The 72089-nt window shown below is 38.5% G+C and overlaps 3 protein-coding genes across 3 annotated transcripts in view; 2 read left to right on the top strand and 1 right to left on the bottom strand.

The window, feature by feature from the left end:
• Positions 1 to 1652, top strand: part of LOC139731177 (uncharacterized) — a 13845-nt gene extending 12193 nt beyond the window's left edge. The window contains exons 10-11 of the mRNA XM_071642057.1: positions 437 to 602; positions 1020 to 1652. Coding sequence (XP_071498158.1) covers positions 437 to 602; positions 1020 to 1258 — 405 coding nt within the window. The 3' untranslated portion in view covers positions 1259 to 1652. The remainder of the gene's footprint in view (positions 1 to 436; positions 603 to 1019) is intronic.
• Positions 1653 to 16996: 15344 nt separating this feature from the next.
• LOC139731160 (fibropellin-3-like) lies at positions 16997 to 35059 on the top strand. Its single transcript, XM_071642041.1, has 13 exons — positions 16997 to 17006; positions 17371 to 17487; positions 18242 to 18583; positions 19791 to 19907; positions 22226 to 22339; positions 24472 to 24585; positions 28622 to 28735; positions 29436 to 29549; positions 31247 to 31360; positions 32310 to 32423; positions 33045 to 33173; positions 33946 to 34144; positions 34996 to 35059. Exons 1-13 carry the CDS (start codon positions 16997 to 16999, stop codon positions 35057 to 35059), a joined length of 1662 nt encoding a protein of 553 aa, XP_071498142.1.
• A 4494-nt stretch (positions 35060 to 39553) lies between these two features.
• On the bottom strand, positions 39554 to 70908 carry LOC139731151 (uncharacterized). The gene is made up of 28 exons (XM_071642032.1): positions 70844 to 70908; positions 58691 to 58804; positions 58172 to 58336; positions 57411 to 57596; positions 56759 to 56872; positions 56217 to 56330; positions 55455 to 55568; positions 54670 to 54783; positions 54165 to 54278; positions 53715 to 53828; positions 52991 to 53104; positions 52505 to 52618; positions 49949 to 50062; positions 48350 to 48463; positions 47927 to 48040; positions 47645 to 47758; positions 47020 to 47133; positions 46644 to 46757; positions 46069 to 46182; positions 45350 to 45463; positions 45017 to 45130; positions 43745 to 43858; positions 42983 to 43096; positions 42289 to 42402; positions 41635 to 41748; positions 41214 to 41342; positions 40453 to 40651; positions 39554 to 39614 (listed from the first exon to the last, which is right to left on the bottom strand). Exons 1-28 carry the CDS (start codon positions 70902 to 70904, stop codon positions 39554 to 39556), a joined length of 3309 nt encoding a protein of 1102 aa, XP_071498133.1. The 5' UTR covers positions 70905 to 70908.
• Positions 70909 to 72089: the final 1181 nt, after the last annotated feature.

Genomic DNA, 72089 nt, shown 5'->3' with positions numbered 1-72089 from the left:
TAAGCCCTTAAAATGCTTAATTCACTGGACAAGACTCGAACCAGATACTTGAGATAACCCACGGCGTTTCCACTATGAATCAAAATTATAAAGTCAAAGAGAAGATTTTGAGCATTGGGGGTGAGACATCAAAAATAGCTTCCAAAAATGACCCCAATCCTCACCCCTCTGCTTAGTCCCATTTCATTGAAAACTGGGTATGCGCGGTGTTAAGTCAACACATTCATCCATCAGTACGGATTAAAAAGAATGAAAAAAAAAACTTACTGTGCTGTGTGCAGTTCTTTTCTGCATATCAAGCTCACAACCCGCTATCCTGAAAAAAAAGTAGCTGTTTTCTTCCGTATGCGCAGTGTAGAGTATTGAATAATGAAGTGTTTTTCTGTGTAACTAGTATATCCATAAGAAGTGCTCCGAACTGCATTTTCCTTCGCAGGTGTACGATGGAAGTACAACCGAAGCGCCTCTGATAGGAGAGAAGAGGTGTGGTCGAGACTTCGGGGGTCCAGTCCGCTCCACCGGCAACTTTCTCCTCATCGTGTTCGTGTCTGACTCGGAGGTCTCCAAGACTGGATTCCAAGGACGCGTCAGCTTCGAAAGACGTGAGAAAACCGCCACCAAGAATGCATTGAGTTGCCAATTTTTTGTTTTGTTTTGTTTTGTAGCTTTTCCCCAGTGGAAAAATGCATGTTACATTGTGTACAAAGATCTCTATATATGGGGCTATTTTGTAGCTGAAATCCACGATTTTTTGTTGTACATATTAATTAATTTTGGGGCATTATGTTTACAAAAGTTAGTTTCTCTTTACTAAAGATTATGTACACAATACTTTGCTGTTCTATGAATGCGCGTTTATTTCGTGGTATTTTTGTGTATAATGGCTCGAAACACCAGTTAAAGTGCTCCAGGAATTTAGTACATGACCGGTATTTTTATTATAAACAACATAATGATAACTTTGTACTTCCAGGTTATTTTTTTCATTGAACCCAGTTCTGCTGTTTCCAATTTTTCAGCCCGGAGACCGTACTCACAGCGGCTTGTGGCTGGAGATGGAGACGTTAACAGCTACGCAGCGGCAGCCGATTCGGACAGCAAAGTTTACCTCTATAGCCTTTGGGGTACAGGTGCCGGAGCGCTATTTGTAATCTCTGTGCTGAGCGTGGTATGCTACAAGCTGAAAAAACGGCTGGACGCGACGACTGCCCTTGTTCGAAATATTAAAAGAAACAACGTCGTGTTAGATTCACACTGAGTGTTACATACTTCTAAATCCCTGTACATGTAAATAGCTTTAACATGTGTATTTGCCCATACGTTGCATTTTCATGCAGTACCAGTTACAGTTTCATGCTATTGTAAAGCACCAGTAGATTCCTTAAACTATACACCTTGCTCAAGTTGATTCCTGTAAGAATAGTTATGTGATTTAAATAGGACAATCCAAATATCGTGTGGACTGTACGACGATCCGAGAGTACTGGAATTTGAATTCAGCCCCTTCAGTACTGATAACAAGTTCAATCAAATTCATTATACTATATCCGACGAGATGATGGCGTAATTGTCCCACAACACTCGTATGCTTTTATCATGCAGATTTTATGAAATCACTCTTCTTGTCAAATTGTTCAGCTACTACCACCGCTCCTAACTCGGTATAGTTATCACCGCTAATTCTTCTGAACATTATGCAAATAGTGACTTTGTTCATCTTTCTTGATGTAATGTTAAAAGAGAAATTTAGTGAAGATTTGTGAGCAACCGAAAAAGAATCTTGCAAGGGCATGATTTGATCGTCTCATGTAATTTTTATTACATGCGACCATCGCCGATAATGTTATGACTATTCTAAGGGAACGTGTGGAAATCAAAGTTTCTTAACTTTCCTATTCTCAGAGTGAATTAAATGACACTCTTCTACTTGGTTATATCTACTCTGTATTATCAAGGTCTACTCGACCACCGAGTATATTTCATTCATATATCGCTCCATTTATCTACATGAAATCCCTGCTTGAGAATTTTTTTGTATATTACTTTTTACAGCTGAGTTCTCATGCACAATTTTTCAGTTATTGAAAAACAAAGCATGTTCTCGTACCAAACGTAATGGTCGCTAATGCTTGTACATAGCTTTGAAATGGAAACTATGCTATAATTCAAGTTTTTGTATCCACAGAATAAGAAGGAACACGTTTCGCTGTGCATTTGTAATGGCATACTGGCATATATAAGACTTCCCATGTGTGCGAGTATACTCTCGGGAGGTTCTGCACGGTACAGGAAGAAGAAGAAGAAGAAGAAGGAGGAGGAGGAGGAGGAGGAGGAGGAGGAGGAGAAGGAAGAGAAGAAGAAGAAGAGGAGTAGTATAAGTATACATGCACAGACTATGTCCATTTCGGGTTTCATATTAAAAAAAAAAACGGGTCCGCGATAAAATTGGTTTATTGCTGAAAGAGTTCAAGTATAGAAAAAGACAAAACAAGACAATGAGAATCGACCAAGCAGCAATGTTATTAATAATCATATATATAACATTTTGTAAAGGTAAGAAGCAAAACAAAGGTGCTATTTTATATTGTCATCTGAATGTAATTTACAGCTTTAGCTGTCCCTTTGGGGGTGAAGACACTGTTCAACTTTGTAGCTTGTGGGTTATTTTGAATAATGCTGTCTATGAGCAATATTTTGATGATCAAACGGCTGACAAAAAAAAAATGCCCTAGAATGATAAGAGGCACGAAATATAGCCATGCTGATAAATCGTTCTGAGATATTTTAATCTGATGCGAACTGATCAATGCCAAATTAAAGGGAGTGTACAGTTCTGGTCGAGGTGAGAATTTAGCTTTTAACGTTTTGCGACATATTCAGAAACCACTCTATGAGATGTCAAAGAGCATGCAATTCTAAGGGGTATCAAAAGTTTATTTGATGAAAATCGGTTTTGAAGTGGCTGAGATATCCAAAAACAAGGTGAAACAAAGAGATCCTAATAAAGTTGTGGCCTGTCGCCTTTTATTATTATCACTTTTTTGGATATCTCAGCCATTTGAAAACCAATTTTCATCAAATAAACGTTGAATCCTTCTTAAGAGTACATGCTCTTTCATATTTCATTCAGGTGTCTCATTATGTCACTTAGGAATGTAAAAAATATGAATCCCCACCTCAACCAGTACTGTACAGCCCCTTTAAGTGCGACAAACTGAATTACTTTTTCCTGGAGAGCTAAAGAGCATTTTCATAGCTGTATATGTAAGCCACATCAGAAAACTTGTTCAGGTAGAATCGTTCAGGACACATCTTCAAAATTTGAAACGTCGTTTAACGATGTATCAAATCCTGACAGGTTTGAAGGGCAATTTTCGATTAAAATGCGTGTTGAAAGTCTTGCAAATATTGCAGAATCATCCAGTATTTAGGGATTAAAGTGGCAACAGATAGTGGAGTACGTTTCTTCCTACATAATTGGGTAGGCTTTTCCACGTACTAGCAACATGTGTTTTCAAACTGAATATCTAAATCTCTATTCAGAGATTGAATTGAAGTGAAATTTAAGTTGAATGATAAAGCTTGTTTTTGATAGATGTTAGAATTCTGTTAAGTTTTCATGACAAGACCTATGGCAAAAACAGTGCCTAAATCATTGTAAATAAATCCGTTGTAAACGTCATTTTGGAAATAATTTCAATAAACTTACAGCGCCTGTCTCTTTATTTTGTTTATGCCCATAGAAAACAAATTAATTCGTTTCATTTTATTTCCAACAAACAAAGATACAATGACAGTAAGACATCTAGATATACATAATCAGTATAATGCCGGAAAATACGCTGAGATGAAGTGCAATAAATGTTGTGACTTTTATGACAATACGAATCAAATTGTTAGAAATGGGGAGGCTGATAAAAAGCAGAGCTTCTATTTTGCAGACTCCTCATAAATAATAACTACTTACTGAACTAACAAACTAGACAAATTGCCTTTGGAAAAAATACCAAACAAACGCATACTTATACACATACACATACACATGCACATACACATACACATACACATACACAACGCACAAACACGCGAAACTAACACGAGCCAGCTCTCTTGTTAGAAAGAAAAAAGGTTAGCTTTGAAGGAGTAGGACAAAGAAAAGGGTTACACGTCGTCTTCTTTTTTTCTCTCAGTGAGAGAGAGAGAGAGAGAGAGAGAAGGATGCTTTTTTTTAGACTGTGAAACCAGTCTATACGTGCGTGACAACGAAGATAAATAGCAAGGTAAAGATATAAAAAGAATGTGACTAACCTGTGATATTTTCAGATTCAGTTTGTTTAATTTTCCTCTTGAATAAATGATCAAAATATGCCAAGTCAACCGCAACATTCTCATCAAACTATATATGATAGTACTTAAAGAGTACTTACACGATTGCATGAAAGCAAAACACACGTATATCGCATTTTAAGGTACAGTACACTCTTAAAGAGGAAATCCCCCCCAAAAACATAAATAAATAAAAGAAAGAAAAAAAACCACAGAACATTCCAAATGTTGCAAAAATCGGATAAGAAATAAAGAAGATATGAAATGTTGAAATTTCACTTTTCCTCGGAAAGCATTTCTTGAACAGTACTTATGAATATTAAAATGAGCCAGTAGATGATGACATGCCCTTACAATTTTTCATGTATGTTATATATGAAATTCAGAATTTTTTTTCAACTAGTACATTTAAAAGCATATTTCATTACCAAACTATGTCAGAGGTAACATTTCTTTTTTTTTATTTTGGGTGGGTTAAGACAAGTTTAATATCTATACAGCTGAAATATGAGACTTTTGTCATTTCTGTATATGAAATTAATAAGAAATTGTGAGAGCATGACATCCTCCACTTACTGATTTGAATAATCATAACGACTGGTCAAGAAGTGTTTTTCGAAAAGTTTGAAATTTTAAAATGTCATATCTTCCTTATTTCTTATCCAATTTTGATCATTTTATGCACTGTTTTCTGCAGGGTATTTTGTCTCTTTCTTTTTGAATTTATAAACATTTTGAGTGGATTTCTTCTTTCAATACAAAAATGAAATTGCAAATCAACATATTAAGGATCGTCACTACTGCAAAAGTTTGCTTAATGTTAAATTCAACACTCAAAATGATAGATTTGCCATTTCCGAAATGGTAGGTTAAAATTTTGAGAGTTGATATCAATATTTTTTTTTTTTTCGATGGTGATTATAATCAGAGGAGACAATCATCGACAAGCAGTTTGCTTGACTGGGATAACGGCTTTGGACAAAAAAGTGTCTTGTAATGCTCTTTTCTTTTTCTTTTCTTTTTTGTACAATAGGAACAAAGCACACACACACATACACGCAAGTATACACACAAAAAAAGAAAAAAGAAAAAAGAAGGCAAAGAAGTAAAACTGTACAGAGACGAATGCGAGGTGACATAGATTGGAATACCTGAATTGAGAACGGGAATTTAGAGGAGATAAGAGACAATAACAATGTTAAGTAATTTGATGCTATATTCTAATCATTGAAAGCGATTTACTTCCATAGTTTGAACCGATGACAATGAAAAGCTTATACTTTTGAAAAAAGTATGATTACGAAGCTCTGTGATGTGGAAGTAAATTAGTGAGCTATAGGCTGTATTTCGAGAGGTAGGTTTATATTGCAAGGAAAACTTTCATCTCTTCTTTAAAGATTATTCTAAACATTGAAGAAAAGAACTGCACCTTTAAGATCTTCATATAGTGAATTCTTTTTATCAGGTATATGGCTATGTAAAGATTGCTTTTCTTCTGAAATTTTATGATTTTCTCAAGGATTATCAGCTACATGTGGGTACTAAAAGGATATGAATGGATGATGGAGTTTGAAATAGAAAAAGAATTATCGTTGAGTTGAGTGACAGAAGGTTTGTATATCATGCAAAAAGCTAGTTCATTTGTCAAGCAGTATGACATTGTTTCATAGATGAATACAAATCTACCAGGGTGTCTCCAAATAGTGACAAAAGACCCTAGTACTTTTGTTTAATAGACCCTATTGTCGTGCTGGGGTAGGAGTTGCTAGATAAAAACAAAGAGTAATGATTTGTAGTTACGGTTGGCTTGATTAGTGTGGGCTTCGCGGTGGTGTTGTATAGTTGAGAGTGTGGGGCAATAGGCAGCAAACGTGATGCGGGTAGAGACGCCATGGTGTGGGGTGGATATACCAATATCACATCTATCTAACCGCTGGTCGTTGCTGTTCTACATAATCTCGTTTGTAAATAGTGCATTCTCAGCTGAAGAAGTAGTAATAAAAAGATATATAGAATATTACATGCATCATGTTATCTTTGCGAGTCTCGCCGTAAACCTTGTTTTGTTTGTCTTCTTCATTTTGCTTTGCAATTAATGAATATTCGTTGAGAGTTCCCTTTCCACGGAAGACAAAATATATCAAACAATGAGGGAAGCATCATAAGTTATATTGTCGGGGACCAGCCATTTCTTATTAGGTAAAAACTGCAATAGAAACTTTCACTAAAGTTATCTGCGCTAAAGTGGAATGAAGTATATATCACACCTCGTGATGCTCGTTATTCCCAGGATTCGTTAATCGTAAATGAAACAAGGTTCGTTATTCTGAAACACACGAATTCCAGATACCAACAGATGTTCGTTAGTCCATAAATGAAGTAGGGTTTGTTGATCCGAATATTTTGTGGCGTGATCAGGAAGGTTTGTAAATCCGAGAATGAAATACATAGTGGCTCGTTCTTCCGAAGGTTCGGTGGTCCGAAAATAGCAAAGTGCGTAATTTTGAAAAAGAAAGAAAGAAAGAAGAAGCTACGACAAACCTTAGGAATTGTGCAACTTATTTTTTTTTTCAGGTTAACGACATTTCTGAATAACGAACTTTTTTTTCTTAATTTTCGGACTTACAATAATGTACGAACTTCGGAACAACTTGCATTCGCATCAACGAATTGTAACCATCTGGTGTAATCATAGATTAGCTTTGAGACAAATACGATTCAATTTAAACCGAAATGCTGACACAACTTACATTTCCCTGAATACTAAAATACAAACAGGCCCACAAACGCGAATCCTCGAGTAGAATTATGAAAGTGAAATTTAGTACCACTAATGCTAGTGCATACACTGCCCAGCGTTCTCAGACGTGTGGCGGTCAGTACCAAGAGAATGAGCGAAGATGTACTTCTAGGTTGACGGTCACGATAGCACAAGGCTAATGACACTTTTGTTGAAAACAAACATTTTTGTTGGCTCTAACATTTCTGGCTTGGAACACCATAAACCGAAGAAAGATTCTTCCGGAGAAGACATTATTAGATACATGCTAGTTATAACATCGCGCCGAGATGCACCATCACTGTATGCATTTATAGAGCACGGCTGCAAGCATCCTCGTAAAACTACATGCTTATGCTCTTTCAGGAGACTTCACTTCTGTTGTGCACCCCCCTGTGCAAGGATCATGGCGATCGAGTTTGTCCGGTGTCGCGATGTCATGTTTTGGGTGTGTGCCTCCAGCACGCTTAGAACCTGAACAATAAATTTAATAACACTTTTGAGCAAACCTACACACACAAGCAAGCACAAATATAGGACACATACAGTTGTAAATCATTATGTACAAGCACACACAATAGCACACCACGCACGTACATAGTCAGTGACTGTCCGTCCATCGGCTTTCGATATAACCGCGATGTGAAGTTTGGACCTATCCCTGAAAATGATCTATTATATTGTATTCTATCTGAACAATACCCTGTGGAAATATCACTTATCCACACTGCTGATATTCTAGTTCATTTCCAGCCAACCTGTGTTCAATGTGATCATTCTGTTACGACATAATGATCTTATTATCTCAGTGCGTCCATGTGAGAAGGTGAGCGAACACTGGATAGCAATTGATCAATGCACATCATGAAAATGCTGCCAAAGAGGTCATTTCTTTGCTAAGCATTCAGGATATGGAATACCTTTAGGCCCCTACTACTCCCTTGGGCATTGATTTATTTCTAAACCCACACTTTTTTTAAGTCCACACGGTTTCTGGCAGCAGAACTTTGAATGGCAATATACTACGAATCAGTCACGCGGAAAGATGTTGTAGATAGGCAAACAACCAGGCTGGTACAAAATAAAGAATCTGCTCCCCTACAAAAATCAATTAGTGGAATATAAGGGTATCCGAAATATTCCATTCAATTCAATCCAATCCAATTCAATTCAATATGGTTTATTGGGCAAATATGAAATAACAATCCAGCAGCTCGAATTAAGGCTGATACCGTTGCTTTACATCAGACTCACAAATGGAATTAAAATAACACTGATAATATAAGCCTACACGAGAATAAAATACGTGATATTCAAACACGTACATCAGACCAGAGCATCAATAATGATCATTAATATCTCTCGAATTGACTATGAAAAGGCATACAAAAGCGATGTGATACATAAAGGAATAGTTATCTGATCTTACAATTTGTAGCTTCATCGTGTTAATTCATGGATACTTATTTTGATCCATGCGATTATTTGACAGGTTCATTAAACCTGCAAAAAGAGAAAGAAGGAAAACAAACAAAACCCCTCTTCAATATGATTGTATAGGTTATAATAAAACGACAACTTGGGTATATTATGTATTTGAACTTGACAAGGCCTGGACTATCAAAGCTGTAGTGAATTCAGACAGCTGCGTATAGAGTACAAACCAAATGACAACATCTATAAAGACAACCAACGTCCGTTTATAAGTCGTTAGAATGCTGATTTAGTACGTTACGGTACCATCCCATAAAATGGTAGCTGGTTCCACTCAATTCGGTGTTTCCATGAGGCAGCCAGGCTATAAAGGAAGGCTTGTTCTAAATTTTTGTGTAACATCTTTCATCCGCATATGATGACATAAAATATCTACCACACCTCTTTTCTTTATTCTTTGGTTTGCCGAGTTCTTTTGTGGCTATTCGGTCCAATGCATTCCTGCGCGCTCTGATGTCTGATATTTTCCACAATAGGTATTCCTCATCATTCTTTTATCCCTGTCTGAATATTGTGTAGGATCAGGTTCAATGACTGCGAAAAGACTCGAGTCCATGAGTTGTGTATCGCACACCACATCGTTGCTAATCTGTACAGAAAGCAGGAGGAGGCTGTTAGAAGTCGAGGCAGATTTATTGATATCAAACAAGCCGTAAAGGAATTCGGTAAAGTCGCTCCTGCAAAGCCGCACCTATTAAGCCCGGCGTCCCGGTGTACTGCGAATGGTACTGCGGAGAAATTTGCCAGATCCAGTGGTTTTTCGGATGCAAATCCTGTAGGAAATCGATGGAAATGTATCTCTTCTTAGTCTTCCTAGGGGTCTTTGCACTTTTTGCATCCCCCAGCGCTGGACAGGGTAAGTCCCAAAGATATAATTTTGTATAGGTTTACTTGAGTACAGTTTGTAGCTTGAGTATACATGTATGCCACATAATTTAGTAACATAATTATGTATACTATCTATCGGAACTAGTGTGTGATCGTAACAATATGCCACTATACTATCCATAAATGAAGCAGAGATAACCTCTACACAAATTTTGAAGAGTATTTTTTTTTTGGTTATCGAGATATAGCACAATCTTACTCAGATTGGAGCTGTTTGGAATGCATCTCGCATTGGTAATATGCATGCACGAACATCTCTTGTTTAGGAAATCCAACAATGCTGGTGAGATGTCTCCTTCATGGCTCTACGTCACCACGTTACGCGGCACTTGGGCAGTTAATCGCACGAGAAATGAAATCGCTTGTGTTCCTTTCCTCTTCCCGTATACTTGAAAGAGTGTTGTCATGAGTATCGTATAAAATGAACGTGTGCTCCTGTAGCTCGGCTCTCCCAAATGTGACATTTTTTTCTTTCTGACTGAGCAAACATTTCCGGTCGACACTGCACTGATTGACTTTGGACGAAATGATTCCAAAGATATTTCTCAGTTTGTCCTTCCTTGTCCTGTTCGTGATCGTACTCTCGAGAGTACTCTTCTTTACAAAGTTTTAAGTCGTCCTATTAAAAAAAAAATATCGCAATGTATCACTAGAATAAAAAATTATGCTCTTATTAGCTCCCAACTCATGAACATTGTACTCTGGCTTTTCTTTTCTTTTCTTCTCTTCTCTTCTCTTCTCTTTCCTTCTGTCTAGTTTTCCTATTCGGGTATCCCCTTATTCTTGTCCTTTATTCTCGTTTTTGGCCTTCTTTATCCACCTTGTGTTATCCTTTTCGGTCAAATGACATTGAAAATAATTGAAACCTTACGTTATGTATTCTCTGTGTATACGTTCTGTTCTGTTAAAGACAGATAAAATAGTTACGAGCAATTTGCTTATCGACAACGGTCTCTTACACCTGTATGCTTAAGGATTTGCCATGAGATATATCTATTATCAACTTGATGATATATTTGTAATGATAATTCTTTTTCACTAATTTTCATGTCTTGTCGATATTTTGACATTGTAATAATGTCTTTTTTTATACAAGTAGATAACTAGAATTGACTTAAACGGAAACTGAAACTGATGGGGTGCACGTCACGAGACCGACACCTACGAGTCATACAGCCTATGAGTTATTCAGCCCACAAATCATACAGCCCATAAGTTCGATACTGTACGCAAACAAGGCCCACGAGACCGACAAATTAAACCCTGTGTTGTATCTGTCAAGCTCGTGGACTGTTTTTACCTAGTGTCGGGCTTATGGGCTTTATTTGCCTAGTGTCGAACTCGTGGGCTGTAGAACTCGTAGGCTGTATGACTCATGGGTGTTGGTCTTGTGGGATGACCCCAACTGATGCTGTATGACAACAGACAACCAGACGAATAAATCAAAGAGACATGACTGAATCCTGACGGAGATACTAAAAAAGTCAGAAAAGCTCAAAATGATACTCAAATCATGACATCTTCATCATAATACGAGATACCATTCAATGTGTGTGTATCATACATTTTGTCTGTATCTTAAATACAATAAGAAAGGGGGATTGCAAGATGATGAAGAAAAGGAAAGGGGAAAAACAGCTTGTGAAAACGGAAATAATTGAGAGAAGGAAGACAAAGAAAAAAGAAAACTATTAGTAGTCGGTTAAGACAATCAATCTCAAACTCTCACAGTTATACTTCTGAACAGAGAGCTGCACAGAGCTTTGCAATCAACAAGGAAATACTAATCAAATCATGTGGAAGTGTCATAGTTATCCAGTTGGTTATGATGATGATGATGATGATGATGATGATGATGATATGAAGGAAGAGAGATCGAGAGAGGAGGAGAAGGAAGAAGAAAATGAGCAACAAGACGAAGGACACAAGCAGGAAATAGAGAGAGAGAGAGAGAGAGAGAGAGAGAGAGGAATAGCAAGAGATAAAATTGATAAAGCAGAATATAATGCACTTGCAGCAACAATGGTAAGAAAAAGAAGATCTGCTCTCGATTGTCTGAAATCTGAGTTCATTTAAACAGTCACAGCGAGAGGGAGAGTCCTTGGAACTGCACTAGGCTAACAAAATCAAAAGGAACCACAATTTTGCTGAAAATGGCTAAAGAAATTGGTATTTTATCAAGACCATCACCTTTAATATGATAATGATGATAATAATAGTAATAATGATAATAATCATCATCATCATCATAATCATAATCATAATCATAATAATAATAATAATAATGATAATAATAATAATAATAATAATAATAATAATAATAATAATAATAATAATAATAATAATAATAAAGTACGTTTATAATGCGCCGTACCTATCATTACTGATACTCTCGGCACATGCGAGCCTGTAAGATTCAACACATGCTGTGTACACACGAACAGCTAATAGTACAACCCTTCAAATCCAATCCATATCCAATATTACATAGAAATTAACCAAGACTACAATTGAACAAATACGATTCGAGGAGAGTTTTAGAGTATGATGAAGTTTTTTGACGGATATTGAGTGGGAGAGTCTACCATAGATGAGGTCCAATGTCATGTATGAGTGGAGGTGGTGGGATATGAAGCAGACAAGAGGTTGAGGAGCGTACTAAAATAAAATTAAAAATCTCCCTAATTCTTAAGATTCTATCAACCACCCCCTTCCCTGTAATCAGCTTTGCCTCTTAAACCTAGGGAACCATACAGATTATGTGCACAAATTGTCAGCTCTGTTCATCAATGTATTTGTCATATTTGACTCTGAAACAGTAACCATACCGGTCACCCTGAACAGAATGATACAGAAAAGTAACCAAGTGAAATAAGATGGTGAAAATCCCCAAAGAATCAGTGTTGACAGATAAGACCCCCAGTAAACATAACTCTACCTGCTGCATTACCTGCAGGGGCATAATGCATCACGCTCTATTCATGATATCCTTCGTAATAAAGTGCTGATATATTGTGCGAAGAAAATATATAGAGCCGGGAAACTTGAAAAGGATGGGGAAAAGCTTGCAGAGAATTGCCAGAGTTTGTTTGTTTGTTCATTTTCCATCTGAGAAGATGGCTGGATAGCCCATATTCAGCTACGTTAAGCTGCATGGTCTTCCATGGGGTCCAGTTGGATTTGAGGTGGGACCACTTCACCGGGTTAAACACCCTGCACTTTACGATGAATGAATGAAGCGGGATCTTTTACGTGCATGAGCTGTTACTCTCTCATACACGGGACCTCCATTTTATGTCCTATCCGAGGGACAGAGTGTTTTGCCTCTTGCTAGAGGGGACGGTATGCTTACACACAACATCGCTCAGTCCAGACTCGGGTTCGAACCCGGGCCGCGTGATTGTGAGGCAGACGCGCTACCGACTGAGCCAACTCAGCGCCCTTGATCTATGAATAATCCAGTGTGACTGACATTTTACCTTTACATGCGTAAATAATAATAACAATGATAATAATTACATTTATAAGGCGCTTTATACTGATGTTTCTAAATGGGAGCAATGATTCGCTTAAAGTCGTAAGGGAGAATCTTGCAGAGAATTGATAGAGTTTAAGGGGCACCAATTGAATTATAAATATCATCGGATCTAGTGTGATTGACATTTTACTTTTATATGCGTAAATGGTTGTAATGACTACCTTGCAGTCACATACAGTTGTATCAAATGTAATGAATTATGTATATATGTACATGTATAATATATATACATATATGTGTGTGTGTGTGTGTGTGTGTGTGTGTGTGTGTCCTCGCAAAAGAGCGGTCATAAACATTATAGTTTATATCTCGTTATGGCTGTATATCGTGTAACTACGCTTCCAGAAAGGATTTTCGATAGGGGAAGTTCATTTGAAAATAAGTCCGGGGCTGGTGCTATGATTACCGGTACATTTTCCATTGTAAGTTCACAATGGACTGGGCGCTTGAATGTAACATCTTTAATGCGATAGCAATTCATCCCAAGAGATTACCTCCCATCATGGGTTCCCCTTTGATGTACCAAAGAACGAAATTTCAGAGAGGGAAAATGGCATTTCCGCATACAAATATCACTGTTTTGTAACTAACTTCAACCGGATGAAAATCAATTCGTCAGTCGACATTTTTGGAAATTTTTCGTTGTGTGTATGTGTGTGTTTTAGATGGATATTCCTGAATGGAAAATTGTTTCTACGATAGTTCTTGAGCTGTGTGTGGGTAATTACCCTGGGAGATCACAGTAAATATTGTTGGGTTACTGTGATTTTGTTTCGATAAAGGTTTCTTCCATTTGCTGATTCATTCTCAAATGATTCATCAAAAATAGTTTTGTGACTTGTGTATGCGTACGTAGGTGTTTATTTGTTTGTGCGTGTTTTAGAGGTGGGAGATACACAGCATTCTGAAACAGAACGTCACTTTCGCTATATGCACCTTCAATTCTACCACACACACAGACGGTAATTTGAAGACAATCAGAAACATTACCATTAACGTGAGATTTTCGTCACTGAAAGAAAAGGTTCAAGTGTTTGCGTATTGTCCCAAATTTATATTTCGACTGTAAATTATATCTAATTGATAGTAACATTCTGAATGCAACTGCGGGTGTCGATCAGATGCAGCGGAAAGTTTTGTAATGCAGGCGCGTGTGTGTGTTTGTATGTATGTGTGTGTGTGTGCGTGTGTGTGTGTGTGTGTGTGTGTGTGTGTGCGTGTGTGTGTCATCTTATGTTTTACAAATCAAAGATGACCACAGTAGCTATGATTATACAAACAAAGAAATAAAAGATCTTTTTATTAAACCGAGTAAGTGTACATTGATAAGAAAATATAGAGAATTTCAATTTATGATGTTACATGGCGTAGTTTACACTAGGGAGCGTTTAATGAAGTTTGGTTTTGTAACAGACAGCCTTTGTTCCTTCTGCCAACATGAGCCTGAAACTTATCTGCATTTATTTTTACACTGTGTTAAAGTGAAACCGTTATGGGAATTCATAATTAATTATTTTGATATAAATGAGTTAAGGAATATGAATTGGAGAGATATATTTGGGGGAATTTCTGGTTATTCAAATAGATCAAAATGTGTAAATACTTTGATTATCTTAACAAAATACATCATTTTTAAATCTAGAACGGGAAATAAGTTACCCACTGGAGAAAAGATGCAAAAGATTATTGTTGAATTAATAAATGAGGAAAAAATCCTTGCGACCAAGGCTGGGAAGCTACATGTACATTTACAAAAATGGGAATATTTTGAGACTTCGTTGAATAAACCAGTCTGAAGCTACGTGCAACGTCTGTGACTTTTATGAAAATAGTAATGTTTCCATAGTATTCCACTCTTTCTTTTCTTCATTTTTTCCCTTTCCTTCATTCCTCCTCCTCCTCTTCTTCTTCTTCTTTTTTTTTTTTCTCTTGTGTTGTTTTGTATTTTCTCCCCCTCCTTTCCCATGCGTTCCTGTCAGCCTGTTGGCGGGCTGATTATATAACTATATTTACTATATTGTGATGTGTAGGCAAGAGCAGTTAACCAAATTAGGTGCATGTGTATGTGTGTGTGTATGGGTGTGTTTGTGTGTGTTTGTGTGTTGCATGTGTACAGATAGGGGTGGGGGAGGAAACAGGAAGGGAGGGAACTGGTGGGGGTGGTCATCGCTAGGGACTCAGTAAGGGATATGAGTTAGTAGGTGGGCGGGTATTGGTTGATAAATAATATGGTTCCATTATTTATTACTGTATAATTTTGCTGCATAATTCATTTGGATGATTATTAAGATTAATGCTAGAAGAATTGAATTATCACTGTTAAATTTAAGCAATTTTTTTGAGAGCATAGGGGAAGTGACTGTATGTAAATTGATAATTGTTCATGAAAATGTAATTTTTGTTATATCATTATGTACAGCAATAGCAAATTTGCTATTATGATCACAAATGTATATTTTCGTCATTTCAATTGTAGCAAATGAAAATTGTTATTTTTTTCTATTACTTTGAATGGAACAGAATAAACATTGTTGAAAAACAAAAAAAAAGTGTTGTGTGTGTGTGTGTGTGTGTGTGTGTGTGTTGAGGGGTGCTCCCTAGGTGTTCCCCTCCTTCCTTCCGAGGGTTGAGGAGGGCGGATGAAATGCTCCTAGTTGGTTGGGTCAAGGGTCAATGCTCAATGCTCACTTATCCTTCAAGCCTTCTGCCCCACCGCATTGATGGGGAGAATCCATGGCCGTAACCCCCCCCCCCCCAAAAAAAAAAAAAAAAAAAAAACAAAAACAAAAACAAAAACAAAGACAAAAAAAAAAACTCGTGGGTTTCTGGTGTTCGGGTTTTCCCCATTTTTTTCTTCTGGTCATTCTTTTTTTAACCAAAAGTTTGCCACCCCCCCCCCCCCCCCCTCTCAGGCCAACGGCTCCACGACCCCCGATGATACTTCATGGAGCTACGATGATACCATCACTCAATAGTCTCTAGGCCTGTATTGTTCTCGAAGTTCTTCCATGCCCTGATTGTTTTATGGTGGGCGGCAAACAGGAATGCAGCATATTTATCACCAATAGATGGGTTAGGCTTCCTCACAAATAAAGAACAAAGAACATTGTATGTTGTAGCATTTTTTGCGCCCTCTTTTCTTTGAGAATGAAAGTTTGTATATTGGTCATCCAAGCGCGATAAATATTGCATTGCCAGAATTTTCGCCTTATTTGAGCTATAGCAAACGACTAGAGGAATGAACGGAATGAATGCATAATCCACGTCCCAAGTTTTAAGTTGGAGAAGTATGAGTTTGAAAATCGCCCGGGGCTTCATGCACTGAACCTACCTGCCAATGCCATACTCGGTAATCGCATGGTGTGCCTTTGTGAAGAGCCCGCAATAATTGGTGAGTGTAAGGCACTCAGGTGAAGGCGTGGCTTTCGTCATACCTGCGTCATCTTGTGGGCGTGGTTTCACGCATGAAGAAATGTGAGATAGATCCCCGCGTCGAGCAGCTAGACAGAATATGAAATCTAAAAGCTTTAACACACCTTTATCTCTCTATTTTTTTTTTTTTTTGGGGGGGGGGGGGTGATGAGATGTAAATGAGATAGAAAATTTTCAGATACAACTGTTCGGTCAAGAGTGGCACGTGTTTTTAATTTTCAGACACGATAAGGCTATTACAACATTCTCCCATTTCTCTAAATCACCACATAGGCACTTTAAAGGCGTTCCGGCGACATAGATAGTTCAGTTCAGTTCAGTTCAGTTCAGTTTTTATTTCTGCATTTCAAAATCAATACAAATCAACAAATCAACAAAATACTTACATAGTCATTTACACAGCTAATATTCGTAACGTTTGGATCTTACATACATTTTCTTTTTTTCAAGAACGAATATCATATATGAAAGGAAGCAATAGGAAATGATAAAAATGAAATGCAGGGGACCATCATCATAAGCTAAGCTTGACGAGGAAGATGGCCCCAGGTAAAGAGTTGATTGACCTAGCTAGTAACATACAGGATACCTTACTTTAAGCCAGAATCTAAAATGATAGTGTCCCAGCCCTAAGCCAAAAAGCAAATAATTGTTATTGACTATGTTCAACTTTACAATTGGTCTAAAGGTGGATGACTCATATCACACCCGTACATGAATAAAATGGTTACATGTGAACACAACCTTTTCTGACGACGATATGAGAAATCATCGGCAACCACTATCCACCAGCCAGTTTATTTCGGTGAACGAAGATGCCCTAATACCTGTTGGGACCCCCTTCAAGTCTGCTCAGCTTTAAACGTTTTGTTTTGTTTTGTTGTTGTTTCTGTTTTGCCTTTACTTATATTAGGGGAATGCGACAGTGACCCTTGTCAGAATGGCGCCACCTGCCGGGAGTACGATGGTAGCCACATATGTCTCTGCCTGGATGAATATCACGGACACAACTGCGAGCTGGATATCAACAGTACGTACGAAAGAGCATGACCTGACCTGCTGAACTGCAGTGAGAATGTACTACCTCTAGTGGTTATTCATGTGGTCGCCTGTCAATCATTGCTCCTTCTTTCTTTTAGTTGCAGTGATATTTTCGATCTGTAATGTTCATTCTGCTATCACGGCTATTAACAATAAACATATCGACATGTAAATCGTTTTATGTACATGTCATGAAAGGGACAATGCTGTGCAAATGCATGTTGACTCGTGTTGACTCACGATACCCTCAAAATTATATGGCGAAACAGATGCCTAAATACGGTTCATAATGTAATTTTCTATTTTTTCTTCATTTTACTCGGATACGCCCACAAAAATCTCCCAAACCAAAGTTCTGCTGTGAGCTTATCTGTCAACTATTGCTAAAGTATACTTACATGATTAACAAGGGACATTGAAATGCACCTTCCCTACAACTGAGCATAACTTTTTATGTAGCTATATGGCTAATAAATGGCATTGCACTGGAAAACGTGGAAATTATGGTCGGTCTATTAGAGGAGATACACTCAAGTAACTTGTGATAATCATTATCATTATTATGTGTGCTTCACATATAGGCTCGTTTTCTTGAATGATTGTATTCATTCTTTTATTTACATTATATGCGGATGGTTGCTCAGATGTATAGTCTTCATCGTTGGTGCAGGTATGTATATGCATTCAAGTTAACTTATTTCTGTCATTTTGTTCTCTTTCAAACAATACTCTTAACTTGGAAGTTGGCTGTGGTTACAACAGTTATACCTCATCTGGCGAGCTCACCTCTCCAAATTACCCTAATAATTACGACAGTGGCTCTGATTGCTATTACCTCGTCAGAGTTCCTACCGCCACCTCCATTAATCTGACCATCCAGGACTTCGTCAGCGAATTGAACAAGGACGTGCTTGAATATGGCGAAGGCTCCACCATAGATCTGACATTAATTGATAATCTGCTTCAGGGAGATATTTCCATGCTGCCCTCAACCCAGATCGTCATCAATGGTAATCAACTCTGGATCAATTGGAATACGGACAGGAACATTGATCTACGGGGATGGAATATCACATATATTGCCGGTGAGTCTATCACAGTCATTGTTTGTTTTTTTATAATACTTAATCTCTATCTTTTAACATGTTTAAATATTCAATCAAGGCAATGCAGTATTCGGGTATCCGTCTCTTTCAAATTGTAGATGTATTTTAAAAAAAGAAAACAATTCAAATGGGCAATAATCTCACCACTGGACGGAAATTATTGTTCAGTTATAATTCATCACCACCTTCTCTGCACCTATGACATGCAAAGGTGTTTGCTTGAAAGGACACATCTGGGACTAAGTGAATAACACCCACTGAATTGTGTCCACCACTGTGTTACAGCATGCCATGGCCAGGTGTAGTCTCTTCTCTTTTGAACGCTGAGCATCCAAAATTTGCCCCGTTCTCAAAACTGTCAATTGCCCAGAAGTTATTTTGGTTTGGACAAAAAAAAAAGAAATACATACTTGTGCGCATTATAATCTAGTGCATTTAAACAGCGATTTCATTACGTGTATATTTTATGCAACCTTTCGATACAAAATGACCGCAGTCTTCCATTGTACAGTATGTCCCCCAAGAAAGATTACAATCGGATTTTCGCATTGATAACACCCAGTATGATTAAAATATCTTAATACTACCTCAGAGTCTTGAATTTTATATATGTTGTTATATAATTTATCTCGGATACTACATGAATCTTTTGCAAATGTTTGAACAATATTATTTCATGACATGTATACTTTGTACTATGTTTTGATTTTCGTTGATTGGAAATAAACTATGATTGAATTGAACTGAATTGAATTGAAATATAACATATTAGTTCTACTTTGCAGAAAACTCCATTCAGTTTGGTTAAGCGGTCACATAGAAATATGGATTGTTGTAAAGCATGTCATGAGTCTGATTCTTTCAAGTTTAGCACTTGGATGCTCTTGGAACTGCTTATTTTATGTGTGAACCCAATAGACAGAACTTGGAGGGAAGAGATTCCAGATATGATCTACAAAATTCCTCATTTCTCTTTGACCACTCAAGCAAATTAAATGGGGTTTTCTGTAAGATGTGGGCAATGAGATATAATTTCATACCCTGAAATTGTGTTTGGATTGATTCACTATTTTTAAAGTTATCGTTGCGGAACGTACCTTTGTATTTTTTTTTTGTGGGGGGGGGGGGGGGGACTTGATTGATAAATGTAAAGGTATTGATGAATTTTTGTTCTCATGTTCTGTAGATATCGACTCGTGCTTTGAGACGAACCCCTGTCAGAATGGAGGCACATGTCTAGACGGCTTTTTCGATTACAGCTGCATGTGTCCAGCGGGATATTCTGGCTCAAACTGCGAAACTGGCAAGTATCCCATGTCGATATGTAACTGTATTAGTGATGTTGTTATAAATGTTTTTTTTTTCTTCCAGTTACTGTTTGCAAAGGTTTGCCACGGTCTGTTAACGATCTGCTGATAGAATAGCCACACTCTGCAATGACATATTGTATATAACAATGTTAATGAATTGCTTGGAATTGATTGATGTATAAGTAAAGCAATGCCATGCAGAGAATGAATCAAGTCATATCAAATCAAATCAAAACAAAATCAAATCAATTGCAATTTTCCACTGAATAAAAAAATCGCATGCCTTTGGTAGATATGTGTTATCACATGCTACATTCTTACTCATTTGTTATCATATTGAAGTCATTTAGTCAGCTTTTATAAGAAGACTGAAAAATCATAAAAGCCGGCTTCCACTCTGTTACCTCCTCTATCTCTCCCCTAGTCCTGCGCAAACGACAAACAAAGGTTTTAGGCATTGTTTTCCGTAGTTGTTTGTTCTTGCCTGTGACTGGAATAGTGAACAAAATGATGTCTTTCAAATCCATGGATTTTGAAGTATCAGGTAATCTTTTTTATTTTTTATTTATTTATTTTTTTTTTTTGGGGGGGGGGCATCGAGGAATCCATGATATCAATTTTGGCCAGTAATAGTGCATGGCATGTTTGCTTTATATCCTTCAAAATCAAATGAAAATGTTACGAATCTGTAACAAAAAAGAACAGTGTGTTCACTAAACGTATCTGTCGCTGTAAGTTCGATCAAAGTCACGACATGAGGCAGATGCCAATAGCACGTTACACTGGTTATTGATGAAAACCTTTGTGGACCAATATTACTCAAAAGGATTTCATTCACAAAATTACTATTTCACATAAAACAGGAATGGGCTGTTGCCATCTAGCTATCAATGCCTATGAGAACGTTCCGAAAGGGGAGAAACCAAGTCATAGTGCGCGTCAAACATTTGTAAGAAGTTTAGTAGAATGGGTACATATAGGGTACCAATTACGTACATCCAGCGCAAACTTCTTACAATGTTAACCGGCCTAGGCTGCTCTCTTTCCCATGTTATCAACGGGTGACCATGTCCCTAGGGGAGCCCGTATTAACCACTCTCGGACGAATATTGTAGCTTTCATAATGATAAAAGTCTTTTAATCCCTTTTTGATGCAGAAATCAACGAATGCATGCCATCTCCATGCGAAAATGGTGGATCTTGCACCGATCTAGTCAACGATTTTAACTGCTCTTGCTTGCCTGGATTTGCGGGAGATAGGTGCCAAACAAGTAAGTGTCAATCCATATTGAGTAATCTTTACCATGATGACCCTTTTTTTTTCGCATTGCTGCTTTTATTTGACGGCAGTCTATACGTCAGCTCAAGTCTTACAACAATGAATTGTACTGATTTTGGTCCACTTCCATTTTATTTCACCTATAACTAAAGGAAACTGCCTATAGATGAGGACTTTGGTCACTACGATTGCTTATCACTGAAGCATGTTTTGCATAGAGACAAACAATGCATGGCACATTCCGCGACGTTTGATCTCCCCTGAGCATACGTTCTGAATCAGAATGTCCTTGGTCATTACCACCTCAGTCATTTGGAATATCATAATGCTCATAACTTCGTCTAAGAAGAGAGAAAGCTTAGACTAAATTCATCACTGACGCTAAAGGAAATTCTGTCTGACAAAGATGACCTGTTAGAGTCACTAATGTTTCTGTTGGATACAATCCTAGCAAATATATCTGAATTTCGCACGGGTCATCCAAATCCAATTCTTAAAAGAGAACTTTTCAGCCCTGCCGAGTAACTTTTGGTCGGCAATCAGATGCCAACTAATCACAGATTGCTATACGACTAGATTAACAGCTACTGCTTATTGTATATTGCACGTTTTAGTGTGTGTGTGTGTGTGTGTGTGTGTGTGTGTGTGTGTGTGTGTCGGGGGACAAGGGGGGGGGGGGGGGCTGCGGGTGGACCTGGGGTCGGGAATGTCGAGGGTCAGTGGTACTTCGGCTGTCTTCGCGTATGATATTAGCTTCGCCACGCAATATTTACAAGTCTAACTTTCAGTATTTTTAAAAGTTGAAAAAGACTTTGCATTAAAATCTGCTTGCTTAATCTTCACAGGTAACAATGATCAACGATAAACTTTTATTGAGCAATGCAATAAAAAACAACAAATAAAAAGAAAGAGAAAGAGAATTTTCACAGTATTTCTCAAGAGACAAAAGATTCTTGGACAGTTGAAACAATATTTCGACAATTAAGCTCTTCCAATACCCCGCTCATTAGAATCCCGTATCATTTTATACAGATATCGACGAGTGTATGTCGGATCCGTGTATGAATGGAGGAACGTGCATTGATGGCATTAACGGGTTTACCTGCATGTGCGCGTTGGACTTCACAGGAAATAGATGTGAAAACGGTAAGTTTACGAGTGCTCATTTTATACAGGATCACTAATAGTGAAAGGTGTACAATACTGGAGACATGTGAATACAAGAGAATTTGTTCATCATTTCCTCAAGTATCAGCTGACGTCTTGTTGAAACTAGTCCAGCTCATCATTCTTCGTTAGTCCGTCATCAGGGACTATGATATGCAAGTCCAGCATAATGATGGCAGACCAATTTAAGTTTTGAGGGTTTTCAGTGTACGGTACTCGTAATGATTACAATTTGATTCGATCAACACTTATCATTTAAAAGACAAGTTGAAGTAGTCCCCCCCCCCCCCATGATAAACCCTCACAGGTTTCAATGAAAAGATCGTTAACGTTGTGGACTTGCTATCTACTTCGAGTTTCCTTATTGTCTTTGTGTGGTTTCCACCATTCAATTATCATCTCATTACTTCTACATGAAATTTTCACAAGTTTCATAATATCGACTAACGCCCGGTGATGTTAACACGTATTTACTTCAAAAATTCCGATTTTTTTTCTAACATCGATAGCATATTCTGTTAAAATAAGCATAATATTCGATGGTATGCAGCCGAGTGTAATAGCTTACATTTGCAAGATAGTTTAACGAAATACAATTCGAACACCTTTTTTTTTTTTTTTTGCTGCGTCGGGACACTCAAAAGGAATCATTATCTGAGAAATTGTGCGGTGTCCTTCGATGTCCTTTTTTTTTAAAGTTTTCATTTTTTAATTCATTTTTTAAAGTAAGCTATGTAGGTTGATAATAGAGCGTAAAAGCCTACACCATGTACCTCTCTAGAGGTCAGGCTTACCAAGGAGGTTTGTTTTGGATGGTTCAGGTTGTAGTGATTTGAGTTCACGGGAAGGTAAGAATGTCAAAAAGGCACATTTTGGCGGTAAACGCATCAAAAGTAATAATGACATAAATGAGATACTAAGAGGGATTATCACATTTTCCTGTCATATAATGTACGTTGACATTCTTGACGTGATTTCTTCACTGTTTTTCTTGTAATCTTCTTTCATAATATTTCTGAAGAAACCAATCAATGCGCGAGCGGTCCTTGCGTGTATGGTATATGCGTGGATGGAATAGACATATACGTCTGCGTTTGCAATCCTGGATACACTGGCGTCAACTGTCATATAAGTAAGTATCTATCCGTCTATCCATATGCATTTGCATGTAATCATGTACACGTTCAACATAAATCCTGGAATCGTTGTAGATTAGGAAGTGACAAGAATAGGCATATAAGTTTTTACTCATGTAAAAATGGAGATGCAACAAACAAAAGAGTATGTTTCATATCGAAGACGGATGTATCTTTACACAAAACTTTGTTAGTCTGTATCTATTAACCCAATAGATATTCAAGTCTCTGTTGCTTTCTAGTTATGACATCACTATATTTCACATCGAATTAGGCGTCAGTGGAAATAGCAGTAGCAAGGCCAAACCATACCGATATGTCCCTTTGTTTAAATGCTTGCTTTTCCAATCACTCTTTTAACTGTGCACCTGAATATTGCTCCCAAATTGAAAATTTCAAACTATTTAAGGATATTTAAAGCAAGATATCATTTAGCAAAGGGGTGAAGGTCGAGGTGTGGATTTTCTTAAATGTTTCCCTCTACAGATGAAATCTGTAAGATCGCAACTGCTGATCTGTAGCTTTAGCAAACATGCCGGGAAAAAGAAACCACGGGACTCGAACCTGTCATCTACTGCTTTCCGAGCGGCGACACTACCACCAGGCTATCCCTGGTTGCCTTGGCCTTTGCTAAAATTATAGATCAACAGTCGCGATCTTACAAATTCCATTTGTAGAGGGAAACAAATTGAATAAAAAAAATCACACCCATATGTGAGGATATTTTTAAGTTTTATGTAACTCTCGAGTGAATAGGCCAGTTCGTAATTAGCTCATGTATACACATTGTTACAAATGACCTTTCTTTTTCCTCAGTTGGTTAGGCACTTCACTCTTTATCAAAGTGGCACAATTCATAAGCTTGCCCACAGTAACAATTTAAAAATTAACAAACAAACATGTCTGTTGGTACAAATGACCCTTTTCTGCTCATGCGCAGAGTGGAATTACGAACTGGTCTATTGTATTCAACAGATATCGACGAGTGCAGCTCGGATCCGTGCATGAATGGAGGCACTTGCATGGATGGTGTAAATTCATACAACTGTTTATGCCCGCCCGGCTACACTGGAACAAACTGTGGTACAGGTACGTTAGTTACTATAAATGTTGGTTTTGCATTGATTTAGTTTTGCTTCGTGTTGCACATATTATTTATGTGAATGTTGCCAGCACAGTAAACCATTCCACCCTCCGAGGATTTGTCCAATGTTATTCGTCTGTACGGTATCCGAAACCGGATGGTGCTGTGCATGTTTAGTCTGCTAGGCACTAGAGGTCTCTATGTATGCATGTATGTATGTATGTATGTATGTATGTATGTATATGTGTATGTGTGTATGTATGTAGGACCCAAGAATGTTGAGTTTAGTTGAGTTTATTAACAACATACATGTGAATATGCTAACATGATAACATGAAATTCCATAGGGTAAGATACAATAACATGATTTTTTTTTTAATGAGAATACAATGATTTTGTACAAGGTTCTTACAGCTATGCAAGCATATATTTTACATACTTATATTTACCTTACATAAAAATACATGTGGTATAATAGATTTAGTTTCGTTGTGATACATTTATAACTGAAAAGGCAAAGAGAATGAATAAGTATGTAATGTAGACATATATGCATAGACAAAGGTTCTGAAAAAAAAAATAATAGAAAAACAGAAGATAATGTTGTTAAAGGGGGAACCAAAGGTTAGTACAAGTGCTAGTCGAGAATGGTTCTCCCATTATAGCTACATGTATATTTAAGCTGCTTATTGCAAGGTCTACTCTTTTAAAGTAAATGTACTATAGAAGTACATTAAACTAAACACTGAATATCCTTTTCATCACTAAACTTCATTTAACAAGTGATTTCTTAGGTTTCTTCGAACTGAAGTTCTTGTTCTTTCCTCTTGAATATTTTGGGGCAAACTATTCCAAAACTTTGATCCGACAAAAGATATAAAAAAAATGTACCATGTGTCGTTTTACATTTCGGGAGTCTAAGCATGGAATGATCTTTGTCTCTAGTCCTGTATGCACGATTCATTGGCTCATAATATTGCGTTACAGAATGTGGTAAATGTCCCTTGTGTAGATCATATACAAAGGTTGACACTGCAAGCTTATGTAGGTCAAAAACATCTTACACTCCTAGACTGGTGAATAATGGCCTAGAACTTGTTCTTAAGGGGGAAAATGTAATTGCTCTCACAGCCATTTTTTGTGCTAAAAATATACAATTTAAGTGGCTTCTGTAGGTACTTCCCCATACTTAAAGTCCATAAAGTATAATTATGCGATTGTATAAAGAATTTATATAAAAGCATGAGAACATGCCTTGGAACAAAGTATCTTAACTTGAAAATTAAACCAATTTTGCGCCTAATGCATTTGTTGATGCATTTAATCTGATCCTTCCACATCAAGGTCTCATCAATTTGGATTTCTACAAAAGATGCTACATTTACTCTTTCTATAACCGTTTCAGAGACTGTTAACACACCTTTAATTGCAATTGGTTGTTTTGGTCCTTTAATAATCATATAATTTGTTTTCTTCAAGTTAATAGTTAATTTATTCACAATACAGTACCTCATTCAATTTTCCATTTACGTCATTCATATCAATTTCTTTTGTACCTTTGGGAAAGGTATGAAAAATGTTTGAATCGTCAGCGAATAGTCTGAACTGAAAATAGATGAGCTAGGTAAATCATTGATGTATAATAGGAACAGTGTGGGTCCCAGCACTGATCCTTGTGGTACTCCACATGTGATCGTTCTACTACTGGATACTTCATTCTTGTAGCACAATATCTGCGATCGGTTTGAGAGGTAATTTTGGAACCACTGCAACACAATGCCTCTTATGCCATAATATTCTAATTTCGCTGAAAGGATGCGATGATTGATTGTGTCAAACACCTTTTTGAGATCTATACTCGTAAGATACCAAGGGTTATTTCACCTTTATCATTTGAGTGTATTAATGTATTAACCAAATTGATTAATGATAATTTTGTACTGTATTTCTTACGAAATCCATACTGGTGTCTGTACAAAATTTTAGTGGACGCCAAAAAGTCCATTAGACGACCATTGACTAATTTCTCGAAAATTATTGCAATTACTGGCAGAACTGAAATAGGTCTGTAATTACCTGGGTCATCTTTCGAACCTTTCTTGAACAAAGGCGTCACTTTTGCAATCTTAAGTGCATCTGGGAATTGGCCCATTTCCAATGACAAATCAAAGATATAAGTCAATGGGGGAACAATATATGGTGCTGCGTCCTTGATGTGTATGTATGCGTGTATATGCGTCTATGCGTGTATGTGTGTGTTATTTATTATGTGTGTACACGTCTGTAGATTAAAGAATTATAAGATATTGTTTTTCCCTACAATAGTTGTGTTCACTCACGCACTGCATGGACTTTCTTTTCCTCCGCCTTACAGAAATCAACGAGTGCGACAGTTCCCCTTGCATGAACGGCGCTACGTGCAATGACGAAGTGAATGGTTTTACTTGCACCTGTGCACCCGGATACACTGACACTTATTGCTCGACCGGTATGTTTACAATCCTTATTGCGGCTGACTCAACTTCGTAGATAAAATGCTTCTGTCCTCAAAGGTTAGATGAGGCTAGAATTTCGTATCCGGGCAATTACCCTCAGAGGGCAATTACCCCCCGGCTAAATACGGGTTAGTGGTAAGGTTAGAGTAAAGATTAGGGTTAGGGTTAGGTTTAGGGTTAGGAGTTTCAGTAGTGTTAAGATTAGGATTAGGTTCAGAATTAGGATTAGGATTAGGGCCATGGGAAGGGTCCAGGTTAATTGCCCAGGTGGTAATTGCCCTAGACCCTAGAATTTTTATGGTTGTCTGGCTATCAGTATGCACACTTTGACACGATTCAGGGGAAAACTTTAATAGGTGGATTTAGTTCATACCTGCCCAAGGTCTTTGTTAAAATTAATTCTAAAGGAGGTGATAAAGTTTTTGTGGATATTCCAGACGTTCCTCCCGATACAATTTCCCGGCGATGCAATGACTGCAGCTAGGAATGCCCAATTTAATTAGTTTAGTAAGAATGATGACATACACTGTATGTATGTAGATAGTCATTGACACAAAATCATGGCAATGTCATATAGTTGCCGAAATCTTCCCATACACGAATTGTATTTCCAAGTATGAATTGAGGTTAGGAGGTCAAGGGGTGATAATATTACCAAAAAGGAGAGAGAAAACGCATTCGTGCGTATTTTGCAGTTCAGAATGTTATTTCGATTCTTAAGACATAATTCAATTATTTATCGCAGCAAATTTGTAGGAGACATTTGACTTGTACCTTACAATTTCATACAGATGTACATCATAAAGCTATTGCGCAGGATGTGACTATGAAGGATAACATAAGATATGGATACAGTTATACAACCTTCCTTGCTTTCGTTCTTGTCTTTGTCATATATAGTCTTCTTTCCTTTTGTCTGTTTCGCCTGACGTCATGATATCAAGATTTGTATACATGGAGTCCTTTACGGATCTTGAGATGCCCTCATCTCCGACAGTAATTCACAAAATTTACGAGCTATGCTTCTCTTGTGAATTTCTCTTTCTCATGATATAGAGTTGAAAAAAAAATATTGTATTTGCTAACTTGTTTATATATCGAGAAACAAAATTGATATTATTATCATTATTGTATCCATGTTTTGCCGAAGCCATTCTAAGTTCCTTAGAATATTATGCACACTTATGTAAGCTTTATGTATATTGCCTTGGATTACTATATACGAAAATAAAATGATTGGGTGATTTCAGCAATGCAGTTTTCTTCTATTCATCCTATTATCTATCTGGAAACCAAAACTAGAGAAATGCAGCCATTAGTGCGATTGTGATAGGGTAGCATTCAAAATTGGGATATAATTACAGCAAGCATTAACAATCATCGGCCATGATTGTATAAATCTGGAATTCATTGATGAGGATTGTCCATGGTCCTCATATTCCCATTGAACATGTCTGATCAATACTTATGCTACTCTGTTCTCACGTTTGTTTGTTTGTTTGTTTGTTTGTTTGTTTGTTTGTTTGTTTGTTTTTTGACTGTTCAGATATTGACGAATGTGCAAGTACCCCTTGCCAAAACGGAGGAGAGTGCATGAACCAAATTAACAGCTTCGAATGTATCTGTGCACCTGGATTTACTGGAACAGTTTGCGACATGAGTAAGTTTGTTTTTTTCAGTTATTCCAACTCCACAATACATTCGCAGTTGAATTATTATAGTTAATGATATAGATCCTTTTTTAATTTTTGCATCATCAAGATTTCCTGGCTTTGAAAGACTCAACGAACGAACGCTTTGTCACAGAAGTATGAAACTAATGCACATCATAATTCTGATCATCAAATTTCCTGGCAATGCCAACATTTTTATCCATCTTTTTGTTCCTACATTTCTTGCTCAACCCTTCATATTGCTTTGCCTATCAGTTTACTAGATTTATATTCTAAGCAGTTAGTAAAATACGGATTTTTCTTCTTCTTTGTGAAATCTATGTACGTTTCATGAATAAAATAGATGGTAGCAATATGTTGATACGCAAGTAATGAATATTTTATGTTATGTTGATATGCAAGTATAGCGAAGAGATGTGCAGCCAAACTGGCCCCCTCCTTGATCATTCCTCTGCCACCAAATCTCTGTCGATAGCGTTATTTCTGAATACATGTTTTAGAATAGAAAACAGTTTATGTTTCTGTTGTATAATACCATCTTCGGCTTCGATAAGATTGACTTCGTTCATTTGCTTGATAAAATATCTATTCACCTTCACAACTTTCTACAAATTATATCTATATGTCCTTCTGAAGCTATAAAATTATCTTGTCCTTACTCCAAGCGTATTTTTGTCTTCTTGACAGATATCGACGAGTGTATGAGTGATCCGTGTCAGAATGGAGGCACCTGTGTCGATGGCATCGCAATGTACACCTGCATGTGTCCTGATGACGCGACGGGAACCAATTGCGAGACGTGTAAGTACGATCCACAGCACGCCACTCACGAATTGAAAGATTTCGAATTTGCTAAATGTACATTGATAAAATAATATGTTACACATATTTATTAATTTACTTATTCTTATTCGTTCCGTTTTCTTTTCACAAGTTAGCCATTTCAATTAAAGAACTAATTCACAAAAGCGCCCTGCATGTGAACAACACAAAATACATACAAAGTTACGTACAAAAGCAACATAAAAATAATTATGATAAATACTTACAAACTGAATCCAAATTTGAGATTATAAAGGAAAGAAATACAAAAGTGTAGATTATAAAGGCCAAAATTGGTTCCGAGACGGGTCAGAAATCGTCTTCCACCTTTGTTCTACTTTCCTTCATTGGGCCTACATATGATATAAAATGAAAAACGGTAACAGTGGTATCATAATTTAGGTTACTTGTGGTAATATTAGGCCCAGCAGTTGCAGTTGTATCGAGGAGAATAGCTATAATAACCATGATTATTATGAGGAAAAAAAATCAACGACAACTGCAAAGTCATATCCTGTATTTTAGAACGGCATTGATGTCTGATCAAGCCTCATGATAATGCTACCGCTCAACATCGTAGAAAAGTATAATTTACGATGATTACCATTACAGTAATACCATGCCGTTAAAATAATAATCATAACAGATGGCACCAAAATTCTAATTGTTTGTATTTAAATGTAAATTATCTGATTGCATTCATTGTCGTAGAGTATCATTTTAAACAACATCCACGAACCTATTTCTAAATGACTCTGACCTGAAACAACTATTTCAGAACAAAAAGTAATGCAGAATGTCCTTTTTGAAAACGAAATTTCCCATCAGAGTCATGCAATGGGTTGCCGGCAGTACGTTGATTGTGTATTTTATGTTGATTAATGAATATTGTGTTTTGAATATGAATAGCAGGCGTCATACACAATGCCTATGTATGTGTAGAATCCTATACGTTCCTCCGTCAGTTGGTTGAACTCATAGTGTAGAGGTGCAATTAAAGGGGACTTTACCCCAAATATGTATGTGGATTGGAGAAGTGCAGCAGTGTTAGCAGAACACAACAGTGATAGTTTGAAAATGGGACAATCCGTTCACAAATTATGAATTTTTGAAGTTTTGGTGACAAGACCGCTGGATCAGAAGACTACTACAGATCATGAGACATCACATATGAACTACGATATATAGAAAATGCAAAGAATATTCGACATTCTTTCTCTTTTCTCGTACAATGAAAGAGCACTATTAGATTAATCTCTTTCAGAAAGCACGGGGAATATTATTACCCTTGACATTTGTCCGTATCTTGCAAGTCCAAGGAATGTGCATTTTCATATAAAATTATATCTCTACAAGGATCTTTTTTTCTTTATACTGTAGTTCATATGTGATGTCATGATCTGTGGTAGCTTTCTGATCCAGGGGTCTCCTCACCAAAATTGCAGAAATTCGAAACCTTTGGAAAATAATGTCAGCATTTTCTCAAACTTTCCTGATGTGTTCTACCAATATTGCTGCATTCAATCCATATGTATATCTTGGGTAAATTCCCTGTACCAGTTTGGTGGCCATGGTTGTTGGTGACAGATTCAGTTCAATGGAGTATTCCGTCCAAGTTTACCACCCCCCCCCCCCTTTCTCTCTTTTTCGACCTCCTTTCTCCTCTTGAATTACAGCTTTAGACGCGTGCCGAAGTGACCCTTGCGTCAACGGGGCTACTTGCACCAACGATGGGGCTGACTATGAATGCAGCTGTCCTCCAGGATTTGCTGGAATGAACTGTGAAAACGGTAAAAGTTGTTCGATAGGTTTCTCCCCCCCCCCCCCCCGTATACATGTATATACAAAGATAGACAGGCATCCTCACAATATTATTTGCTAATGGGCCTAGTGCAGTTCTGACTGAACATAGTAGTCGCCTTACTGCCCTCTAACATCTAATATTGAATGCTCTTATCCATCACATTGATAACCATTCAATGTCAAATTCTTTAAAACGTATGTACCCCCCCCCCCCCCAACAAAAAAAAAAAGATAGGGCTTTCTGCATATATTAACTTTAAAAATGGGGGATGAAAATGCAATTTGTAATAAATTAAGGACATCTTACAGGAAATCCTAATCAATTTGCTTCAGTGGTCACAGAGAAATTGAGATCTTTGTAGAACATGTCAGGAAAGCTTTCCCTCGAAGCTTTGTCCATTATGCTCACACCTTACAAAATACCAAGAGCATCCAAGTGCTAAACTTGGAAGAACGGGCCCGTGACATGATTTACAATGATCAACATTTCCCTGTGACCACTTAACCAAATTGAATGCGTATTCTTTGCAAGATGTAGGTAAGATGTGATAGTTTCACACCTTGAAATAACATTCAGATTGTTTAATCATTTTGAAAGTTATCAATGCGGAAATCTAATTGTATTTTTTGAGAGAGCCGGACATACTGTACCATGCAACCATCGGATATAACCGGTGCTTGTTTGTTGTTGTTGTTGTCGTCGTCGCTGTCGTTGTTGTTATTATTATCATTGTCATTATTACTATTATTACTATTATTATTATATCATTATTATCATTATTGTTACCACTATTATTATTATTATTATTATCATTATTATTACTATTATTATTATCTATTATTATTATTATTATCATCATCATTACCATTATAATTATTGCTGTTTGAAGAAGTAGATGCCTCTCCTCTTAATTCTGCCGTTTCCTCTTCCGCCAGATATCAACGAATGCTCCAGCCTCCCCTGTCAGAACGGCGGCACTTGTGTGAACGGTTTGGCCATGTTTACGTGCCAGTGTCGCACCGGCTACTCGGGCGACTACTGCCAAAACGGTAGGAAGATTTGATTTGCTATAGAAGTCTTAGGAGTCACACATTTAAAACAGCGATGCCTACTGATCAGATTGTAGACGTAGTAGGGACAAGATATGCTCATAGAGATTTGCATATTATAGATGAAACATTTGCATAAAAAAAAAAATAATAACAAATTAATACTTGGGAAGACAGTTTTAGCATCATGGTCTGTAGAATGCTATTAGTCTTCGATTATCCGTTCCTGTCACTTAAAAGATAATGAGTTATAATGGGTTGTGCTCATGGCTAGATAATGAACATTCAGAAAACACATGCAGATACACTCTTTTTTTTGCGTTTATTTAAATGCCAGATTTCACCTTGTGAATAAAGAGATAGTCATGAGGTGTGGATAAAGAGAGTTAATTTGTTTTCTTTAAAAAAAGTATTTTCTTTAATCTTATATTAATTGTTCTGTGCTGTTGTTGTAAAATAGTTGAAAAACATATTTTCGGAGGCATGAATTACGTTTCGTGGATATATTATGCTTTTGTAAAACATCAATTTGTAATCCATTACGTTTGTTTTCTGCTTGCTAGTCTTTCTTCAATCCCATTTTCTTTCATTTAAAATCATGAAATATTTCTTCTCTTTCAGTTGACTTCTGTGATCTTGAAGGTGAATGGTACAATGAATGCAACGACAGAATCTCCATTGAACGCACCGCGACCGGGATGTTGCTCGGGACTTACACCACCAACATCCAGATGTTGACAGGCGTCGAGAGTAAGTGTGCTTAAAATAGGTTTTGGTTGATTTATCACTTTTATTCATTATGTCTTAAAGCGGTTGGGGTACTGAAGGAAAGAAAATGTTATAAAGTTTTCAATCAGTAATGCATTAAGTTTTTGATGGCAAAGTATCGGACAAGACTGCTTTTGTCTGATTGGTTGCTGCCATGAAACGCTTGGTGTTGACGCATGTCGAAAAACAAATTTACGCGTTGTTACTTCCACTATTTTCACGGTGTTCTTTAGTTGCAGTTCAACTGCCCAAAATAGTTCGTTAAGCCCAGAAGCCGCAGTTGCACAGTGTACTCTCTGATTGAAGCATTCTATTGAATTCAATTATTATCGAATTTATGGCGCGTTACTTTCCGAAATCACATTCTTGTACGCATCCCAAGATGACTATTGGTCGCTACATGTTGTTATCATTATATAGAATACAAATAGTGTTCTATTCACTGCGAGAAAAATAGCTTGTTACTAATTATTTATCAGTCTTAAAGAGCAGGTTGCATAACCCGGTGAAGTAGTCCCGCCTCACATCCAACTGGAAAGCATGGATGACCAGCATGGTGCAGATGTATAGATGGGCTATACTATGCTCTCAGATGGATAAAATGAAACAAACAGAGACAAATAATGACAATGTTTATGAAGATAGCACATACAGTAGTATTTAGCGTATTTCTTCTTTTTTTGTCAGCATCGATGTTATCATCTATAAATTCATAATTATCAATACATTTATAATCATGATTTCTATCACCCAGGCTACAGCATGGTGGTGGGATTCGCAGACAACACCTGCGCATTTCCGACATTTGGCTTCACTGTGAGCAGCAGTAATGGTGAATCCACGACAAGCTGGACTGGTCAGTGCCATTTGTGCGACGAGCAGGAAGTACTTTACACAACTTGGATCAACTCGAATTCCGTCAACACGTGTTGTGACATCAGCAAGTCCAACCGGTAAGACAGACTCTAGAAATAAACACAGTATGAGGATTATTTTCCACTAGGGTGAGGTTCTTCACTGAATGTTCGCATTATTAAAATGCTCGAATATAACAGTGTGTATAGATTTCTCACTGTGTTTCACATTGTGTTTCACACTATGGGACACTATGCTCTTTTCAGCAAGGTATATATACAGCTATATACACACACATAACATATACAGGTTTAGGGAAATATTATATACTCCTAATAACTTTATTGAGGAGACACACGATTTTAAGGAAGGCAATTCGTACCTCCTGAACGTTTTCAACTATATTACATCCCATTCAATCGCACGCTTTACTGCTGGAATTCCTTATCTACACGATGTTTCTCCAAAACAGGCTCCAGACTTACAGAAATTGTAATTCACATATATGTATATATATATATATATATATATATATATATATTTGTAGTCCTATATCTATTAATCAATTAATTTATCATAATTATAAATAAATGAATGAATAAATAGATTAATCAATCAAATCAATCAATTAATATAATATAAATATATATATATCATCCACTAAATTTGTTTTTGCTTGTTTCACGAAATACGTTCTACCGCTTGAATATTTTGAGGTATTTAGACTCCATAAGAAAAGAAAGACATGGGAAAGGTACAACAGGGAACAAAGCGGAAAGAGAAGATGGAAATGGGAAAGTCTTGTTCATACAGTTCCAGAAATTTCCGATAAATAACTCACCATGTCTTCTTGTTTTTCTCCTTCCCACTCTCCCTCTCTCTGTCTGTTTGTCTGTCTGTCTCTCAATCACTTCTGTTATACTACCACCTCTATGCTCCATTCTTACAGCGTCGGGCAAGATCGGTGGACTCGCTACATGCAGAGCCAGGCCCCTGCCCAATATATGCCGTAAGGAGGGCCCACGGCCCCGCGTGAGTCAGGACGGACTGAACGGACCCAACGGTGGAAAAGAACAGAACGACAAAAAAAAAAAGAAGAGATAAATTAATAACCAGCTTTGTAAAAATCTACTCATTTAAATGTAGTTGTATGTCCTAAAAAGTTGACTAAAAAGACAATAAATCAAACTTTGTACCGTATGTTCGTTGTGTGCTTTCAATGGTCTTTCAGAGACGTATTTGAAACTTGAAAATTAGTAAAGAACGTCCTGTCATGAACGGTGGTTTATACTGGGAAAAACTATGAATATTTTCATTATATTGTGTTATCTCTTATTGTTTGTTTAATATTAATGATAATATGGATCCTAATCAAATGATTGGCTAAGAGCAGTCACGTGACCAAACTTTCATTGTGCCTGACATGCCCAGCGGGCATAAGTTCTTACCATTGACCGCGTACTAATGACCGGTATACTGAGGACAGCTTAGAGATACGCACGTGACTGGCTTGCCGTAATCACGCTCACTGAAGTCAAAATTGCATATTTTAGCAGTGCGCAATTAATCAGTAAAACAAGTGCCCTCTATCACTTTTCTTTTTCGTGTATACTGTAAAGAAGTTCGAAGTCCGTTTTAAGTGTGTTTTGAACATTTCTTCGGACATCTTGGATTTTGAGAGAGTTTAACATGTACCTACCTGATATTTACCCATGAAGGTTAAAGAAAAATAGTTCATAGCCTCATTTCATAAAACAAATAATGCCCAGACTTAAGTTCGTGACGTTAGTGGAGATGCAGGTCGCTTTCGGGTACAATGTATTTAGAATGTTAGGCAGCATAAACTCGACTACGCCTCGTGCATGTTACATCATTGTCAATGCCCTGGAGTGCTCTGCATCTCCATCAAAGTTCTTTCCCCTGTGCATTTTAATATTTGTATACCTAACCATGGTATCTGAGATATGATTTTCATTGTAAGTCAGACTCACGTCACACATTTGTGGTAACGTAAGATATGAGTTAATTTTTCTCCCGAAGTTTCCTCTTCAGGAATGTACCCAGGCATGTTCATCTATCAGTGAAAATGTTTTAAAGTACTCAGAATGCATTCACATGAGCGTCCCGAATCTCACCTGTCAGGCGACCACAGACGCTGACTGAAGAGGGGTGGACATAGTGGAATATTCCATCAGAAGAGTTATGAAGACTATAGTTCCGAGGTTATTAGTTGCAAGACTACCCTGCAGGTTAGGCTATTCTGTATATTCACTTCACGCAGACAAACGTGACCATTAGTTAAAAAATCAGAGCTCTGCAGGGTGCATAACCCGGTTAAGTGGTCCCGCCTCACATTCAACTGGACCTAATAGAAGATCAGCTACATTATAGTGCACCTGAGCACTGGCTATCCAGCCATCTTCTCAGGTGGCAAAATGAGGCAAACATTATTATATGACTTGCTATTTGCATGATCCATCGACTGGATTTGAACAGCCTTTGTAAATTCCTTGAGGTCTTTTTTTTTCAATTTTACGCAGTGACTGGAATACGAGAATTCATTTCATAGATCATTATAATTTTGTTGATTTCGTTTGTTGAGATTACCATGGGAATATATATATAAAAAAGAGTTCTGCTCCGTAGCCGTTCATAACCACTCATAGCAAGCGAGTTCTTGTCTCTCACATAATATGATAATGGTTTTGAAGTACTCAGTAAGCACCTACCTTCTTGGAACTGTATGGAACATTTTGATTACCTTTTTATTACGTATCGTGAGTTATGATCTATCTTCGTGTATACTTTCAATTCTTTCGATCTTGTAGATTATATTCTACCTAAACTTACAAATTAACATAATAGGCGCAATTTCAATGACAGTGACAACGGAAGGCGAAACAAAACTTTTTTATGTGTAATGTTGAAGTTTGGTAATAGCGATGATAACTGCTACATTTCCTATGTGTTAAGCGCTTTTGGTTTTATATGTTATTCTATCAAGAGACGTGAAATTTGTTATGACAAAGATGCTCATCTTTCTTGTGTAAATTCTAACTATTCGATATTCAGACGGTGAAGACGAAATGCTGCATTTATGAAAGAGACATTTTTCGATGCCGCAATATTTGGAACGTGCGTGAGCAGCTTTTTGTTTTCACTTTTAAGCACAGAAGCAACAAATCGTTTAAAGGGGAGGTCCAGTTGATTTCCATAATATCAGATCATGCCGTACATAAATCGACAGCTCCATGTATAGATTTGTGGAATTAACTGTGGTCCTCGAGCAGAGAAACCAATATTCTGAAAACCCCCAAACAAAGATGATGAAATAGCAGCTTCACCATAGGAATGCATGAGTGGAGGCTCACCATAAGAGTATAGGAGGCTCATATATTTCAGAAATGTAGCAATGCAATTCCATTATAATACCACTTTGCTGAACATGGTCATCTGTGTAGAACTTATGCATGCTTTCTTTTATTTCGTTTCCATGGGCCCCAACTTATGCATTCTTAGTGTGAAGCTGCTATGTCATCATCCTTGTTCATTGTGCTTTGTTATAAGTTTTGACTAGTACATTCTAAGTCCTTATCCCAATCACTATCTTGAAACTCTGTACCAAGTATAACCAATTAATGGTTGTTCAAATGTATAAAAGCCGGAGTTTTCCTTTAAAGACATGGAAAGGATCGAGATATATGTCTGAAGTTACGTCAGTCAACACCGGCTATAAATCTTAATGTGACCTCATTATGGAACTGGACATGTGACAGTAATATCATTGAGTGCGACTCCAGGAAAGCGTAGCTACTCATGTTCAATGTCTGCGAATTATTCATCAAATTAAATTTTTCTAGAAATATATAATTCCTCCATGACTGATCAAGTATGTATGCTTGTTCCACAAAGATATTTCGTTTGAAGAAAGAAACCAGCTTGACTCTTGCACACACTCTTCCTGTGTACAACCAAAAGAGTTATGTGACGCACGAAATATAGCAACAGGATTATCTAGCTATATCGAGGTTTGGTATACCACATTGATGATCTGTTTATGTCGCAGTTGAGACTATTGCTAGAATAGGATTAGTGTTAGATCAAAATATGACTCATATTAACGAGAGCTTTTGAATAACATGAAAAGCCAGACTTGAGATTGTTCTTTCAGAAATAAAACAGACTTTTATATATTCAAGTGTCCCCGGACTTCTATCTATAATGTAATTTGTGCGATTTTGGTCTGCTAAAAAGTTTATATTAATCACACTACCAACTGGTTCTGTCCTTTTTCGACCAGTGTCTCTCGGTTTACGTGCATTGTGTGTTTTCTCTCTCCCTCTCGTTGTCACATACGCACATGGGGCGCACACACACACACACACACACACCTATGTGTCCCTTTGAGCTAATAATTTTAACATTATTTTTCACCCATAACTCACCGAGGTACATAGATCTTTTTTCCTGCTCGTGTCTCTGAAATTTCGCATTATCTCTTATTCTCATTTTATATCTCCTGTCGTCCATCTCTCTCTCTCTCTCTCTCTCTCTCTCTCTCTCTCTTTTACGTATTGCATACATGAAATAATGGCCCGGAGGAAATACACAACGCTATATTAACATCTCGCAGCAGTTTATTTGAAGTGTTAAAAATGCAGACGGGGTAAAATTGCATATCATTTGTAAGATACCAATAAATAGGCATTTTGATTGCAAGAATGGTAGGAAAGACAAGGATATCGCGACGAATCTTCAGCAAAAGACAAAATCTAGAATTAAAATCTGGATGATCATCATTTAGTGAGACATACACGATCAGTGGATACAGTTAAAGATTTGGAAGGATAATGGATCATCGTGTCACAGTAAGTTTATTACGGAAAGAATGACGCGATGAAACCTTAATACAGTTTGATATCACAAGAAAGATACAGGATCAGGTGGTTAACGCCTCCAAGGCAACACTCTAGACAAGTACCTACTGCCTTAATGGCTACACCGAGATATCTTTTTCAATACTGATTTGGTGATATGATGTAACGACATACTATTCTGCCGCCGCAACTACAGGATTAAAAACACACAAATTCAATAAATCGAAAAATATGCTTGTTGCTAGCATTCAATTTATTCAGCAAACGCACTGTTATTAAAATGTATAAAAAGTTCATTCTGGAATCTTGAATAAATGCAAAACCATGGTGTCGGGTGTCATGATTATATACACATAAGGTGGAAAAATATATATGATACGAAAATACACACAGTGTCGCTATTGTTTCTATACATTACCACAAAGTCTTAAAAAATTCTTTAAAACATTTAAAAGAAGGCTTATAACCTTTTGGATCTCGGATAATTCTTTTTTTCCTTTTCATGGTAAGAACGTACTTTGCAGAACTTTGTGTGGGATATACAAAAACATACAGTGACGTCAACTATTTAGAGAAAAGGATTTTTTGCCGAAGCTGATGGCGCCCTCGCAGAGGAGTCTCTCACACAAGTTACGCGTCCGGCTGAGGGGCAATACTTTGTTCGTAGCGCGTCCATTTGTCCTGCCCAACTCTGCAAGGGAAAGAAAACCAAGCGCATAGAAAACAATACATAAGTATATTAACTAAAGAGTGCAATTTCGAAGTGAACGTATTCGCAGCTAATCCTCATCCTTTTTTCACCACGGGAAGCACTTTATCATTATTATGTTACATTAGCAAACACGTATAACCGTATCCTGAAACATGAACAAAAGGTGTGGGGTTCTAGAAGACGGGGATCCAGAGTTTTGATTACAGGTTGTTTTATTCTTTGACCCACGACGAATGGCAAGAGTTGTATTATAAAACCTCCCCCTACCCCAAGGAAAAAAAAGAAGAGACATAACAGAGGGGAGACTCTACTATGTCGAAGGCAAAAGTCATCGGTAAGCGTATTACGTGGTAAGAGCCCGCGAACATTGCAGCAGACACATTACGTTAACTCAATGGAGGCACGGGCATTGCACACACTTCAGGTATGTGAAATATGAAGTCAGTGCTGTACTAGCTGTCTTCAACAGGGTAGAAAAATTCAAACTCCTATGTGCCAACAAGAAAGAATGGTTCTGAACAGGCCTGAAGTAAACAAATCACCCGTCGTTCTTCTTCATAAACATTTCTGCTAAATATGTTCAGTACGCTTTAAAAATTTTGGTCTTATTGGTCCAGCAGAGTTGCACAGTGGAATGGTTTAGGTTTGATGTTATTTCATGATAGCAATAAGCATGCTTTTCCAAGACTTTGGGTCGGCACTTCTATAAAACTACATTACCTATCCATGAGCGCAACACAATTTGGTGGCGCAACATCATAACAGGAACCACTCCCTTCACCAATATCCTGATCGGTACACGGCGTGTCTGACTTACAGGTTGGACTTCTTGATCTCTTGGCAGGTTTCCACCATGTTGGTGTTGATCCAGGTGGTGTAGAGGACTTCCTCGCCGTCACACAGATGACATTGACCGGTCCAACTGGTGGTTGACTGGCCGTTTTCGCGGACCACGGTGAAGCCGAACGATGGGAAGTCGTAGTTGTTGCTGGCGTAGCCGACGACGACGGTGGGGACTGCAGTCGATAAATCGAGAGAGTGAAAATTATCACTCGGATGGCACATGATCAAACTGTCAGTGTTACAATTACCCCAGTGACTTGCTATACCCATGATATTTCGCGACGGAAGGAAACACTTTGCTCCAATGCCGACACTTTACATGGACTCGATGGATACGCGTAGGTTTATGCAATTCCTGAAATTTTGCTCAAGTCTACTAAAAAGAGCACATCTAAAGAGTTAACCTCCGCCAAGTTAAATGGGAGGGATTTTTCTTATCAATACCACTAATTCCATCGTTTGCAAAGGGGTAAGGTTTGTTTTCCTGGTACAAAATACTAGTAGTGTAACTCACGAGTGTCAAAATGTATGGTCTGAGAGTAATGAAAGGAGCTCATACGAGTAGTCGTTTATTAACACAATTTGGCAGGATTTCAATATGATATCAAGAGATACATAATACCTATGACATACACGATTACGGAGGAAATACACAAAAAACATTGACAGGATTGTCAATGATAAAACACCGTATGTTGAAGGTGGCCAAACTGATGCGTGATTCCAGCGAGTTACCTGAATATCCGAGAGAGACCTCGTCCGCGGTCATGTAGTCGCCGAGCATCATACCCGTGGACGTCTTCGTGATCGTAATCTGGTCGTTGCACTCGTTGTACCACACTCCTTCCAGATCACAGAATCCAACTGAAGGGGACATTCAAAATATGACGATAGATGTACTTCCGTGAAGAATCAAACAATCACGTAAACAAAAGACGCAACGATGAAATTAAATACCAAACTGTAAAAGAAAAAATTCTTAACATAACTGAAGGATGCAAAAATTAATACTTCCGGTTAGCTAAGATTTACTGGACGATTTATCTATCAAGTTGCACTCATAAGTGCGAGCGTGAGTGGATGTGTGATGTAAGCAGGTGTTGCATTGCAGTCGGAGAGTAATGGGAGAACAAACTTTCCTAGCGGATTCACTTACCTTCCTCGCAGTTGACGCCGATGTATCCAAGGCGACACTGGCAGGTGTAACCCGCTACTCCATCGATACATGTGGCTCCGTTCTGGCATGGAAGGCTTGCACACTCATTGATGTCTGTCGACAATTGAAAGGAAAATAGTGACGTTAAAATACTTTGTTCCTCACTTGCGATTAGAAACATCCCCCCTAAAAAAAAAAAAAAGGGGGGGGGAATTACCAGACAATGAGAGTAAGCTCAATGTTGTCTGAGCATCTTCCCACAAACTGATATTTTCAGGAGACCGCAAACAGGTATGCGTACAAAATCGTGTCAATGTTCGACTTTTGGCTTCGTGTACATTCTGAACATTTTCATATCAAACGTGCAAACTTCTGTCATTTTTCGTCATATTCATAATTCATCACGTAAACTAAACTATACGATAATAAATTCCTGTATTTATAGCCTACCTCCTGTGGTAATGAGGACTTTGCGCATGAAGAATCGTTACTCGACTGTGAACCTTCTCAGCCGAATCTTTGACGTCTTATCCCCCTCCCCCCCCCCCCCGTGTTATCTAACATCACTACCATCATTCCCACGATCACTTGCCAAGATCATCACTAGTTGCAATGTCGTACATTTTACTCGCAAACAAAATTTAGAGTGCATACCAATTTCGCAGTTCCTGCCGGCGTAGCCTGGAGGACACTCGCACACGTAGTCGGCGCCAACATTGATGCAAGTAGCTCCATTTTCACACGGCATGCTCTGGCAGGCATCGAGAGCTGAAAAAAAAAAATAGGATTGAATAGATTACGATTGACCGTCATCATTCAAGGGTGTCTTACGGCATATGCCGTGCCTAAAGTAAAAATTTACCTGCAATTATATCTTTGAAATTTAGCTCGGCATGAATTCAAAAGGATGAAAAACTCAGTCTTATGTAGAAATGCCAAGAAAGGAGTTCCATTTATTTTTCATGTATAAAAGGGAGAAAAAACCCCACATTCGTTTGAAAAACCACAATGTGGCAGAAGTCTCTTAAAACCTCCCTCCCCAGAAAAGGACCAGATAGTGTTTATTTATTGTTACATAGCTCACATCACAATTATCAAGACATATTAAAAAATGTAGGAACTGGCATCATGAGATGTGAGGGGATATTCAGTGTTTTACCATTTTGGCGGAGAGAATTCTTTCACGTCTGTTATTTTTCCTTTGAATACCGACATCGTTCTCGCTTTTCTCTTATATGTATAGCTTAATTACACCCCGCATTCATGGGTAGAATATTTAAAAAAACGAGCACTTTTTTTTTCAAAACACTCTCACGATTTTTCTCCCAAGCCCATTGATGATACTTACAAATCTCGCAGTGGGTTCCAGTGTAGTCCGAGGGACACATGCAAACGTATCCGTTAACACCATCGACACACACGCCTCCATTCAGACATGGGTTGCTTGCACATTCATCAATGTCTGTTTGAAACAGAATAAAGAAAAAATATCAATAAAATTCGCGTCTCCACAAAATCCTTCATAGGATAGATCGCAAATATCAAAAGGTTAGATAAAAGTTCCTAGAAAGGATTAGAATTCATCTTCCACTATTTGGAATTTACTTGCAGCACGGGGAAAGGGTCTACAAAGAAACTTGCCGGTCTGACCTGACGCGATTTGCCATGAGAGTGAGGTTTTTTTTTTTTCAAGGGGGGGGGGGGGGTCTGAGGGGGTGATATTTTGAAATTCGTCATTCAGGGAAACTAATCATAGCGATATTTAACACATCTTATGCATGATAAAATGTGCCCATTTCAGAGCAGAAATTAAATTTCTGAAGCCATATGAGATATGAGGGGCCATGCCATGAGGCACCAGAGCCATTATATTTGTTGGTTTTTTTTTTCGGTGGGGAATGAGGACAAAACTAACAAAGGGAAGCTTATCAAACACCAAGGTACCAGTATGCGATGATCCTCTAAGACATCAAAGCTTTTACCACGTTGTCTCACTTATCGCACATTCCGTCATTACGGTTGTGCATGAACCTACAGTTTCAGTTTGTCCCATTTAGTCGATGCATGCTGAGCAATAACGAAGCAGGAAATCATTGCGACTGTGACTTACTGATCTCGCAGTTGCTCCCGGTGAATCCAGGCACACAGTCACAGGTGTATCCATTAACACCGTCTGTACACACTCCGCCATTTTGACAAGGATCGCTGGCACACTCGTCAATATCTGAGAAAAAAGAAGACATATTATACACCTTGTTAGGTTTCGTCCGTATGTACGTACATTCTGAATTTTCCACGCGTAATAGCGACGAGGGTTTAGTGCTGTGAAAATATCTTACATTATGCGACGTTGACAAGTAAACAGAATGTAATGGGATTAGAGGCGGTCATTGATATACTTGCATACAATATTTGATATAAACAGATTGATAGCCAAACATTGAGAATTGAAAGAAAGTGCCTATATACTTGCGGCATGTTGTTGGAAGAAGTCAAAATAGGTGTTGGGAAATAAGTGGTGAGTAGGAATGTAACTCACAAAACGTCGCAAAACACAAAACAAACATTTCACCAAAAATTATACAATTACTTTCGACAAGGACATGAAAGAAAATGTATCCCTTCGCTCTTTCAACAGGCGGAGCAGATGCCATTTTCATTCCACGAAGTGAGACAGTAAAACTCACAATGAAATGCACCGTCTCTTTATTTTTATTTATACCACGTTGGGTTGTTACATAAATAATCCCAGAGAAATATATAAATCCACGAATATGTCTGCCTTAACTATTGTTACTTGTTTTAATTTGGTTACATCCTAAACTTGCACATAAACATAAACACAATGAGATCACATCATGCATTGCTTAATTCGGGTTAGTGATCCGCGTATCCCACGATGAGACTCTCAGATTAAGCAATAGGTCAGAAAACGTGTCTAAAAATATGTGGTCAGTGCGTCATAACATATCAAAATGTGGCGTGTTCTGTTAAGTGGTCAACACAAGTATTACTGAAATTCATGGCAAAACAAATAGCACAAGTGTTACCAATCGTATTCATTCCAGCCATCTTATCTTCACCGACACACAACATACGCAATCACATTGCCACAAACACATGGGCACAGAAGCAGACACACCACATTGAAACTGCAATTCGCAATCAGCAGCAAGTCCAGATATTCTGTGATTATCAACAGAGAACTTAACACATTTTTAAAAATATATATCATCTTTTGGAGGAAAAAAAGGACGATAACAAACATACATTGTTGTTTCTACATTTTCAAGACACTCAAACTCCAAATAGCTAGTTCCGGATATTATCTTAACACGCCCCGCCCTGGTTTTGCTCCAGTGTGGGTCATCATATACATTACTTGTTTCACAGTTAACACCGGTGTATCCAGGAGCGCACGTGCAGGTGTAACCGTTGACCAGATCGGTGCAGACACCTCCATTTCGACACGGGTTGGAGGCACATTCGTCGATTTCTACAAGTAACGTGAAATTGGATAAAAATAAATTATGTGTTAGAGAAAATGCAGAGAATCGACATTGTTTTGACATGGTTTGAAATGTCAAGACAAATTAGTCACTGTATATACATGTATGTTTTACCTCTGTTCAGAATAGAGGACAAACTGCCTAGAATTTGTGTAATTGATCCCACAAATGGAACTTTAAGGCAATGGATCAGGATTTGCACAAACCTGTTTCGCAGTTGGTCCCTGTGTAGCCAGGTGCGCAGGTGCAGACGTATCCATTGATACCGTCTGAGCAGACGCCGCCGTTTTGACAAGGATCGGACGAGCACTCATCAATATCTAGCGGGAAACAAAGACATACATGCTGAAAATATTAACCACACAATGCGAAATAATTCAAGCCATTTGATTTACTTAAGCTTTGTAAAAGTAGTCACCAGTTTAGTTCATTAAATATATTGTTGGTTTCTTGTACTTTGTTCTAATTGTTTGAGCACTATTTTGAGCAGGCGCTAAGTACATGTATTGCTTATGTTATAACATATGTATGATGAGCACAAATCACGAACTTCTTTTCTTTGTCTTATTTTATGGACAAGACGTTGTCGATCCACGGCATGTGTTAAAAGTCATTTTCTACCTTCTTTCCTGTTTTGCTGACAAGTACTTGTAAGAAGACGATGTCTAAAAAGCCTTGCACATGGATATAAACAGATACTTAGAACTACTGGATCATTATGGAACTCACTGGAAACCATAATTGGAAACCATAATTGAAGCAAACCTTTATCTGTTTGTTTTGTTTTGTTTTCTTTTTTTTTAGTTGCAGTGTTTCACGAACTGATACGACGAGGTTGCGTATCAAAGCAAACGGCATTTAAGTAGGTCATTGTCTACTGAGTGATGGCGATATAGAAAATGTGCACTCTGATATTTTCTCTTACTGATCTCGCAGTTGGTGCCAGTGTAGCCGGGAGCGCAGACACATTCGTAACGGTTGACTCTGTCGAGGCACACGCCGCCATTCAGACAAGGGCTACTGTCGCATTCATTGATATCTGCACGAAGTGGACGAAATATCACAGAATGTTTTGAATTTTAATAAACTGATTGGTAGCCTATGGCCAATAACAACGTGTAAGCGCGAAAGGCTTGAAATAGAGATTATAAAAGATATAACTCCTCATATTATATCTTTTAGCTGAACTCAGAAGCGAGTAAGCAACTTTCGTGGCAGGTGGAACTCTTAAGACTGAAGCGTACAGTGTATTTGTAACAAGTGGTAAAATACGCTATTATTAGACATGTTAGACAGTTTTGAGAGGTCTCAATTAAATGAAAAATAAAAGCATCGCGATATTCAATTTTTGGTCAAAAAAAGGAATAATCGCCAGTGTGCCCTTTATAATGGATACCATCTCATTGGTAGTACAATATGTAATTTGAGGAATGAAAGAAGATTATAAATCAATCATCAAATAAACTGGGTTTGTTAATTCCTCGCTCTTGGAAAAGGTACCTGTTTCACACAACGTTCCGGTGAATCCTGGCAAGCAGAAGCAGACGAATCCATTCACTTGGTCGACACACTGGCCACCGTTACGGCAAGGCGAGCTGGCACACTCATCGATGTCTATGACAAAATGAATCACCAATAAAGATTAGACATGTCATTTCAGTCATACTACAAGATGAGTACGGTGACACAATGTCACATTTAGAAGTGAAGATCAATAAACTTATCCGTCACTCAACTACACCTGACTAGTAACTAGATTTCATAAACAACTTCAAAATTCTACTGGATGATTAGTAAAATAAAAGAAAAATCAGCATGCGTATTTCAATATATCAAAGTAATATCAGGTTAAAAAAAGAAAGAAAGCATTTCTTACTAATTTCGCAGTTTGATCCTGTGTATCCAGGGGCACATGTGCAGACGTATCCATTCACAACATCAGTACAAGTTCCGCCATTTTCGCAGGGCATTGAGGCGCATTCGTCGCGGTCTGTGAACAAAAATCGATGCTTCGTTTTTCATTGTACATTTATGACTGGGTGTTCCAAACAAAAGTAATTGCCAAAGTAACTACATCCAATGAAGGGATAGAATGTACTAGTACTCTAAAAGGTAGATCTCCGTTTAGGGTAGACGACATTTGTGATGTCATATTGATATCAATTGTCGGCATACTGGTTATCTTGGAAAACCTTAGATAAGGTTAGCATGTATTTGTATCTGGTCCGATTTGCCTTCGAATAAAATATTGCATATCAATGGGCATCCAGGTATCACATGCGCACTACATAATCATCTTATTGCCTCCAGGCTCAGTCAGCTGATCTATATTACATACATCTGGCTGAAAATTAAACGTACAACCAAATGAAACTGAGATATGCTTTCGGGGGGGGGGGGGGTGCGTCTGTAGCACTTACTTTTTCTTCTTTCAATTAGATAATGTCCACAGATTTCCCAATTGACACGAGAGAAAAATATACTCTAGGGCTTTTTCCTACCCGTTTCGCAGTTTATGCCAAAGTAACCGGGAGCACAAGTGCAGAAGTATCCGTTGACTTGATCGGTGCAGGTACCTCCATTTTGACAAGGCATCGAGGCACATTCGTCAATATCTGATAGAAAGAAAGATTAGTAATGCCAACGTAAACACAAGTAAACGAGTTTCCCATCGGTTCACTAATTGTGTACAACAGCAAAAGATCGCAAGGCAAATTCAAAACAATATTTCATGGCGGTAAACAAAGCCCGCATAATACAACTCAGAAGCCCGATTAACTCACCTATTTCGCAGTGTGTTCCGGTGAAACCAGCTGCACAAGTACACACGTATCCATTGACTTGGTCGGTACATGTGCCTCCGTTTTGGCAAGGGTTCGACGCGCACTCATCAGTGTCTGGGCACATGTGAAAAATACAATCAGAAGAGTGTCATCAAACTGAATCACGAAGTTACCACTTCAACTTTAACACTAACAATTCGCGATTTAATTGCTAAAACTTTCCGTTCAGAAAAAGAAAATTCCAATTTGTTACGAGCAATAGACACCATCGCCATTCCACGACATTTCATTGTTTAAAACTAGATGCCTTATGGAGCTGTTGAATATACAAGTGGTCTTTTAAGGTAATCAGCAAAACCTGTCAAAAAGAAACTTGGGTGTAAAAAAGGCAATGAAATGCTGCGTATAAGCACCAATGCTCACCTGTTTCACAGTGGGTGCCTTCATATCCTGGTGCGCAGGTACAGAAGTAACCGTTCACCTGGTCTGTGCAAGTGCCTCCATTAAGACAGGGGTTGCTGGCGCATTCGTCGGTATCTACGTGTTGGATGCGAGAAATGGCAACTATGCTACGAAATCGGCACTACATTTCATTCAGATTGGGCGAGATAAGAACGGAGGAACGGTTAGGTATTAGAATTCCGTGTAAATATATTCGGGTGACGTTATTAATTCAAGTGATGATCGAGTGAGTGAGAGGATGTAATGAACAGAGAAAGGCTGAAAAAGTGAAAATACAGATTAGAAAGAGCAGCAGCTTGCAGGAGCTTTCTCTCCAATCTCCTGCATATTCTTGCAGCGGATAGACGTTTGAGGTTGTGAACAGTTTAGGACATGCCATTGCAATTTCATGGTTCCACACATTCAGCACAAAGTCTCGACAATCATTCAAAAAGAACAGGTGGAGTGAAGACGTGAAAATAGTGACATTGGTTAGTTTTTTAACTAGAATACTATGTTTAAAGTAAATCATCACTTGCCGACAAGATTGGCGCACACGTAACACGCACAAACACACGCACACACACAGACAGACACAGACACACTTACACTCAACCACAATACACAGAGCTTCATTATACACAAATGGTTTCAAACACATTGCATGAATGCAGTTATGACATTACTGCAAACACTCTTGACCGGTTTCCTTAGATAGGACGTATATTGATGACGAAATGCTTAAATGCTTCGTGATGTTCATGAGGAATAATTTTAATTAGAAATCAATATCTTGACAATTTCCACAGACTTTGGGTTTAATGGGCATAATTGATATCCACACAAATCATGTGGTGCTTATTTTCATAATTTTACGACACTGGACAACTAATTCACTCTGTCTGAAGATTTGAACACGAAAGACTATAATATAGAGGAGACTGCAAGAAACAGGGCTAAATGATTCAGAATGGATGGGTAAGAAATAATTATAGCTGGCGGTCGTGAAGAGGTGGGACCACATGCACCATCAGGGTATTAGTATCTGGATGGGAGTATCTGGGTTGGAGTCAATTCAAAGCAAAACGGTCACAGCGGAAATCATGCTTGCAAAGCTGTCAAGTCATAGAAATAATAAAAAAAAAATCAAATACAACGCATCATCCATGCTGGATGCTTTTTACTCTTCAGTCATTAAGGGGAAAAGGCACAAGATGACTCGGGAAAAAAATCCACATTACAGAAGCAAGTGACAAGGACTTTCTTTGTTGCAAGTTGATAACCCGCGTTTTCCGGTCTATTTAGTCTACCAATGTCAAGTTGAAAAGAAATAGAAATATCTTTTTCTTGGACTAACGGGTCGTGATGAAAATCTCCGGGCTTTGTTGTTCTGATTTTTCGTTTATTCACAAGAACAACAATGCCCATCACACGCTGTTCGTATACTCTTTCTGCACCACATGGCGATTGCGAGTGTGAAAGCAAAGGGTCACGTGAATTACACAAAGTAAATGGAATCATCGCTCCTCTGTGGAATAACTTATTGCTATTCTCACTCAGTTTGATTGCTCAGCAACTCACCGACTTCACAGCGGGCACCCTCATACCCAGGAGGGCACGTGCAGATAAAGCGATCAGCCTGGTCGATGCATGTGCCACCATTCAGACACGGATCTGATCTACATTGATCAACATCTGAAACATAGGAAATCGATCCTGCCGTTAGGAATCGTTCGGGTTATCCAACAAAGGTAACCCTACGCAACTAGATGGTTGTTGCATGATGGAAATGGGAAAATGCAAAAAGAATAAGAACAAGAAAAACAGCACATATGGGAAGATGGAACAAAGTTTCCGCAGCTAGAAGAGGGCTATATGTAACTATAAATGTGATGGTTTGTGTACTAAGATGTATTACAATTGCCGTCACCGGATTCCGTTCTAATGGTCGAATCGATATCTAATGATCTAGATGGTAATGATGCTTACTAACGGAATGTCGCCTGTGCTACGTGGATGTTGTCAAAACATATACGCATAACACCCATTCACAATCAAGATCTACAGTATCTTTTGTTTTACCTGTCGTCTGCAGGTGAGGCCAACAACTGTGTAACCATTCCGCGGTCGTTCTTTATGGCGCGTTATTTTCAGACACATTCAACCTTCAGTATTCTGCATGGAAATTAATTACCTATTCTTAAATTTTATGTAGCCATTTTCTGTTGATTTTTGTGTAGACTTTACAATTGTAGAAGATCCGAATCATTCTACTCAAGATTTTTCTTCTATTTTAGTGAATATACTGATATGATTTCATAGAAAATGATAGATAATTTTGACTCATAACTCGGTTAGTTAGAATCCTCACCTTTCGCCCGGGTTGTCTCCAAGGCGGGGTCAGTCCGTGTAAGCTGTAACATACCGCCACCATTATGCCAGGATGGCAGCATGGCCCTTCACCTGTTGCTATATATGCCACTGAAATGCCATTTCGTCGACAACACATGTATAGATTAGAATTAGATCAAGATTCAACGAGATAAAAAGGAGAGTCATTGCTTCCAGGAAGGTTGCCGTCCATCCGTTAAAAGGAAAAACATGAAATCCGTATTTTTGTGGAAGATAGGTACCTCTCCTGCTCTTGCTAAACAAATCGATGTCAGGAGTTAGATGTAACATCCCGAGGAAATAGCGGACAAGAAAAGTGAGCCGTACCATGTCGAATTTTCACATTTGTGAAGCACAGAAGAGTCATTGCGAAATCAGTGCACGTATAACAATTTTTAGTGCCAACTTGTATTTTCAAAGCCACTGTTCTCCGTGTGGGAGTCATTGTACATGGAAAACAGCACATTCATTATTTGACACGCAAGCAAGCGTTTTCTATTAAGACCAGCGTCTTCATCCACACACATTCCACAAGATGCATCAAAGCAAGCACACTGGAAGGTATCGAGACACCCTCCTCCCACTAAAGTGCAATCAAAATCATTCAAGTTGTATGCCAAAACAAATCTGCCACTGCAAGATGCATACACTTCACCACACTCACGCCCATTAAAAAACACACATTTTTGTTTCTCATTCTCAAAAACACCGCAAAGGTGATGAAACAAGACAGTCATGCTAGTAGGATTAGTGCTCCGACGGACATGGACACAGAAATACCAGTCTGCTGTGCGAATGAACTATACATGGTGTAGAAGTGTAGTCTACAATCACTAAGAAAATGTCATGATATGAAGAGTAGTGCGCCTCTAGAAGGAATGCAGTGAGTAAACAAGTATTACGGAGAGCAAAATGCAGTGTGCCGCCTTAAATCATTGTCGGCATTAACGTCTCACTTTTGCCAGTATAATTTGTCATCAGCTACTCGTGTGTGGCAAGTTATATGTTAGTTGTGTTAGCGTACTCATCGTAGGTAATGCCCTGGAGATGTGTTAGAAAATAGTTCCTCGATCTAAGTGGAAATTAGTCACAACACTTGGAAGGATCGATTGCGCACATAACTTTGGTCTGGAAAATAGTTACAATTGAATGATTTTTTTTTTACTCCACATGACGTAATATACTACCATCCGTCACTGAAAACATTGAAACGCAATGTTGTATGCATGAAGAAATGGATGTTGCTAAGTATGACCAGCTATTGACAGTTTGCAGAAAACTATAAAGACCATACAAACGTGGTTAACTTGGAATTTGTTTACCTCCCGAACTAATGTGTAAAAATACGTACTTTTGATGCTTTAGACAAAGGTTTGGGTTTTTTTTTCTTTTGGTCTACATGAGACATGGGATGAATGATGCCTAGATGATTTAAAATTCTAGCATTTGAGGTTGTAGGTATAGCTTCATTTGCTTCAAGTAAATGAAGCACACTAAATAAATGAGGGAGGGGGCAGATGGAGGAGGGATGTTTCGGCTACAATGTTCAACCTTCAACCAATGCATAGCTTCATTTACTTGAAGCAAATGAACCACAATAAATAAATGAGGGAGGGGCAGATGGAAAGATGTTTCGGCTACAATGTTTAACCTTAATTCGCTATTGATTGACTTTCTTTAGTGCTCCAATATAAACGAGCTAACCCCTTCTGTCCCCGTTCCATGAATATCAAATTTCAACGTTACCAATCTCGCAGTGCGTTCCCTCGTAGCCGGGGGCACAGTCGCATACATATCCGTTGATACCGTCGATACAGTTGCCACCGTTCTGGCACGGGTCGCTGGCACACTCGTCGATGTCTGGGTGTGAAAAAGAAGGTGTGTGTGCGTTCGTAATTTGTGTGGGAAGAGAGTGGGAGTGACAGATTGATAGATGAAGGAAGAAAGACCAGCATATCAGTATCCTTCACGTATTGCCGGTCATGCCTGTGATGTACTTCCTTTGTATTCCGCGTTTAGACATCTTTAAGGAGCTTGTTAGACCTGTTTGTTTAACATATCAAAATCTTGAGTAAACCTTTCTCCCAGAGGGTTCTTTGGACAACTAGAAAGCTTGCGCTTCATATGCATTTTTGTAATGTTTTCATGAAGATGGCAAGGAGACCATAGAGCTTATTTTTCCGTCAAGATGGGCTAAATACGATATGCTGACAAGAATTGACATCTACTCACTGTTTTCGCAGTTGTCACCGTCAAAGCCAGGGGCACAATTGCAGATGTAGCCGTTGATACCGTCAACGCACATGCCACCATTTTGGCAAGGGTTACTGGCACACTCGTCAATATCTGGGAGAATAGTGGAAAGAAATGATGAATAGATGAATGGAAGGGGCGAATGAAGGATTGTGAAAAGGAGTGAAGAATGTGAGGATAGCATGAAGGAAGCGAACGAGCAAAAATAAGCCACACATTCAGCAATGTTAAGATGAGAAGTGACACGTCTGAAGAGAGTTGGGGAAATGAAATGTGTAGATATAGCTGCCAAGATATAAATTTGAATTTGTAGTTCTCAAGTTTTGCTGATGAATTTCCAGATTCTTTGGTGTTTGCGATTCTACAATTCCTTTAGACAATCTGTTCTCATGAACATTCTTATTGAGAAAATCCAACTTAGATATCACAGAGGTAGGGCAATCAAAATGTATAATGTACACAAATGATACTTATGCCTACGTTTAAAATTAGTGTATATCTATCTACTTTGAATGGTAAATCAATGCCCGTAGATTGCTACGGGAACAAAATGGTGGTGAAGAAAAGGATAATCTGTGATTCCGTCAACCTAGAACCAGTAAGACAAAAAAAAAAAAACACCAGCGGTACACCACGGCTTATGTCCCTGTCGCAGGGGTACCCAGAGGTACCTATAAACTGAGTTAGCTCTAATGTCACTTACTGTTCTCGCAATGTACACCATCAAAGCCAGGCAGACAATCACAGGTGTATCCGTTCACACCGTCGATGCAAGCTCCTCCGTTTTGACAAGGATCGCTGGCACACTCGTCGATATCTTTGGAGAAGAAAGGGGTTTACTGAAAATGTAACGTCTTGATATTTATTTATTTGCCATGCTTAAATCTTCATAAAGTTGTATGTTTTGTCGCAAATGTTGTCAAGATTTAATATTCTTTTTATTCTTTCTTGTCCTAGCTCCACGTTTTCACAACTATAGGCCTAATTCCCAGCACAATTATGTATAAGTCAATGTAAATCCAAGAGAACTGTAAGACAAACTTTGAAATCCATTCCCTTCTAAAACTTTGCTTTATTTGAATGCACCTCATTTTGATCCTTTTGGGGCGCAAGGTGAATTGTATGTTAACGCCGAGGGTTTTGACACACTTACTGTCTGCACAAGTGGGGCCAGTCCATCCAGGGGCACAGATACACTGGTAGGCGTTGACGAGATCCACACAGGTGCCTCCATTCAGACAGGGCATGCTGGCACACTCATCGATGTCTGTAGGGCAGATGAGTATACGTGGAGCACGATAAAATTGGCGGCTCTAAAAAGATTGTGTCGTGAATCTTGCACAGAAATTCGGAACAAATCGGTCTCACAGCAAGTCATGAAAATGACTGAACGTTTTATTTTCTCCTTTATCAATTACTTGATTGGCATTGACTTTGCATTTGCCACTTGAAGCTGAGGTATTTCTTAGACTCTGGGTCATGATTCTTCTATTTTTCTCCCAAACATTTATCCCTTTACATTTTCACTCTTTGCAAACCTGCAGAGTCTCTGAACATAGTCATTGTCAGTCATTCCGCTGTCAACATAATTAAAATAAAGAATGTAACTACACGTCTTGAGAAAGAAAGTGTTTTCCCGATAATGTCTTTGGTCTTACTAATTTCGCAGTTAGCTCCGGTGAATCCGAGTGGACAGGAACAGGTGTAACCATTGATGCCATCAATACAAATACCTCCATTCTGACAGGGGTCGCTTGCGCACTCGTCGATATCTGCGGTAAAAGAATGAAGCATGCATGTTCTCACACTCCCTCGTTAGTCTTTTTTTCTTATTTGAACGTATTTCGTCTCTGGGTGGGAATACTGTTGGACTTTGAAAAAAAAAAAAGATCGAAGCAGGCTTATGGTCCTTGGCGGGATCGTCTTAGATATGGTAAGCGTACCATCATTTCTGTGTCAATGAAATCTTTAAGGCAGTTAGGTCAGATACTAAGGTGAAAATTGAAATACTGCATTTGGCACACATTGCAACTCTTTCCGGACAGACGTTCAAACACGAGGCCGTTCAAGATGAAGCGTGCATACACAGAGACATACACGCTCGCGCACACTTGCACACACTTGCACGCACACATGTATTTATACAGGTTACAACATGAACGCACACTTTTTTTTCGAATGGAAATTAATTTTGCATAATGAGCCACATCATCCAGTGCTACTTGCATAACAATTCCATCACATACATAGTAGTGTACAGGCTGATTTACAAGCGTGCACATAATACGAGATTACTCTCACATTCATCTATAAAGGGTGGTTGATTAGTATCTACCAACTACTTCAATCAGAAACTAATCTATGAGGGGATATCAGGGCTGTGAAATGCCATTTGTGTTGAGCCAAGGGTTTGACAGGTTATTAACTTGCGTGCTTATCTTACTTGTTTCACATCGCACTCCGGTAAATCCTGGAAGACATGTGCATTCGAACTGGTTGATGCCATCTGTGCAGGTGCCTCCATTGAGACAGGGGTCACTGGCGCACTCGTTAATGTCTGTGAAACAAAATCAATACTTTACTGACATGTTGCTTTAAACAATGATTGCACTTTCTTAGGCCTATATCATGAAGTACAAAAAGGTGTGATTACCGAGGCTAATTGGAATCATTTTGAGGTTTTGAATTTTCTTCAGTTTTTCTCCCTCTAACAAATAAGATCGCAACTGCTGATCTGTAATTGAAAAAAAAAAAACATGTCGGAAAATTTTGCAATGTACACATCTTCTCCCTTTTCTGTTTGCTTGCACATAGTGCAAACGCACCAAAGTTTATGTAATTGGAAGTGTCATTTAATGCATTGGCCTCTTCGCGTCGTCATCCCTTTCCTTGAAAGAATCTGCTGATTAGAAGATGTATGCCACTCACACGTAGATATGAAAATGCACATTTTCTAGAGATCCCTTGTTACCAAAAGTGAATTATTTCATTTCCAGGGTGGTGTTTGACTTGTGAGGACATCGAGAGCAGACAGGAAATTTGAATATGACCATGACCCGCTCCACAAATCTTATTTCCATTATAGTGCATGTTGTGGTTCAGAATTGAAAATATGCCATATCTGCCCTTCTTTTATTCCGAGCTTGTTCTTTCCGTGAAAAGTCATACAGAACCATTGACGCAAGTTTTGATCATTCTCACTTACTTGTCGAGCACAGGTCGTCGGTAAAACCTGGTGCGCAGACGCAGACGAACTCGTTGATTCCATCGATGCAAGTTCCACCATTCTGACAGGGATCACTGGCACATTCATCGATGTCTGCAGAAATAAAAAAGCAAGCAATTCAGATTGTCATAGAGCGATTATAAAAGAGTCTAGTTGAGGTTTGCAACTAAATACGTTGTCTTAGAGAAAGTGCTTGAGTTTGATAGCCAACCAGATGTTGGGCATATAAATGCGGTTAAAAGTTTGAAACTGTTGATACCAAGGGATATAATAATGCACTCGATGTGAATTACGAAATTAATCGTTTACAGAGAAAAGGCTCAAACTGAGAGATCGTTTTCTCTGCCAAGGGTTGATAAGATTGGACAGAAACTTTTCTTGTGAGCAAAGACACAAAAATGTCATTTCTTTCCGAGTGTGAAATTTGGTCGTAGAGTGCCGAAGCGAATTTTATTACACACGTATGTGCATGCCCATCTTAGTGTATGCATATATAGCTTACGCGTGGAACCTCTACTTACTGGTGGAGCAGTTGAAATCTGTAAAGCCTGGTGGACAGTCACAGGAGTAGGCGTTGACGAGGTCGTTGCAGATCGCACCATTCTGACAGAAGTTCGGGTCGCAGTCGTCACCGTCTACATTGAACACGGGTCAAGAGTTCAAGACACATATCTGATTAGCACGGCTTCGTGAGCTTATACTAAATATGAATAATGCGACACACCGAATCATACCGCAAAAACATGAATTCTGAATGTTTCTGTCGCATGTCAGCATCCAGTGATTCACATTATATTCACGTTCGGACTTTATCTATATTGATGGACTCTTTGGTCGCTGAAAAATGATGATGATCAGCCTGAATCATTCGTTGACTACCACACTACTGCAATACCAGTGGCAGAAGAGCTTGATCTAATATAACCTTCAGTTTTAATGCGAAGTTAGAGAGCAGAAGAGAAACTTATTGTAAACAGGTTTCGAAGAAAGTAACATCAGGGGCATTGCAATGCAAATTGTTGGAGTGATGGAGACAAGTACACCTTCAAGGAGGTGAAATAGGCACAAAAAGTACTCCTATGTTTTAACGATAACTCACATATCCGTGTTTCTTATACAACGTAAGACATAAGTGATAAAAATAGTTCTTTAATTAGATTTTCCCTGTCTTACCAGATGTGTATGAGATGCTGAATCCGCGGTTGACGATGTTTCGGTCGGTGCTGAAGACAAACCAGATCTGATCTCCATTTATGGTGATGGGACCTGGCAGGCTGCTGTCGGCGGTGAGGTTACCCTCGAAGGAGCCGACGGCCTGGTTGAAGTCTGCCTCGGGTCCGACACCATACTCGACAACGTCTGCAGATTGGAGGTTTTGCGGTGAGAATTTTCAAGATTCATAGCGATTTTGTGGCACAGATACACGGGGTAAAATCTGGTCAATATTTCGATATGTCACCAGCTGTTCGCAACTAACCGGTTCATCAATATTCTCCCGATGATACCGACTTTCCAAATTTTCCTAAGAAAGTATCTTCAAGCTCAAAGACTCTACACATAATGAATTTACTGTCGGTTTGTCAAGATACCCTTGAATACCGATTTCTGATAGTGGGGATAATATTTCTTAAAAAGTATAATATATAAAGTAAATAATGCGATCGTGTATAGATCCATTTGAACAACTTCTCAAGATGTCGATTACTGCAATTTCTCTTTGACAGGTAGTGAAAATGATAATGTCTATCCCATAGTGTATACAACCATCATGAATAACAAAGTGTTCAACAGATATCGCAATACGAAAGGATACATATTCAATATCGATCTGTATTCGACCTTGTCATGTACTGTTGCTAGTGTGTTCGTGTTATTACGCTCGAGACGCGCACAGAAATATGTCGTGAGAGTGGGATGAAACCCAATCAAATCACCTTTGAAGATTTCGGTCATCAAGTCGTCAACGGAGAAAGTGATACTGCGAGCATTGTGGATGCGCACGAGGTAGATACAATTGGCGCGGTTGTTGTACATGGCCGGGTAGTTTGGTGATTGCACCACACCGCTCTCAGTAAAGGCGTTGTAACCGCAGTTTCCCCCTGAGGACATAAACAAAAACGCATGTAGTTGTATTGTAACATACACCTTTAACATGTCCATATTTCCATAAAGTTCGTGATACATAGGGAGATGGAACAACAGTTTTGAATCATTTCCATTTAAGAACATCACAAAAGAAGCAGTATTTTTCACAAGCTCAAACACACACAGACACAGACAGACACACGGTTCTTTTTGTGATTGTTGTGATTTGTGACATATTCAGCTGGCTATTTAATGTTACCATAGTCCAATATCTTGGGGACTAAAAATAATTTAATACCTTGAAACATTACGTGGTACTCCAGCATATCAGGTTTTACTTAATAAGACATGATTGAGGATTTCGTTACCGTAGAAGATCTCGCAGTTGACTCCGTGAAATCCATCGGGACACTGGCAGGTGTAGTAACCAGCGCCGTCGACACAGGCGGCTCCATTCTGACACGGCGAGCTGTTACACTCTCCTGTAAAATCAATGACATCAATTAATATCGTTATTTTTATCTGTTTATTACAATGTTTAAGGTAAGGCAGACATTTTTATTTGAGCCTTTTGTTCGAATATGATTGTTCTGGTTGTAGAATTACCGAAAACTTTTTAAGGGCTGAATTAATGACCATTCTTTAAAGTTTTTTTTTTCATTTTGGCAGCGTTTATAGAAGTAGAGTTCCACTTTCAAGCTGGAGTAGTAACCGATTTCCTTTAATCATACAACACCAAGTGTACGGTGAAATTTCGGACTGTCAGGATAATAACGCAGTGATCTATGCAGTAACATTCTTTATCCTGCCCTGGGTTTAAAAGTTTGAATTCCTTTGACTGTTCTCATGACGATTATTCGCCTAAAAAACTGTCAAATGATGGGGGAAAATGTATGAAATACTACCAAAAAAGTTAACAAATATCAAATATACATAATAGTTGTCATATGGCTCTCCCAAGAACTTTTTTGGGGCAAAATCTCAGATATTGTTCGTTCAATTTAGTGCCACACCGACAATTATCCATGATATTGATTCGGATTATCAGAGGTGTTGCGGGATGAAAGTAAAGCGGTGGTGGAAAATGCGGTCATTGCTCTCCAACGATGATTTGCGACGGCTCAAAGATGGATTTCAAAAGAAAGGAAAATAAAACCCAGCGCATATCCCCATTGACGTCAGGAATGGGCTCTTTAAATATCTTTACAAGTTTTCCTAAAGAGGGAATCCAAACAAATCCTGCCTATTGTATGGGTGCCATGTCCTATATATTTTTTTTTCTATTTTTGAAAAGATCTACCCCCCACCCCCCCCCCCCCCCCGTAGTTCTCCTCTCGTAACAAGACATTTGTTCTCGTTTTCAAACGATGGTTGAATGGCAATGAATCGATGCGATGGAAGCTCTTCATTTCGCAAGGGGCATTGTGTGAGCAAGGTGTGGCCGTATTGTCTTCATTTACGCAATGTTGATGGCGCGTAGACTTCGTACCAGGCATTCGGATTTTATCAGTCATGGGGATCATGTTACACAAATGACACAAATATCAGTGTGTCTATAGGCTCGAGGGTCGACATACGATAAACAAGTACCTTGACTAAAAAGAGACTAAAAAACAGTGCCTTACAAAAACTGGGCAGGAGGATATTACATAATTCAGGGCAGAGATCAAGTTATGTGCATAATAGATCTTGATGTGTCTGTATATGTGTGCATTCTATCGTCGGTGAAAAGATGAACCGACGTATCTGAGAATTTTTTTCAATTTTATCGAAAATTAGATTTTTGCCTTATTCCACTGTTCTCACTTGCATCTATCATCGTAGCAAGTTGTGTACTTCAAATTACAGCCAAAAGCCATGATTTACGCACACGCCGTACATTATTTTGTCGCTGCTGTTGTCGCACTGACTGCATGAAGTGACGCATCCGCATGCGTCTGTTCATGAACTAGCGCGTATTTTGCATGTGCGTGAATGAACCGACGCATCGCATAGGATCGCACGTTGTAACTTCGGGGTGAAACGCCGGTCCTCTGCTCTTCATCGAATCCTCAGTGAATGGATGAAGTGGCGTATTGTCAGTGATCAAGATGACAAACAGGTAAAGAAGAATACATTTCTGTTAAAATTCACCTATGAGGTGTATATCACAGCCTATTTCACATTCACATTTGTATTTGGAGGCCTATGTCGTGGAAATATAACTAAATTAGTAATTTTCATAGTTTTATGTAACCTAGTTGCCGTCTCAATTATTGTAGTCCCATTCATTAGTAACCGTGTAAGAACAATCAGCAAGAGTTTAATTCTTTGTGTTCATTGTAGCCTTTATCTAAAAGATTCTGTATCTGAACACCTCTCACTAAAAACTTATTTTCGCTTCAGAATTCCCTAAAACTCCCCTATTAATTGCGTGAGAGAAATTTTCCGTTCATGTAGATATCTACAAAAGACACATACAATTATTTTAATTGTACTTTCTATTTGTATCAATGTAGGATATATAGGCGTCTACTCTAGATATCAAAACACTGTCCAGCCTAGCCTAGGCTAGTTGTAGTAGCAGTAGTTCTACTAGGTTGGTAGGAGCCTAGTACTTGTACTACGCCTATGTTATGGCTATGTTGTTTTTTGGTTTTTTTTCCTCCAAGTCTAAGCCAAAAAAAGGGACAAAAATCCACTCATATTAATCAGATTTTAGAACTGAAATGGCTCTTCTTGGGACCTTGCCTCAACAAGCAATACAAAGAAATGCTGTTCGCTGTCACGTGGAAATCTGATGGAGGCATTTGAAAACGTGCAAAGTCTATGGTAGAGTGATTTTTGCGAAGCTGATATCTGGTGTGTGCATTACTATACTAACAAGAGAGGGAGAGAGAGAGAGAGAGAGAACAGTGCGTGTAAAAGAAATGTATCTCTAGTCATGGTGAGTGGTTATTGCAAAAAACCACTCACCATGACTAGAGATTGTTCAGATTCTAGAGTTATCAAGTTGTATGAAAAGATAGATGGTCTGGTTGGACCTTAAAATCAATCAGGGTATTGTCATTTAACTTGTTTGCGTTCAAGATCATACATTTTTTTAAAATACAGAGGTCCATTTGAATAAGAAATATGTAGATTACAACTTCAGTGTCATTGCAGTTCATACAGTCAAATAATTTATGTAGGAAGCAAATATCAACAATCAGAATTTGATTTAGTAATGGGTTTTATCTTAATGATGATGTTAGGTATTTATCTTTAGATATCTTGAGCTGTTCTAGTGTCAGTATACTTACATAAATGGATATAGATTATTACAAAACTTGTACTCTTAGGTATGAATTCACGAAGGTGGTTTAAATTTAGACCATGGTTTATGCAATTCCCTCTGCGTAAAAGCATGTGACAGCTTGCATACACTGGCAGATGCTCAATAACATTAACAATCGCTCGTTGATCAGCACTTGTCAAAGGTACACCCATTTTACGCTTATTTTGTACCATGGTCTAAATTTAAACCACCTTAGTGAATTTGGGCCTTAGAGCCAAAAATCAACTTTTCTATCAAAATGAAAGACCACTTGACTAACCACTTTCAGAAAGCAGGGGGAATAATTGCTACCCATAACATATGTCAGTCAAGTTGATGGAATGTGTTGTTTTCATTTTTTTAATGATTTTTTGTAGTAATCCCTTTATATTTTCTTGATATTGTTATCCACGTACATCATAAATTACATGTACATGTATAACATTCAGGCTCTTCTGCATGGGATTATACTATTTGTACAGCTTGTGCAAGCCGAACAGACCAGGGGCAGAGCGGCCAGTCAGAGGCAACAACAGCACCAATCGGCAACTGCCATGGCACTGGTTTTCAAGACCACAGTGCTCCTTCAATACCAACACTTGGTCCCCACCGTGATACTTGTCTGCAAGGGCACAGCACCCCGTCAATGGCAGGAACAGTGCCACTTGCTCCCTACCATGGTACTCTGCAAGGGCACAGCACCCCTCCACTGGCAGTGACAATGCCACTTGTTCCCAAGCAATTAGTCTTCAAGGGCAGAGCACCCCTTCAATGACAGCGACAGCATCATTTCCACTATGGCACTGGTCTACAAGGGCAGAGCACCCCTTCAATTTCAGGAATAGTACCACAAAAGGTATCCACCCAGATTCTATGGCAACAACTGCAGATAAGAAAAAAAAATGGTTTAGTGCTTCAAAAGAATTCTTAAATGTGAGCTAGGGATGAAAATCATGAACCTTAAATGTTTATCTGTATTTATTTCATGGTAAGTATTGGGTATTGTAAAATTTAAAAAAATGTGGACAATAGTTTTATCAAAATTGTTACTAGAATAAACCATCACTGGGACAATATTGCAAACTATTTAAATGCTGTGTTTTGCAGTGCAACTGAAGCATACATGTGCATCAAATGTGATGATTTTAGCATATTTTTAATCACTGCGCCCAATGTTAAAAAGTGACTTTAATTGTCCCACTCAAGGTACTGGTCTTCATGTGGAGAGAACCCCTTCAATGGCAGCTACAGCACCACTTGGTCCCCACCACGGCACTGGTCTGCAAGGGCAGAGCACCCCTTCAATGACAGGAACAGTACCACTTGGTATCCACCCAGGTACTGTTTTTTCAAGTGCAGAGCACCTCTTCAATGGCACTTACAGCAACACTTAAAACACCTTGCTAACATTTGCAGATGAAGAAAACAAACTGTTGTCGTGCTTCAAAGTAGTTTCTAACTATGTGTTAGGGATAAAAAATCACCAACGTGAAAATATTAATCTCTATTCAATCAGTGTTAAGTACAGGGTATTGTAAGATAAACAAACAGTTAACAATAGTTGAATAAAAACCGTTTCTAGAATAAACCATCACTGTGACAGTTTAATGAGAAAATTAGTACTATCTCCTGTTTGTGGTTTTGTTGCAAAATTTTTGTTGCTAAGGTGTTTCGTGACACAAATAAACCATACATGTGCGATAATATGAGCATTTCTTTTTGATCACTGCTCCCAATGTTAATAAAGTGGCTGTAATTGTCCCTCCAAAGGAACTGCAAGGGTACCACTCTACCCAAGGATACCACATTGTCAGGTGTCATCTGTTCCTGCATTTACTTTTTTTTCATGTTATAGGTCAATTGCAATTATAGTGAGAATGGACAAATATGACATTGCCAAAATATGATGTGTAGCAGATGTGAACAGCAGGGCTTAATTGGCAGATTCACAAGAATGCACTCATCATGAATCCATGTCAATATTCTTATGATCAATGCAGTGATATTTTTTATCAGCCTTATTCTTCATTCAAATTTTTGTATTTTGTATTTCCCTCACAGCATAAGCATTTTGTTTATCTGCCATAAATCTCAGAAACCAAAAAATAAGTTGAGAATATCAAACCAGCCCTTGAGTTGTCTTTAATGATTCTCATCTTCATCTATTCCATGCCTGTCAATTTACCATTTCAGCATAACACACCTGACTTTTTTCCCCAAAACTTCATCCATGCTTTTAATTTCTCATTTGCTGCATAGCTGCCAGCTTTCCAGAATTTTCTTTAATTAGTAGTGCTGAGCCTGGAAATATAATTCTGGTTCTCCTTTACTGTAAATATCATAATGATGTTTTAAATAGGAAATGTACGTTGTAATTGAAAGTGTACAAGTGGATTTCTACCTAGAATTTGGTACAGTGTTGTTTTGATTGGTTCATGTTGACGGCTGCGCTATTGTACAAATGTCAATGTTGCTAAGATACAATATAACCCAACATTCTTGCTTTCTTTTCCTTTCCCTACCCTTGCCTTGTTGAACTTATTGTGGCTCGTCATGTTTTTTTTTTTATTCATTTTTGTTTTGTGTGTGAAATTTCCCTATTCCCCACATGCACACAGCCAAATGCTAGTAAGGCTAAGAACACACGTAAAATGCATTGCAGCGCAGTACTGTAAAAATTTCTAAGAAATCCATGTAGGAATTAGAAGCTTTAGTAATTCATTTCTTGTGACTCTGTGGCCATCAAGGAATACATTCCACTGGTGGATTTTTCAGTTGAGTGCATTATGTTCTCTTGAAAGATTTGTGTGTTATCAAATTCATTCTGGAAGGGAAGCTAGTGTGTTTTTGCTCCCTGGACATGAATGTTCTAATTACCAGGGGCCCATTGCATAAAAGTTACTATTGTGGTAACTTTGCCATCCAATGGTAACTACCATGGCAACAATACTCAACAGCCAATCAAAATCAAGAATTCCATGGGAGTTTCCACTGGATGGCAAAGTTACCATAATAGTAACTTTTATGCAATGGGGCCCAGCAGTGGTGGTTGTTGTTGTTGTTGTTGTTTTTGTCTTGCCTGCGTAGCGGAAGCAAGACATAGGTGTCACTGTAGTTGTTGTCATCGTCGTCAACTCATTAAAGGTCAAAGGTCCATAAACTTATGTTGAAATGTACTCAACTCACAAACTGCAGCATGCAGGTGAGATGTTGCTTGGCATTTGCCTTTTTATTTTTTTAGTCGAAATATGCCATGATACCACATGTTGAAATGGACACTTCTATGTGACTCTACCGCATGCTTTTGTTGTGACATGCTGTTGAACTGTGGCTAAGACTTGCTTTTGCAATGCAATGATGCTGCATTTGCTGGATTTCTACTGCTTGACAGACTTATTGCACATTTTTCTTATTTTAAATGCAGTTGTTATTTTCTCCATTTTTCTACTCTGCTTGTCATACTCTTTGCTACTGTATTCGTTTTAGCTACTGTAACAGTAGATACATGCTGCTCACACTATTGCTATCCCATGTTAATGGTAATGTTTTTAGATTACGAACATAATCACGTTATATCATCACTCTTGTTTGTACAAATTAATTTGTCATGTATTTGTGCTGTAAGCTCATTGTAGTGTCCTCTAACAAAATTCTGTTTATACATGTACTTCATCTACCAACTTATATTTTAATTTCAATTGAAGGTCAGTCATGTTTCTGTATTGTATGTTCTGATGATAGTAAGTCCTAAGTAATATTGTTGACACACAATTTGTACTATGTATACAACTTTGTATTAGTATCTACCGGCTACTGTTAATAAAAGTGTTCAAAAAAAGAGAAGATAATAATTGTACAGTGTTTCATGTGTAAAGATGTGTGTGATGGATGAGCGCACGTGTTGTCATGTGGAGATTTTATTCTCATTTTGATTCACTAATATCCAGATTGCTAGATAAACAATAAGACAGTTTCAGTATTGCAAACTGGTTGTAAATCTTGATTTGTCAGAGGCACCATCTTGTTTTAAAGATGAGATCAAGTAATACATATCTTGACCACTATACATGTTTAATGTGAAATGATTTTGAATGTAAAAAAAAAGTGAGTTTGCTTTTGTGTTGTCTCTATCAATTTTTCCATACTGTTAGCAGTGATAACGTACAAGAGATCACTTAAGAAATGAAGTAAATGGTGTGGCAACTGAATGCTCACCATAACTTGTAAGTATTATACATGTTTTGTTTTTTTCTAATTTTAGAAAATTTTCTAATTGTTTAAGAAAAAAAATGTCACTCCACTTTTATCATTATTATTTTTTTTTTTTTTTGGACGATGCATAGGAATACATGTACATAGGGTGTCGCAACTATGCCCCTACTTTTTTTCTCTTTTTTCTCTTTTTCTTTTTACCACGGTAGTGGAACTAGAAAAAAGATGAAACCCAAAGTATGAGCGTGATAAGTCCCTTTTTTTTCCCCGCTGAAGGCCTTTTGATTATTACTACACGTATTTTTTTTTTTTGCATGTTAGTTGATGTAACACGGAAGTGGCAACAAAAGAATAAAGTGTCCCCTTTTTTATTTTATCATCATTATATATTTATTTTTTATTTATTTATTTTTTTTTTTTTTGGGGGGGGGGGGGGGAGCTGGGCACCGGCGATGTAAAATCCCGAAATTGGCGTAATTTGGCACTACTTTACAAGGTTGATAGCAGCAAGAAATAAGAGATGCATAATTTTCTTTACAATGTTGACAAAATTCCAGTACACACTGGTACAAGTCACCTCACATAAGCACTTTAAAAATAAAGATCAATACTGTATTGCATATAAAAAGTAAAAGTAATCGTTTGCTTCATTTAGCGATGTCACTATATACATTCGCTTGCCAGAGCAATCTGTCAAATTCTTAGTGTAATTTGTTTGGCACTAAGTGAACTGTAATAAAATATGAAAAGTCATAGGTATATACACCGTACATTAAAATCACAAACATGTTGAATTTTTCAGTTTTCAGTTAGAAAACAGTAAATATTGTAATACGCAAAAACCCAACCAACGTGTGCCTTCGAGTCTGCAGAAAAGTTCGTTGACCCATATTGAGCGCCTGTGTAAGCATACCCATACGAGACGGTGCTTGCGCTACGCGTTCACCTACTGTGCGCGGATGAAGCGACGTATCTAAGCGTATACGTCTGTTTACAACCAGACGCGCAATAGACTTGATGGCATGAACCGACGCAAACCTCCTCGCACGCTGTAACGGGCAGAAAAGCACTGTCCGAAATTTCAACCTAATTTTCCCCACGTCAATACTCACTGCATGCAGATAATCATGTTATAAATTTACAATGGTTAGAAAGAACAGGTCTTGGGCGTTCTTGTGGTGTAACGTTTGTCTAGATTAACAGTCGATAACTACGTGATTTCATCCGTTGAAAAAGTCCATATTTTCAAACGCGTTTTTCTCCGATTCACATTTGCGCACTTGCGGGTCGGAAACGTCGGTTCATGTTTTCACCGACGATATGTGTGCATTCTACGCATTTACGTATGTACAGAATGTGGTTATCCACGTATAAAACACTCACATACTTGTCTTTCTCCGTCATCAGTTCAACACAAAATTCATACCACGCAAAATACACATTGTGACGAAATCAGGCGATTTCACCAACGTTTTTGTGCATATGAGGTGTTACGAGGTCGGGCGCATTCTTGCAATACCAAGGCATGTTGGAAACGGTGGCGTTTCCGCGGTATGCGGTTGCGGGAATCGGATTATGTTCATTGTAAAACCAGTTCATATAGTTCCGCTTCACCGCCCACCAACAAGTGGTCGTATTAGTGGCAACAGGGAGCGGACATTCTGAAGGCGCCACGTATTTCCCCAGCAGATATGTGCGGAAGACACGCGTTCATGGCTGTGCACTTACCATTTTGTTCAATTCAAGTGAAAGTTAACATTTTTTCCCACTATTTTGAGCGGCAGTGGCGTCGGATAGCTGCTCCTTTGATAAATTCATGACATGTTAATGCCGGCATTGAAAGTCTACTGAACTATTCGTTTAGACAATGAAAGTAAACGCAGGCTCTATACTGCCGTTTTCTGTAACTGCATTTTATTGTAATACATATACTAACCTGGAGTGATGCCCCTTCCCCTCCCCCCCACCCCCCCCAAACCGCCACCCTTCTCACTTCGGGGCTGACTCGGGCCAATAAGCCAGTTCGTAGTCCACTTTGCGCATGAGAAGAAAATGGTCATTTGTGATATCAGGCATGTCGGTTTTAAGATTCACCGAGATAAGCAGCTTATGTGATGTAATGAATATTCATGCAATCCTGATAAATGGTGCTTACCAGCACATCCACCTGACAAAGTGTTCATTAAATTCCGGGTATTTCGCAGTATCATCAATAAAAATGTGCGCGCATGCATTCAATGCAAAAAAAAAAGAATAAAAAAAATTTCAACCAATTGATGCTTTTCAAGTGCAAACTGACTGGCCATTCTAGCCATCTGGATTATGCAGGACCATTCTTCGTTTGAACGAGAGAGAGAGAAATCCCATTTTTCAAATGTGCACGTGAACTGGCTTTCACGAGTTGAAGGCAATCAAGCTTTCGAGTTTGCCTCTTCTACGTGTAAGATTCATAATTATGCCTTCTTCCCTCTTATTGTTGGTTGCAGTTCAAATAACATTTCATTGGTTGTCGCAAAGATAACCACGACTTACAGATCCATGATCTGCACGTTTTACTCTTACGTAATCATTGTCTTGTGTATATAATGTGTGAGTTTTTTTATTTTCTCATTTTCAAATGACTCATAATTGTATTACTCATGGCCTAAATGTGTTTTGTCATCATTCTCTTCCCCATCCCTTCCAAAGCTTGATATTTAAATACAAGATAGAACGTTGAAGTGTGGGTTTTCTTCAGTTTGTCTCCCTCTGTACAAATGAAATTTGTAATATTGCAACTGCTGATCTACATTTTTACCAAACACGTAGTGTCGCTGCCTGGAAAGCAGTAGATGAGAGGTTCGATTCCCGCTGGTTCCTCCCCCACCCCCCCCCCCCCCCCCCCCCCCCCCCCCCCCCCCCCCCCCCCCCCCCACCCCACATGGTTGTTTATTAAAAATGAAGTTGCGATTTTACAAATTTCATGTGTATACAGAGGGTGACAAATTGAAGAAAACTTATACCTCAGTATCCACTCCTCTTGCTCAATAATCTCTTGCTTTCATTTAAGATAGAACATTCGATTCTTTGTACATGAGGGTCAGTGCCATCACCATTGACAACCTCGGTTCTTCTGCTGATCATTACATAGACGCCTCTGATTTTTTTGAATTTCCTCTCCGCGTAAGAGCACCAGACGCCTATTGCCACTTAAAGATATAAGGCGCGGAGGAAAGAATTGTTACAAATTGTCCTTAGTTCACAACCGAATGAGAACATTCTTTGTCAGACCAGGGAGGTGGGAAGAGACACAACATTTAGTCTCAAGTTTATCACGAAGCTCCATTAACAATGACCTACAGTAACTCTAAGTTTAACTGTTGAACACGTTAACATTAAATTATTTTTTCGTCGTCCCAGCACAGGGCGCTTTACTGCTGTAGAGCCTTTAAGTGGTGAAGATTTATGAAAGAGAATGGTTCTAATACCATCCAATACGAGTTCAATGAACTCGATCTGAAAAAGGGTACCCAATTTCACCGCGGTATGCGATAATTTCTTGCTTCACGAAATTGTAAAGCTCAAAAATGGTATCAGTCCCATTTTAAGGAGACACACAAATTTCGCGGGCAGGTGCACACCGGTGGTAAATGAACACACGCACAGGTGAGCGCGTTTCCTGAAACCCTTTCCCGTTAAATTAGAATTGATTATTAAGTTATCACAGATCTAGGGACGTAATATCTCGAGAAATCAATGAGTCGCAGTTCCTTTATTTAATCTTTATGACTTCAATATCTCTTGACAAACTGTTGTCATTGTCTTTACTTGTCCGTTTTTGTTTTCTTTTAGTCCCTTGTCTCTTCGCGGTAAGCCTGGTGTTAAAAACCGAAAAAAAAGAAACTCAGATGCTCAACAGAGATGTAGAGTCTAGACAAGGATTAAACTGATTCAAAGCCCATAAAACTACACCCCTCCCGTGTGTAGGACCAGGGAGGCACCTCCCTGGCAGGACCTACTACCATGTAAAACCGCATGTTGCCAAAAAAAGAAGGAAAATCAACTCCCTCACAAGGTTTTCTAGTCCGTGTATTTTTAAAGCAAAGTTAGTGAGAGTAGTTTTGAAGGCTGTGAAGAACAAACGCATTTTCTTCCTCTTACTTCTGGATTACCTACATAATACATGGCTGGGGGGGGGGGGGAATTGATTCGCATTATCCTGTTCCGCACGCGTTTGTCCGCACACGTATACAGGGTGCACGAGGAACGCTTCTTCATGCATTTTGATAACGTACCCTCAAGAACGCCAAGATGCCGAAGGAATGCGATTTAAACAAATTGATTTTCCGTTCCGACCGCAAACTTCGTAGTTCCACGCTGTCTTTACAGATTCTCTCATGCTAGCCTTCAGATCGATTCAACAGCCAAGCCCAGCTTTTTCTTTTACAAGAATTCATTATGCTTTCATTGATCCATTTATATCTCCCTCCTCAGTAAAGCATGAAAGAACTTCATCCCGTTTATTTTTTTTTTCTGGATTGAGGAAGAACCGATAACTCGAAGACTGCATAAGGTGGGGAATTCATTTTGCTCAATTACCCTGGTATCTTTTTTAATGGTTTCTTCTTTGTTATTGGGTGGGAGGTATTTCACCCTCTCTGTCACTGTCAGTTCAGAATCAGATCAGATATAGTCCATAATCTAGATCTAATTGTAACACTCCTTAAATGTTATGGCCAGAGAAAAAAAAAAAGAGAATGCCAGTTTTCGGCATGCGAATGATGAAAATGAAAATGATGATTCGCCCTCGGTGGACTGGACCAGACTGGAAGAAAAATTGATTCAATGTGGGTCAATTTAAAATGCACAATTGTCGAGGTCATCTGAACTTTCATTTGTTGTCATTCTCCACAGCTTACAAAAATGCCTGTTAAGTACAAATACAGTCTTCTATCATAAACCTTGAAGTTGGCTAATATAGCGTGTTGTTATACCGGAGACTGGCTGCTTTAAGAAAAACGGAAAAGGAACTTACCTTGTGCCTGCGACAATGCAATGTAGGAGGCCACGATGGCCGAGAGAAGTAAAAGCCTCATATTGAATTCAGGAGGGTGGGACTCCGCTGGTGGTGAAAGAAAGTTATGGAGTGAGAGTGAGACCAGTTTACAACCACTGCTGGAGGTAGTCTGTCGGTTGGGGCCTGGCCGGTGGGTGGGTATACACACGGGCACACACTCACAGAAAAAATCACCCCTCGCGTCCTGCTGCGTCCACGTTTGGCAAGGCTCCGCGACTGAGTGGAGTGGATGCGGACTCTGCGGGTGACTTCACGCTGAAAGTAAAGCTACTGAGGTGACGCTACCACCAGTGAAACACAGTCAATAGGCCTACCAACCATAGCCTCAAGAGAATGAGCGCGAGGATGAAGCGCAAGAGTCGTTGGGAGCTCTCCCAAGCGTAAAGTTTCAGCAGCCGCACCCACTTGCATTGGGACCTTTTCATTCAAGAAAGGGAGCTTCGCTCTCCACGCCACAGTCTTGGTGTATATTGTCCGGTCCTTTTCAAAATCTGTTTCTATTATTTTGGAGTTGAAAAGACGGACTTCTTGTTTCTTCAGCCATGCCAGGCACAATGCCCCTTTCTCTCTCTTTCTTTCTCGCTCTCCCTCCCTTCTTCTCTCTCTTCTGAGACGGTCGAGCGCTTTTAAGAGGGTCGTTTTGGGGAGAGATTTGTCACGGCAATCCCTCTTTCATTCAAATGCAAATGCAACACTGTCCAAGAATGTCAAGTCAATGAATGCCTTGGAAAATACCGATGATGAGGGGATAGATGCATTGTGGGGCAGATGGGACGCGAATGAACAAACACCGGAGAAAAAGAAGGAGAAGAGATAGAGAGAGGATAAGAGAGAGACAAAGAGAGTTAATTCCTTGAAACCATATAATTATCTAATTGTATACCGCCTCATGGAGCAAAATGGGGCGTGGGTCGCGTTGCGAGAAACGCCAATTTTGGCTCAGTAGCCCACCTCGGAAGGATGGGGGTATAGTAATTTCACTTGCGTTGGATGAAGATTCCCATTAAAATCCACAGTATAAGCTTCATGAACGTAGAGTCAGTATCACCAGTTGTAAAATTCCATGTTGTCTGTTTAATGATTCCAACGTCTTCTGAATTCTTGAAAGAGAATATATGTAATATGCACTGGAGAATATAGTTTCTCTCATCTCTCCCTACTGAAGGCTCACGAAAAATGTTTAGTGATAATTCTGATGACCTCC

The sequence above is a fragment of the Diadema antillarum genome, unplaced genomic scaffold, assembly GCF_040938485.1.
Source record: "Diadema antillarum isolate AM-2024a unplaced genomic scaffold, OU_Dant_1.0 seq00000364_RagTag, whole genome shotgun sequence".
In the NCBI taxonomy this organism is placed as follows: Eukaryota; Metazoa; Echinodermata; class Echinoidea; order Diadematoida; family Diadematidae; genus Diadema; species Diadema antillarum.
This window is presented reverse-complemented; position numbering and strand designations above follow the sequence as displayed.

Bases quoted from the DNA above. Each gene is read 5' to 3' on its own strand.
- LOC139731160 (XM_071642041.1), top strand. The intron at 19,908-22,225 runs GCAAGTATCCCA...CATTTTATACAG, and splicing joins TGGCTCAAACTGCGAAACTG to ATATCGACGAGTGTATGTCG. The intron at 34,145-34,995 runs GTAAGACAGACT...CCATTCTTACAG, and splicing joins GACATCAGCAAGTCCAACCG to CGTCGGGCAAGATCGGTGGA.
- LOC139731151 (XM_071642032.1), bottom strand. From the start codon at position 70,904: ATGAGGCTTTTACTTCTCTCGGCCATCGTGGCCTCCTACATTGCATTG. The intron at 47,134-47,644 runs GTAGGAAAAAGC...TTTTGTTCACAG, and splicing joins TGGCATAAACTGCGAAACGG to ACCGCGACGAATGCGCCTCA. The intron at 45,464-46,068 runs GTAAGAGAAAAT...GTTTCCCGCTAG, and splicing joins TGGCACCAACTGCGAGATCA to ATATTGATGAGTGCTCGTCC.